This window comes from Cynocephalus volans, chromosome 2 (assembly GCF_027409185.1).
Source record: "Cynocephalus volans isolate mCynVol1 chromosome 2, mCynVol1.pri, whole genome shotgun sequence".
In the NCBI taxonomy this organism is placed as follows: Eukaryota; Metazoa; Chordata; class Mammalia; order Dermoptera; family Cynocephalidae; genus Cynocephalus; species Cynocephalus volans.
The window spans coordinates 210,776,957-210,846,267 of record NC_084461.1 but is presented as its reverse complement, the minus strand read 5'-3'; the positions used below and the strand labels follow the sequence as shown (position 1 = coordinate 210,846,267).

Here is a 69,311-nt window from a genome sequence, read left to right as displayed (position 1 = left end):
ACCCGAGGTGCTATCTTGGTGTTCCTGGTTGTGGGAGGGAGGTCCAGTTCCCTTCTCCATGCCTCGGGTCCTGGGTGGGTCCCGAGGAGATGGCACAGTTTGCCTCGAAGTGGGAGTGGGGTCCAGTCCCCCAACCCAATCCTCTGGTTCCCAGGTAGGCCCCAAAGTGCTACTGGTGTGCCTGGACTGGAACTAATTTTTTGTCCTTTGCTTACTGCTAACATGGGGGAACTTCCTGTGGGAACCAGTACTTGAGCTGTGTGGTTGAGTTAAATTGCTGCTTTGCTGCTGTTTCCCTAGGGAAGGCTTTTTGTGCAGCTCAGGGTTTAATGGTTGATCTTATAGGTACTTCTGGCTTTCTAGAGACCAGTGGATCTGTGTTCTGTGGAATCTCTGATCTGGGCCTGAGTTTTTTCATCAAACTGCACCGCATGCATTCTGCATTCCCAAACTTTCTCCTCTGAGTGGTCCTGTGCTGATTGAGGGGCAGGTCGGCTATCCTCGCTGTATCCAAGTGTTCTCCCAGTGTGCCCCTCTCGCCCACTGCCCATGCTCCAAACACTTCCCATGGGATGGGCCCTGTGCTGGTCCCTTGTGACGACTCACTGGCTGGGCCGAGCCCGTGGCGCACTTGGGAGAGTGCGGCGCTGGGAGCCCAGCGACGCTCCCGCCACGGGTTCGGATCCTATATAGGAATGGCCGGTGCACTCACTGGCTGAGTACCGGTCACGAAAAAGACAAAAAAAAAAAAAAAAAAAGACTCACTGGCCTCTGAATGGCTCCCTCGCTCCTGCGTGGGTCCACAGGAACCCTATTAGTGGTCTTGCTGTCCTGGGGGCCGCCAAGGCCCTCTTCTCTCCTGCCACCTCCAAGTAACTCCATCTGAAGGGCACAGCTGCAGCTTCTGCTGGCTCTTGCTCCATGTTCTCATCAGCTCGAGCCTTAAAGCAGCCGCAGCCTGAAACGCTCAGAGCAGCTTTTTCTTTCTCTGATGGTGGTTTCTCCTGCCTTCATGAACTATGTAGGTCTCTCCTCCTCTTCCCCTGAGCTCCAGAGGCCCCAGCTTGACTGATGTTACATTGTTATAGTTGTAAATTGGCTGATTTGTGGGAGAGAGTGACGCTGGGAACCGTCGTAACCCTCTCCTCTTCTTTTAAAGACCTCAGAACCACTCCCATGACCACCATGTTTAATCCATTCATAACAGCATGGTCCTACACTCCAATCACTTCTTCAAGGCTCCACCTTTCAGTTACCATAATAGGATTTCCCACCCTCTTAACAGTCACAGTGGGGACTAAGTTTCTAATACATAAAACTTGGGGGACACAATTCAAGTTTCAGTGAGTTTTGGGGGGACATAATTCAACCCATGAAAGAGTTCAATAAAGGTGACAGACACTGTTTAACAATTTCACAATTTAAATTTGAATTGAAATTCAAATTTCATAATTTCTAACTTATTTTCAAAAAATAAGTTAGAATGTTAAGTTACATAGTTACATAAGTTACATAGTTTAACTCTTACATTTAGTGAAAATATAACTTTCTTCTAGCCAGGGCCTAGAAGAAGTTGAACCTAATTTTGGCACCAACTGGAGACCTCAAGGCGCTGACTTATGCAAATCTAGTGGCTAGGCATGCTCAGTAGAAAGGGGTTCTATAATCCTAATTGCCAAGCATACTCAGTAAAGTGGAATTTATACTCATTAGATAGCATAGATATGTATTAGATAGAGAGACTATAAAGTTGAATCCTGGCAGAAGGCAGGGTTGTTGCTCACTTTCCCAGGGCCAACCCACACTTCGCTGGCTGAGGTGTATATGCTTTCTTTTGTAAGACTTACTTTTGCAAGCAGCTGCTCATTGTCTTGAGCCAGCCTGCTCATTCTCTTGAGACACCTCAGGGCTCTGCCTCCAGAAGCCCCATAGCTGGAGCTGGGCTCCCTGGTTTCCCTCTTATGGCCTCTCCTCACCCCTTAGAGGAGGGACTCTGCATGAAAATCTGTTGTTAAGGTGAGCCCAGCTTCCCCCTGGCCATTGGGGGAAGAGGAAAGGCCCCTTCAGCTGAGTTGTACCTAGACCACTACCCACCTCAGAATGGGGTTTAGGGGGGAAGTCACACTGGGAGGGGACCTCCAACAAATCAAAGTGTTCTTCTGAATCTGGGTCATCCGTCAACCTAAGGGCCAAGAGAGCGCCTGACCCAGGAGGTCTGGGGGGAGTGCTCACCTGCAAAGCTTTCTGGGCAGAGAGCACAGGGCAGCCGCAGTTTCTCAGCTCTGTCCTAGGACACACTCAAGACAACCCAGGCCTCCAGAGCTTACCACTCAGCGCTCCCTGCTGGATGCAGCGTCAGGGCCTTCTTGGGACTCCACAGAAGGAACTCTGGAACTGGATTACATGAGCAGAGGGGCTCTGGTGTTGCCTCCCTGCTGACTATTTGAAACCTTCAGATCCAACCTTAGCCTTAGCGTTATAACTGGGGTCTATGTGGAGAACAGACTGTAGGGTTGCAAGGTGGAGGTCAGGGAACCAGGAGGGAGGTGGGGGCTTGGATCAGGGTGATGGCAGCCAAGACAGGGAGGATTGAATGGATCTCCAATACACACACAGTGCTGATTTAGGATGGTTTGAAAACAATTTTTCTTTTTTTCTTTTTTTTTTTAAAGATGACCGGTAAGGGGATCTTAACCCTTGACTTGGTGTTGTCAGCACCACACTCAGCCAGTGAGCGAACCGGCCATCCATATATGGGATCAGAACCCGGGGCCTTGGTGTTATCAGCACCGCACTCTCCCGAGTGAGCCACGGGCCGGCCCTGAAAACAATTTTTCAACTGCAAAAGCAATATGCATTCAGTATGCTCCTCAACTTATGATGGAGTTACGTCTGGATACACCTATCATAAATTGAAAATATCGTAAGTCGAAAATACACTTTCAATTTTGAAAGGAAAATAGAAACAGTTTAGTCAGGCTTCCTTGCCTCTTATCAGGCAGGACACGATTTAGCATATTTTAGCACACTCACTGTGAACTAGTTATATAAGTAGTGTTAAAAAAAAAAAAAAGAGTGTAGCTGCATATGTGTGCTTATGTAATCCTTGGCTTGTGGCCACCATTGTGTATTTGTAATATAAAAAGAGACAACCGCTCTGAACTGCAGGGGTCAGTAGAGCAGGGAGGACTGGCAGAGCTCATGTCTGTTGCATCTCAGGCGGCCAGAATCTTCTTTCAGTTACTTGACTCGCAACCTGCACAGGATGGGGCAGAGGGATCTGTGATTCGAGCCTGACAAATTTACAATAGTTTCAACTTACAATGGGCTTATCAGGATGTAATCCCATCATAAATTGAGGAATGAGAAAGAAAAACAATCTAATCAATCCAAGTTCTGCTACATTTCTCAGGCCCAGGAAGATATGGCCATGAAGCCTCAGTCACATCCCCCTCACCCACATCCATATAATTGCTAGAAGCAGCAGCTTTCCAGTCCAACTAGCACCTCTAAGGGTCATACATTATCCAAATGTTATCACAAGCTGTACGATGCAACCCTCACTTTCTATGTTGTAACTTTCCTGGAATTTATGATGCTAAAACAATGGATAACCAATCAATAACACGTTATTTTAGTGGACCAATGTAAACTTTCAGCAAACAACTTTGGAACTACCCCCTGAAGAGCTCCTTTTCCTTTAAATGTTACTGATCTCTCTTTGTTCTGCAGAGCACATTTCTCAGGGTGACCTGACCAATACATGTCCTGGGCTGCAGTCTCTCATAACAGGCTCAAATTAATCCCTTCTTTAGGTATTTGGCCTCAATTTCTTTTACTTAGGTCAGCAGGAGCATCTGTATTTTGAAGACAGTGATGCAGGATTTGCAGATGTGTAACAAGTGCCAGAAAGAGAAGAGTCAGAGGAGTCCAGGATGCCTCCAGGGCACTGGGCCTGAGCAACCAGGAAGAGGGAGTTGCCATTTTGAAGATGAAGCACCTGCCAAGCAGCGCGTTTGGAATCAGGATTTCTGTTTGAAAAGTGAACTCTCACTGTGACTTTGAACTCATGGCACTTCCGAACCTTATTCGCCCATAGAATTTTTCTTTTTCCTGAACATCTATAGGGGCCAGTATTCCGATAAAAGCAGGTTGGGAAAAGTGTCTACAAGGGGGTAAAGGAAATGTGTGTATATTATTATTTAAAAGATATTAAAATAAGGTCATGAAATTATGTTAAACCTTCAATATCCTAATGCTCTAATACAAAAAATTTTATCTTTCAATTCATCTTCCAGATATATTTACACAGATCATTCATTCATTCCACAAATGTTTATAGCATCGAAAGGAGCCCACTTATACAGACATCTGTACTTTTCGATTATTTTAATACTGACAGCATATATGTTTTCATAACAGTTTTCATAACGATTGTAATAATTATTATCATAATTGGCTCTCTGGGGCGGGGAAGAATCCGGGTGGAATTTTCGGGGACCCCCTGCGGTCCGCGGCGTGAAAGACCAACTCCCGGGCTTGCCTCCGGAACGCGCGAGCCACGGAACCCGCGGACGCTGACGCGAGGGAGCCGGGGGCAGACGCTGGCATGCTGGACGCGGGGACGCCAGAAGCGGCCGGACCCGGAAGTAGGGGTTGCCGGTGGCTGCCCCGGGAGCGGGAGCTGGAGCAAGAGCCGCGGTGCGGCTGCGGGTGAGCGGCGGGAGGTGGGGCGCCCGGCGGCTCAGGGAAGCAGGAAGCGCGGCCTTTCTTTGGACGTGTTTCCTGAATGCTGGCCGGGCACAGACCACCGAGCTGGGGTGCGGGAGAGGGACCCAGGCCGGACTCTGCATTCTCGCTGCTTTTTATCTGTCGGGCGTGACTCTTCCCCGGGGCTTGCTGTGGGAGTTCAGGGAAGGGGTGATGGGCCAGCGCTTAGCCCAGTGCCTGGAGGGAGCAGGCGCTGCGGTTAAAGCTTCTTCATCGAACCTTTTCACTGCTCTTTGAGGTGAGTATGTGTTGTCCGAATCTCACAGGTAAGGAAACAGGCTCAAAGAGGCCGTGCAGCGGTCGGGAACCAGGTTGGCGCTGTCCAGGCAGGTTCCACCCTGCCTCTTGGGCCCCGGCTTGGTCTTGAGGGTGCCCAGGTTCTCTCGCCTATTATACGGAGATGAAGGAGCGTACATTTGTGAACAAATTAGCTAGAATCCAGGAGCAGTAATTTCTCGCAGAGGTGAAGGGATGATGATGACCTCGTCTTGCCTCATTATCCCTCCCGCCCTTGGGAACAGGACTGAGGCCCTCCCAACTTGGGTTTGATGGCCAGTGAGCACTGGGGTTCCTAGAGTCTCGACAAAGGTCACCTGACACTTTAAAGAAAGTAAGACTGTTGGTAAGATTAAATAACGTGTGTTTGTAGCTATGGCATGCCTAGTATAAAGGAGGGAGTGTAAGAAATAATCATTTCTTTACCTCTTTTCCTGATTCTGTAGATATTTGGTAAAGTTCTGAGGTGGGAAGTCCTAGGACTCTTAATACTGTTGGGACCTCTGCTAGGCCTCCACTCACCAGCTAAATCCACTGTCTCTTTAAAGTGTCTCCCAAAGGACACACACCATTGGTGGTATAGCAGACTAACCTGCTACTCCCTTTTAAATTTACTTTCACTGTTAATTATAGCCTCAATTTGGGGTGTTTGTTGTCAACACCCCCTTAGTACTTGTTAATCTCCCTTTTTGAAATAGGAGGACAAACTGCAGTCTCAGAGCTTTGCTGGGCAACAAAATTGAATTTGATACATCAAGTAGGTTACTGTAAAGAACCCATTTCTGGCCATTTTTATATACAGTCGTGCCATATAACAACATTTCCATCAACAACGGACCACACATACTTGACAGTAGTCAGAGCCATAGGTTACACCATATAGCCTAGGTGTGTAGTAGGCTATACCACCTTGGTTTGTGTAAGTACACTCTATGATGTTCACATAATGAAGAATGTATCCCTGTCCTTGAGCGATACATGACTGTATTTAAGCTTTAAGAAAAAAAGCAAAAATTTAAGTGAATGATAGTGTCAGTAAGTGTGAAGGTGGTTTATAAATGAAGTTTTGTTTTGTTTTGTTTTAATTTTTTTAAAAAGGATGACCGGTAAGGGGATCTTAACCCTTGGCTTGGTGTTTGTGTTGTCAGCACCATGCTCAGCCAGTGAGCCAACTGGCCATCCCTATATAGGATCCAAACCCGTGGCCTTGGTGTTATCAGCACCGCACTCTCCTGAGTGAGCCACAGGCCGGCCCTATAAATGAAATTTGCAAATCATTACTTTCAGGTTTTGTCCTCATTGGTATACATTTTGAAATAGGAGATGTGCCTTAATGGATAAATAGGGAGGCCCCAAGATTAATCACAGAAAATTAACCACAGTTAAGACTGCAGAAGCCTTTTGAGAGGTGGGACCTGGTGCAGTTAAAGAAAACTATACCGGGCTGGAAGTAAGTAAGCATGAGTTTCAGCCTCAACTGGACAAACTTCCCAGGTGACCTTTGGAAAATCACTTTCACTGAGTCTTGGTCTGTTCTTCTTTGAGATGGTTGTACCAGATGATCGCTAAGACTCCTTACCCCAGGATTCCATTGTTCCATACCTTTAAAGGACACAATGTGTTTTTTCCAATAAAACAGTGGTACTCAGAACGTTACAAAGTGCCCATGCAGTGCTGAAGTATAAATTTATATTCTGTACAAGTATAGGACTTGTATTTTTTTAGAGCCAAAGCTACTGAAGACAGGTGCATATCAAATGTGAATAGCAAACTGCACAGTCTGACAGGCGAACAGGCTATCTGAAATTGGGACAGGAGCAGGCAGGTCACATGTGCCTTTGTGTGCACCTCCCTGTTCTTGGATAAATGAGTTTATACCTTTAAGATGCTAAGGCAAAATATTTCTCTCTGAAGGGACTTCTCAATCTGTCAATTTATCGAAACACTTAGGAACTTAGTTGTGTGGTGGAGATGTAAAATTTTTAGAAATTTTGATACCATGGGGAAAAGAACATTGAGAAGAAGTATTTGCAGTACTCTTACAGATTTAAAGTCAGTTTTTAAATTTTAGAGATCCAAAAGCATTTTTATTATTCTCTTTGCAAGACAAAACTTTTTTCCTACTTTGGAAGGGACAAGAAACATGGAAGCCCTCACACACCAGTCTCCCTCTGCTGCCAGTTTTCCCTTTTGGGCTCTGACATCTCTGGGTGGGAGAAGGGGAGTCCCTGGGTCTCCTTTAAATCTCACTTCTGGGCCTCTGATTTTGGTAGAACCGAAATGTTCCCAGATGGGGAGCACAGGCTGGGTGCAGTTTCCAGGAGGGGGTCAGAGCAAGTACACTGATGAAAAAAGTATCCTAGGCAGTGATCTGAAGGCAGGAACAACAAAGAAACACAGGGAGGGAGGGCCTGGGGTGGGGGCACATAGCAGCGTGGTGGAAGATGCAGCTGGAGCTGTCATTAGGCAGTGAGCTCACCTGCAGACTGCCATTGCTGTCATTCCCTGAGATTTCAGCTTTTTCTCTGGGATGATTGTGTATTTAGAGGAAACATCCAAATATTTATTTTGGGGGCCGAGCCCGTGGCACACTCGGGAGAGTGCGGCGCTGGGAGCGCGGCAACGCTCCCGCCGCAGGTTCGGATCCTATATAGGAATGGCCGGAGCACTCACTGGCTGAGTGCCAGTCACGAAAAAATATATATATATATATTTATTTTGGCAAAAAAAGCAAATTGTTGTTTTATGCAGGGCTGCTTTCTCATAAAGATTACTGATTTCATTGTGGTCCTGTAGTCTCTTACAGGATTGACAGCCCCTTTGGTGAAGGTGGTTTTGTTGGCATCCTTTTTGAACAATGCCATTTACAGCCCTCTTTTATTTTTCTGGTTTCATTTTTGTCTTTTTTTTTTTTTTTTTTTTTCTGACCGGTAAGGGGATCGTAACCCTCGGCACAGTGTGGTCTGCACCACGATCAGCCAGTGAGGGCACCGGCCATCCCTATATAGGGTCCGAACTCGCAGCCTCGGCGCTACCAGCGCTGCACTCTCCCAAGCAAGCCATGGGGCCAGCCCAATTTTGTCTTTATTTTTAAATCCATTGTCTTAGTTCTTTTGATCAGTCACAAAGGAGGAGTCTTCAAAAAGTTCACGGAAAGATTCATATTATCTTTTTATTTTTCCATGAACTTTTTGAAACATCCATGGCATTAAATGTAAAACATGCAAAAGGGAATGTAATGAGCAGGAGACTCGCCCCATCCCTGACCTCCAGTCGCTAACACCCACCCCCTCCGCACCCCCACAACTGCGTTGACTGTTTGAGTTCTACCCAGATACATCTACTCCTTGTAAACAAGTGCGTATGTGTGTGTGTGTGTGTGTGTGTGTTACATGCCCAACTTTCTTTATGTAATTTATCTCAGCAGGCTGGTTTACATTAATATTTACCAAGCAGATGCATTCTTGCTAACTGCTACAGGGTGTTCCATTATACTCATATAGATATGCCATACATTTTGTTAACTGATTCCCTGTTGTCAGACACTAGGTTGTTTCTAATCTTTCATTATGAGTGATAATGCTCCAGAGAATTCCCCAAGGGGTGTGTTTTGTCACAGGCGCTGCAGTGTCCAGTGGCATCCCCTGGATGCAGCCCTGCCCCTACCCTCCCTACCACGCCACCAACACACACACACATATCCACTCCCCAGCACCGCAGGGTGAGTCCCAGGAGTTCAGGACCCGGTGTTGCTCAGTGCTGTATTCCCTATACTGAGGACTGGGCCTAACGTAGTAGGTGCTCAATAAAAAACTGGACTAATTGAATTCTTTACTAGAAATAGAATTGCTGGGGATGTGCACTTGTAGTTTGAGAGGTATCACCAAATTGCTCCACATAGAGGTTGTGCTTTCCCACGTTTGTTTGAGTTTGCCTCTTCCCACACCTTCATCCTGAGCTGTGTGCTCAAACTTTGGGTCTTTGCTAGTGAGATAAACACATACTTGTTTTAGCTCTAATTTTCTTTGACGAGTGTTGTTGGACATTATTTCACATCGTAAAGGGCTAACTCCTAAAAATAAGAAAACAACAATCTAGTTGAAAAAAGTGGGTAAAAAATTGTGAATAGGCCGTTCACAGAAAAGGAAACCAGCTACATCTAAACATTTTTCAGGTGCTTCTGAGTTTTGAGTGACTTTGGTTTTTCTTTTTTTTTTTTTCCCCTTCATATTGAGATTATTTTAAAATAATCATGTTTTCTTATAATAATTTTCTGGTTTTGTTTTTTTACTTAAATCTTTGCTAGATCTGGAATCTGTTATTGTAGGAGTTATGAAGTAGGAGTCTAACTTTATTTTTTTCCTAGAAGGATGCCCAGTTGTCTCAATACAAGTCTTTTTTTTTTTTTTAAGGCAATGCTATATTTATAAACATTAATGCGATATTTACGATGACCAAGATGACAGAAAGGGTCCGTGTGGATTTTGTTTATTTGGCTAGCAGGTGTTAAATGTCATGTATGAGGCACAGAAAGCTGATGGAAATGCCAGCAGCGATTCAGACATTAAGCCACTTGTGTCCTATTGTAGAGATGAGGCAGTGACTTGACTGTGACATGATGTGCAGTGGGTTGGAACAGAGACCTAACCCAAGAGCCGCAGACACAGGAGGAAACAATTCATCCAGCCAGTGGGTGTTGGGAGAGCTCTTTAAAGAAGAGTTAGCACATTAGCTGGGCCTGCGATCAGTCAAGCTGCACTCGCTTGGAAGATGAGTGCACTCGCAGGTGGAAGAGCCAGCCCAGGGAGGAGGCCAGGTACCCACCTGCCCCAGACCATAAGTCCAGGCCTATTGGCTTCAACATCTTCCTAGTATGGATTTAGGGACAAAATTGACCTGAGATCACTGGGGCCACTTCACCTTCCCCCAAAACGAAGCCAGATTCCCAAGGTCATCTCTGAGCCACTTCAGTTGATCTGAACAGTTGTTTCTATGTCAGATGTCTTCAGGTTTCCCTAATTTTATTTTTTCTTGCCTTAGGGTGTTTTGTTTTGGTTTTGTTTTTGTTTTTAAAGTGAGTTTCCTCGTTAGTGGTATAGATTCTATTGGAAGCATTGCTGTTTTCTGAGCATCTTTTCTTCTCTTTAGGAGTCAGCATTGATAGCAGTGCTCAGCTGCAGAAGAGAGTTTCTGAGCTTTGTCATTGCCATTGCCCTGAAGAGAGTGTGAAAATCTGAGGGCCAGACAGTTTGAGACAAGATGAAGATTGTGCTCATGGTTGCAGAAAAGCCATCATTGGCGCAGTCCATTGCCAGAATCCTCTCTCGAGGTAGGAAAGACCAAGCCTAAGCTTTCCTTCAAGCCTAAGCAATAAACTTTCATCTGTATACCGCCCCCTCCCCCCTGACTAAGTCTGATGAGCCATGCCATAGGCATAGTCCTGCTGGACACTGACCATGACCTCTGGACCTTTGACTTAGCTGCAACCACAGCCCCCGCACTTCACATCACTCACAAGTAACTGATAGGCTGAGCTTGGCCACAGGCACTCCTGAGACACCAGAGAGCTGGAACAGGAAATGTCTGCCCCTCTCCCCCCAACTCTGGCCACTGGGATGGTTGGTAGGGTGCCGTTTCCCTTCCTATCTTTGAATTCCCTCCATATAGGAAGGGTATTTGGATGCTGGGTACTCAGAGAGTGGAAGCCATCCACTTTGACCTCTCCCTGGTCCAGTAGTTGGTGGAGGAAGAGACCCTAGTACAGCTGAGAAGCCATGGTTTGAAGAGGAGAGGAGACCTGAGAAGTGGTACCTGGTCCCCAGAAGCCAAGAAAGTTCAGCTGAGGGACCATCAGTGGACAGGGTGAGAAGACACCATGGGATTTGGTAATTAAGAGGTCCCTGGTGACCTTTGAGTAAAGCTTGAATGAAGTGAGACAGAATCGAATTGAAGAGGGAAAACAAAAATACAGAAAAAGAGCCTGAGAGCATCTGCTCCTGGCTCCCAGCTGACCCGCGACACTGCTTCACAAGCTCGCTGAGCTATGTGGTTTACAGAGGCTGTTTTTCCCAAACGCAGTTAAGTCTCTCAGTACCCAGTTACCAGCAGCGGCCTGAGGAATGTTATCACTGACTTCTCTGGGGAGGGAGGGACCTGGACCTCTGAGAGGCAGCATCCAGTCCTGGGGTCTTCACAGCATCTGCAACTTGGCAGGAGCAGCCATCACTGTGTGCGTCTCTCCTCCCCAGGGAACATGTCCTCACACAAAGGACTGAACGGCGCATGCTCAGTCCATGAGTACACTGGAACCTTCGCTGGCCAGCCAGTGTGCTTCAAGATGACATCTGTCTGTGGGCACGTGATGACCTTGGATTTCCTGGGTAGGCCCCCCCATTCCACTGAGTGGAGCCCTGCACGGTGCTGCCCAGTGTCTAGCTGGAGCCAGGAGAACGCCTCTGGGCAGAGAAGTGTGTCCAGAATTCATGAGTCAGGAGGCCAACAGATTGTGGAGTGGTGACTGGGGGTCCCTGGGTGAGGTACCCAGAGCCCAGGCTCTGATGCTCAGCACCCCTGAGGGTCCCCATCCCAGAAGCACCCCTGTACACCTTCCTATGCAGATGAGGTGGTGGTCCCTATCTCAGGAAGGGCCTGGCCCATGCAGGTATCTAGGAGACGGCTGCTGCTCCTGGTGAATTGACTGTTGTCCATCGGTCATTTGGTGTCCATCATTGTCATCTTTGTATCATTATTGTTATCCATTAACTTGGAAGGGTCAGCATAGTGACCCACCAAGTCTAGTTGCAGGGCTGTGTGGTTGACAAGAGTCTGACTCTTACTCCGCTAGCTTGCTGGGGCCAGGTCAGTGACAACCTCTGTGAGTTTCCTTTTCTCAAATGTTATGACAGTGCCATCTGCTTCCCAAGACTGCTGAAGATTCAGTGTGACAGTGAAGGTAAAGCCCTTAGCACAGGGTCTGGCACACAGCAAAGTCTTAGTAGTTGTTCTTGCTGCTCACTGTCGACAGTGATGACAGTGAGGGCAATTGAGTTGTGTGGCCAGCATTTGGACCACAAGCTTTATCTCCAGCCAGCAGGAGACCCCATTCTCCCAGGCTGCAGGAAATGAGGCCCAAAAGAAAGCCAGAGGGCCAAGCATGCCAGAGCTGGGCCTTATGTAGAGAAGCAGGTAGAGGTGCTGGACATGGAGGCCAAAGAGGCTGGCCCCCCATAAGGAGCCCCATCAAGTGCTAGGTGGAGGAAGAGGATGACAGAAATCCAGGTTGGAAGAGACAACGAGGGCACAAGGGCATGATTCTGTGTTCTGGCAAAGTGAGCCGGCCCAGGAATGGCAGTGCTCCCAGCCACAGAGAAGGTCCCAGAAGCAAGGACGGAGCAGCAGCCCTGCCAAGAGCTTGCTAGGCTCTAGTAGGTGGCCAGGGTGTGACATCAGCTCAGCGGCCCAGTTGAAGGAAGGCCAGGTGGGTGGGGGTTACCCAAAGGCCTGAACACACCTCCTGGCTCTGCCTCTGACTGTCAGGCTGACCCTGGGCAAATCATCCTCCAAGCCTCACTCTCCTCATTTGAGATGAGACCACCATCCTCCTGGGGTTTTGACACTCACTATGACTGTGGTTTGTAGGGAAATATAACAAGTGGGACAAGGTGGACCCTGCAGAGTTGTTCAGCCAAGCTCCAACAGAGAAGAAGGAAGCCAACCCCAAGCTCAACATGGTGAAGTTCCTGCAGGTGCGTGCACACTGGGAGCCATTCTTGCCCACCATTATTTGAGTCCTTATTCGCATCTTAAACAGAGGTCTTTCGGCCCGTTCTGTGAGCACCCCCTGCTGGCCCACGAGGTACCTTCAGGCCTGGCCCTCCTTACAGTTCAATTGGTCAGCCTGGGCACCAGTTCACTCAGTCCTGGAGAGCAGGCATTCTGCTTTTGAAATTGTTTGATCAGGATGGCTATTTTTTCCTAATTTTAAAACATACATACACATTATGGAAAATATAAATAGAAAGAAGAAAAAAACATTCATAATCACACTACCCAAGACGACCACTGTTAACATTTAGGGTTATTTCATTTCAGCCCTTTTTCTATGTAGTTTTTGGGGTTAAGAACATATTGCAGCTATAATTTTTTTGTTTGTTTGTTTGTTCAAAAAAAAAAAATAGCAGTCCTGAACTAAAGTTTTTTTCTGAGAGGCTGAGCTAGTCCCACTGCAGCCAGTTGCATGCTCAGCCCGGGCCTAGTCCTCCTGAGGCTTGGGTTCCACTTCTTGTCCCTGATGGGGAGCACTGCAGGCAGGAGCTGTAAGGTGCGGGACTGGGGCCTGTGGCAGGTGCATGTTAACTCATGTTATGTGGCAGGTGGAGGGCAGAGGCTGTGACTACATTGTGCTGTGGCTGGACTGCGACAAAGAAGGGGAGAACATTTGCTTTGAGGTAAGAAGTATGGACCCCACTTTGGTCCTTCCTTTTGGCCTTTTGCTACCCACCCTGAACTGATGCTCACAGCCACACCATTCCCGGGGCCAGAGTGGGGAATAAACTATATTGGCTTAAAAATGCCTTTCCCCCTTTATTTTGGAAATTTTATAAACACTTTAAAATGCATGGATCCTACTAAGGATGATCGAGTGTTACTTCACTTCCTGGAAAAACATGGTATGAATGAATGTAGAAAGGCAGAACTTTTTGGGTGGGCACAAGTTTCGGAATGGGGTTGTCTCAAGGAACAGGTTGCTTTTCGGCATCCTGGGCCCATCTTGGAGCTTCTTGGGGACCTTCAATTGAGGCTGGTTGATCCCTAGCCTCAGCTCCTTTCCCAGGCCTCATTCTTCTCACTTCCTGCCTTCCAGCATCCTTTGCCCCACCCACAATGCCCTCCCACCCCTCGGGACCCTGCCTGTGGAGAAACAGGTGGCAGCTCCCCATGCACCCCATGCTCTGTGCTTACCTTGACTGCAGAACCCTCACACCGGTCATGACTGTTGGTCTCACCTGGTGCCCCTCAGGCTGTGGTTCTGTATGAGTCACCCCCATGCCTCTGTACCCCCAGTTCTCACCGGGGGCCTGGCACACCTCAGGGCACAGGAGATACTTCCAGTGAGACAGAGCTGGGGCAGCTGGTGTTCCAGTGCAACACCATCAGTACACTCATCATGCTCTGTACCTTCCCAGATACCCCTCTCCTGTCCCCTCCCCTGCAGGCTGCTCCTCCTGGAGGCCTTTGCATCTTGGGGTGGAGAATGGCAGCAGCTTGTGGGGCTTTCTCCCTTCAGAAACAAAGCTACCTCTTCCCCGTAAGGAAGCTGCACGGCCAGGCTCCAGCAGTGACTCCCCTCCCACTGCACGGCTTTCTTAGGACCCCTGCTCTGCTTCATCTGTCCAGACCTCCACCCACAAGCTGGGGCGGCCTTCCCACTCTTGCCCATTCCCTTTTCCTCTTTGTTCTTTTTTTATTTCTGTGTCTTTTCTCCAGTCTTTTAAAAGTTCCACCCCCCCCCTCCAAGCACTCCCTCCAGCTAGAAGGAGGGGAAATGGGTCTAGTAGGATGGATTTGAGAACATGAGGTCCCTTGCGTGCTTGGCATTAGCATTCCTGGTTTGGTGGGGTGAGAGCAGAAGGTAGAAGAGAGAGGGCAGCAGCTGCGGGCCGTAGTAAGAAGGAGCTGTTTGAATATGTTTGTAGACAGCATTTGGCAGGGGTGTCGTGGAGGGGCTGAAGTTTCTGGAAGGGGAGAGAGATGGAGGAAGGCCTGAAAACAGAGTTAGAGGCAGAGGGACCGGGGGATTGCGCATGTGCCAGGCCTCACAGTTGAGGTGTGGGGCGGGAGGTAGAGACCTTGAAGGTGATCACAGATTGGCTGCACTTCCCCCAGGTCCTTGATGCTGTTCTGCCCGTCATGAACAAGGGCCACGGTGGCGAGAAGACAGTGTTCCGGGCCAGGTTCAGCTCCATCACGGACACAGACATCTGTAATGCCATGGCCCACCTGGGCGAGCCTGACCACAATGAGGCCCTCTCGGTGGACGCCCGCCAGGAGCTGGACCTGCGCATTGGCTGTGCCTTCACCAGGTGCTGGCCGCACCGCGTAGGCAGCCCCAGCCACCCACGCCCTCCCTCCAGCCATAGCGCCTGCCTTTGCAGTCCTGATCTGTGGCCTCTGGGCCTTGGATCCCAGGAAGACAGCAGGCAATTTTCACCATTTTAAAAACCTGAGGAAAATTGTATATTTAGCTGACATAGATCACACAGGCCACTGCTTGATAAACAGAGTGTGTTTGTCTACACTCCAGGGGTCCTGAGGAAGAGTGTGCAGCAGACGGAATAGAATAGAAGGCTCCCTGGCCCGAGGTGGCGGGAGCCTCTCTCGCTTGCTCCGTCACTGCACACACAAAATTTCTCCCTGAAGGCCACATGCCCTCTGCCTCTTCCACTGTCTTCTAAGCGGGAAGCAGCCGCCTTGTGCCCCCTCCTGCACACTCCACCCCTAGCCCTGGGCTGGACTCCCACAGTGTTTAACATTAGAGTCTTGAGTGAATTCATGACCAAAGTATCTTTCTCTCTCCTACGCCACCCATCCCCACCATTCCCTCTAGGTTTCAGACTAAATATTTCCAGGGGAAATATGGTGATTTAGACAGCTCTCTCATCTCCTTTGGGCCATGTCAGACTCCTACCCTGGGATTCTGCGTGGAAAGACATGATAAAATCCAGTCCTTCAAACCGGAGACCTACTGGGTGCTGCAGGCCAAGGTTCCTTTCCCTTCTCTGTTCATTTTGGGGCTTTCCAGGGTGGGGGTATGGATTCTGAGAGACTTTCATCATCATCATCTCGCAGGCCCCAGGCTGAGGGCACAAGTGTGGGCAGCTGTACCTGAGAGTGGTCTGGTGCCCAGGGAAGGGGACCTGCAGCTTTCACGGGGGCAGTGGGGCTAGACTGGGCGTGGGTGCATTGGATTTGCATGAGTGGGAAGGAGTTCAACTCTGGCAGTGTGGGGTGAGGTCACCCTGCATTACCCAGCTGCTACAGTAATCAGGTCCAAGGGCTGGACTGAGGCCACTGGCATTTAAACTTTTTAAAAGTCCTAGAACTTTTTCTTCAAATAAAAGCCTCCACAGAAGCTCGTCATAAGAGTTAAAACATAACAGAAACCTGCCCTGGTTGACACTGAGCTGGGGACCCCTAGATGGGGCCACACCTAGTGCTGGCCAGGCCTTGGGGGTGAACAAGGATGGTGTGAGAGGTAGAGGCTCAGAGGCTTCTTGAGGACATCTGTCTCAGTTTCAGCCCACCCTCTTGAGACAGTCTGCCTGTTTTCAGGTGGAGGAGGGGGCTGGGTGTCAGCTGCACACCCGAAAAGGTACAGCTGTGAGACATTAGAGCTAGGATTGTTTTACCCCCAGACAAGGACTAACTTCATCTGCCCTGATTCTCTGCCCTGGCGATGGCCTCACCTAGATACTTTTTCTTGTGTGTTCACCTTTTATCCTTCTTCCTGCAGGTTAATGCTGATAAAGACAGATCTCTCCTTTTGGACTGGGACCGAGTGAGAGTGTTCGACCGGGAGATCGCACAGATGTTTTTAAATATGACAAAGCTAGAGAAGGAAGCCAAGGTGCACCTGCTTTACCCACACCTATCACATTTGCCTTGGGTGGACCTTGGAAGCCTCTGGCTGGAGGAATAGGTTGTAACCCAGGGCTGTCTTTCTCCTGCTTTCTGAAACATGGACATCTTTTTGGAAAGGGGAATGGTTATTCCTGCATCTACTCCTACTGTGATATTTCTGCCCAATGTGATAGCTACAGTGTACTACATGCCCACTCCGTACCAGGCACCATCCACACCTGTGACCCTGCCAGGCGCCTTCTACTCTCTCCTTTCCATGTGACCCAGTGGGCCTTATCTCCTTTTGACAGGACTTCATTTCTACCTCTAACAGCTGTAGAGGGACCTATGTGCACATCGATGAACTCGCCTGAGGTCACACAGCAGGGCACGGGCCTGGGATCTCACCCTTAGCTTTCATGCATTTATTTGTTGTGTTTCTTACTCGGGGTTTTTGTGAATTGGAAGGACATACTGCTAGGCTGTTAGGAAAAGGGTGATGTGACCTGACAAGGGGCTGGCTGCTCAGGGTGAGGCAGGTCTGAAGCCATCGTAGTAAATGCCCTTACAGCTATGACAGCTACCAGAGTCATTGAGGCACAGCCTGGCCCCCTTCAGCTGCCTTCTTCCTGTCCTTCCCCAGTCTTTCTTACGTGTCCTCTTGCCCACCCATGCAGTTGTCTCAGGCTTCCAGAACTTCTAATGCTGGTGCATGCTGGTAGCACTGATCACATTCCTGCAGAGACACCATCTCCACCTCCAGACCTCACCCCAAGTGATCCCAGCCTTCGCTACTGCACATACACAATTATCCTCAGTGTGAGCACCCACGTTTGCAAGTGTGGAATCCAGAAGGCACTGCCCTAGCCTGTTTACATGGATTGGCAAGGGCAGTATCCTCGGGCTGAGTTGTGTGGATTGTTTTGGTCGTAGGCAAAACAAAGAATTGTCTCTTCTGACAAGTGTTCAGTCCAGAGATGGAAAGTGGTAGCACAGCCCTTAGAAGTATAGCAACATTTAAAAATTGTGAGATTTCACAAAAATCCTGACTTGCAGCTTCTCTTGAGAAATCGGAAGATGTAGCAATACTAGAGGCCCAGATGACAGCCCTCACACACAGAGGGCAGCAGGCACTGCCCCGAGACAGGCCCCACTTGCCATCCACAGCCTGGGCGACATTAGCTGCTGTAGGATTTGCATCTGCTGCCCCTTTTCCTGACTCTTCCCATTCCTCCAGGTTTTCTTTTTCCCCTTCATGGTCCTGAATAAAATATTCAGTCAAATCTTCAGACTGCTGGGAAGAATGAGTATGAGAAGCAGGGAGACCAAAGGAATGAAACCAGACCCTTTGCCTACATATCTTGATTTCTTCTTCTGTGGCTTCTTCTCCCTTCCAAAAATCACTCAATGTGTCCCATCTTCCAGGTGGAGGCCACAAGCAGGAAAGAAAAGGCCAAGCAGAGGCCCCTGGCCCTGAACACCGTGGAGATGCTGCGTGTGGCTAGCTCTTCTCTGGGTACGTAGGCGTGTTTCTCTAAAGCCCCAAGAGACTTCTTGAGGCACGTGGGCAGTGGCCCACTCAGCCACTACTCTCACCTGTGCTGAGCACCCCTCCCATGCACTGGTGCCGAGGCTTAGAGAGGACCTGAGCTTCCTGCGGATGTTATTTCTTTAAGTTCCAGAGTAGAAACAAAAACAGGAGAGAAGATCTCATTTCAAAGGATTGTTGGTTAACACTCAACAGCTTTGAATTTATGTGGGGAAACAAACTATTTCATAGTATTTGTTGTCCAAGCAGTTGCTGCCAGGACTGAACGCATGGAAGGCCACCCTCAAGGCAGGGCCCTCACCTGTCCCTGGATCAGTCGAGTCCCCTCAGAGGCATTAAACTCTGGAATTCCAGCTCCGGAACCAAACCCTGTTCTAAATCCCAGCCTGGCCACTTCCTTCTTTGTCCCGAGCCTCAGTTTCCTCATGAGAAAATTAGGTGACGATATTACCTAGCTCTGGGTTGCGGTAAGGATTAAATGATGTGAAATAGCACATTTTTTAAATGCAGTGGTAATGCTGGCCACTACCTGAGAGGGACATCCTGACGGTAGGGTCCCGGAGCAGCTTTTGCTGGTGTAGGGAAGAGGCCCATTCAGGTGTCGCCTGCTGGGAACAGGTGCGAGCACCATCTCTCTGAGCCTCATTTCCTCAGTAGCAAGAAGGGGTTTTGGCTGGCAGCTGGTTGTCTCTGGGCATTAACGGCCCCCTGCAGGGAACTATGGCAGTGTTCTCTCCGAGTGGCGCTTCCAGGGTCCTTGGAGGGCAACCATGCCATTGAGTGATGGCTAGCTGAGCACCAGCCTCTGCTGGTCTTTAGTGGCCCAGAGTGCCATGAGGACAGAAACACCCAAGTGCTCAGAGCTGAGGGCATGTGGTAACTCTTCCATCGTTGTCAGTCGTCATAGCAGGCATCGGCAGCCCCCATGGTGTGGTTACGGGTCTGTGGCCAGAATGTGGGGGAGAGGTGTTCTGAAGGCCACATCTGCTCACCACCACCACCAGCACTGTGGAGCAGAGCAAGCAGTATTTCCCATCAGGCCCCGTCCTGGGTGCTTCAGCCGTGCCCACCCAGAGCCACCCTTCCCCTCCAGCAGGTGCTAAAGCCTGAGCACGCAGGCCTGGGGTCAGGCACCTGGCCATCCTGTGTTCGGGCTAGCTGAGCCTCCTCTCTCTCACAGGCATGGGGCCGCAGCACGCCATGCAGACAGCAGAGCGACTCTACACACAAGGCTACATCAGCTACCCGCGGACAGAGACCACCCACTACCCCGAGAACTTTGACCTGAAGGGCTGTCTGCGGCAGCAGGCCAACCACCCCTACTGGGCCGACACAGTGAGTAGAGACACCCACACCTGCACACATCTGGCACCAAGGCCTCAGGAGCAGCTCAGGCACTTTGCCCAAACCCAGGGCTGGTGGGAGGGCGGGCTTACCCACACTCGGACTCTGCTATCTTCTCTCCCTCAGGTGAAGCAGTTGTTAGCAGACGGCATCAACCGCCCACGGAAAGGCCACGATGCTGGCGATCATCCCCCCATCACCCCCATGAGGTCTGCCACAGAGGCCGAATTAGGTATCAGGTGTCCCCCACTCCACTCTGTCCCAACACACGCAAGCCCCCAGGGAGGGAACACAAGCAGCTGCAGCAATGAGGCACTGTTGGACGGTGTCAGGCCCCGTTGACAATGTGGGGGCTCCTTCCGCCCCCACCTGCCCTGGCTGTGGCAAGGGGAGTCACCTGGAAGTTGTGCTCCATCGCCACAGGACTAGGGCAGGAGTGAAGTGGTGGCAGCAGGCACAGGTGGCTGGTCAGGGGGAGGCAAGTGGAGGCAAGTGACAGGATGGGACCAAGGCAGAGAGTGACAGGGCTGGACAATGGGAGCACCTCCTACCTCCTCCGGCCTGAGGCAGTGCTCGTGGCCCACGTGCCGGGAGAAGGCATATGAGGAAGAGTGAGCAGTGTGGTGGAGACAGCAGCCACTGTGTACAGTCTGAGTTTGGAGCCACAGTGACATGTCACTAGATAGCTGTGTGACAGGCTCAGCACCTGAAGAGCATTCCCACTGGAAGCATGTGCAGGAGGTAATGGGAGCTGTGGCTGTGAAGGAACCCCCAAGACACGGAGATGTGCTTTCCCTTCCTGTGCAGTTTCCTCCCTCCTTCCTGGGGCTTTGGAGCAGGCTGGCCCTGGCATCCCACCCTGAGGACTTATCAGTAGGGCCCTGCTGCTCAAGTGAGAGTGCTGGGGGGTCCTTAGAGCCAGAGCCCCTGGCTGGGCTCACAGGTGACCAGCCCCAGGCCTGTTGCAGGGGGTGATGCATGGCAGCTCTATGAGTACATCACCAGACACTTCATCGCCACAGTCAGCCACGACTGCAAGTACCTTCAGAGCACCATCTCCTTCAGGATTGGGCAGGAGTTCTTCACCTGTTCGGGGAAGACCATCATCTCACCAGGTAAAACTGCGTGTCCCAGGCCACCTCCTCTCCTCATCTACAGAGACAGACAGAATGTTCTACGTTGGATCCAGGAATGGGAGGCCAGGTAAGGACCCTGAATGGCAGTGCTATGTCTCTCCAGGCTACACAGAGATCATGCCCTGGCAGAGTGTACCCCTAGAAGAGAGCCTCCCCACCTGCCAGAGGGGTGACACATTTGCCGTGGGCGAGGTAAAGATGCTGGAGAAGCAGACAAACCCGCCCGACTACCTGACTGAAGCCGAGCTTATCACGCTCATGGAGAAACACGGCATCGGTGAGTGAATCCCCCCAGGACCCCAAACTCAGCGTTCCCATCTCTAGGACTGGGCCCAAGAGTCTGTATTTGCAAAACTGCCAGGTGACCCCCTATCTTCCCAACTCAGCACCCAGTGAAGGGACCAATGTCTGGTAACTGGTGGCCCAGCGTGTGGCCAGCAGAGCTGGGCAGGCTCACAGCAGACAGCCCCTCACAAGGGCTCCATGTCGGGACCTGGCCTTCCCCATGAAGGCCGAGATGCACCCTTGTGCACTGCAGGGCCAGCACACACTGACTAATGCCCACAGGGCTGAGGATTGGCCCAGGATGCCAAACAATTCACAAAAGTCAGATCAGCATCCTCCCAAGTCTACAGACAGCTGAGGTCTGTCTTGGTATCAGGCTCTGGTCCTGCTCCTTCCAGGGCCTACAGTGGGTGCTGTGGCTTGTGGGTATAGCTCACCAGCATGCTCTGTCCTTTCCTGTTAACAGGACAGCCCTGCTCTAGCTTAGGGACCCTTCCATGTCGTGTTTCTGGCAGTCATACACAAGACAGTTGTCTGGACCCACTAACCAAAAGGAGCTGCAGTTTGTGACAGTGAAGAGGGCTTTTGTGTTGCCTTCTGAACAGGAAAGTGGTCAAGGGTGGCCCTGTTGAGAGGTCCACAGGGCTGTGTCAGAAGAGCTGCCACCTGGAGCTGTGGCTGAGATACAGTGGGGCTGCAGAGCCCCACACGGGCACAGTGCTACTCAAAGCACTACCACAGCTGGATTCAGATCCCAGCCTTGTGCCCAGAGTCGCAGGACCTCAGCAGGCTCCTCAGCCTCCAGACACCAGCTTCTTCACATGTGAAATTCTTCCTTGTGGAATTGCTTTGGGAAGATGGCAAGTGTGCAATAAGCATCGTCTTTTTCTCCCCCTAGACCAAGGCAAACCGTAGTCAGAAAGCCTCAACTTTAACTTTGCTTTCTCTGCCAAGGAGCCTCCTCAGGGCAGAGGAGGCTGCAGCCCTGGACCTGGGAACCTGCCCTGGGGGTCATGAGGGACCCTGGAGAGAGGGAGGAGTCAGGAGACAGGAAATGGGCAAAACATCTCTGTATTCAGGGGACTGGGCCCAGGTTCCAGGAGGGAAGTGAGTACCACAGGATCAAGGCAGGAGAGGCCAAAAAGGTCACATTTAACAGGCAGTAGAATAAGCTCCATGACCTTGACAGAGTTCCCTGATCTCTCTGAGCGTCTGTCCTCAACTGTAAAGCAGAAACGAGCACCTCATGTTATGAGGGCTGTCCTTGGGTTCACAAGGCAGTACATGAAAGGCATGTGGTGCAGTGCCCCACGCAGCGCAGGGGGCACTTCAGGCACAAAGCTCTCCCTCCTCTGGGAGGCCAGGAGCAGCCAGGGAGGGGCCAGAAGCAGGGACCCTGTGACAGGTGAGGGTGAAGCTGGGCCACACATCTGAAAGGGCATGTCGAAGGCAGGCTGAGGAATACCAGGGCCTTGCTATGCATTTCAGGGACAGACGCCAGCATCCCTGTGCACATCAACAATATCTGCCACCGCAACTATGTCACCGTGGAGAGCGGGCGCCGGCTCAAGCCCACCAACCTCGGCATCGTCCTGGTGCACGGCTACTACAAGATCGGTGAGTCCCTCTGTCCTGCCTCCCAGGGCTGGCTGGGCCTGGGTCCTTGCTAAGGTGCTTGCCTGCTCCGGCCCATGGAGGTCCCACAGGGGTCTGTGGGAGATGGAGAGGCAGACCTGGCTCAGGGATAACCCGGAGCACATCTGTGATGTGGTCTTATATGCAGGATGTCCCTGGTCACTGCACAAGATTTCCTGGTGGGAAATCAGGAAAGGCCTGCAGACATAGAAGCCAGCCTGGTACCATCCAACTCTGTGGACGGGTAGCCTAGGGAGAGGCCTGGAAGACTGGTTAAGCTGGAGGGGTGGGCAGAGCAGTGGCTCTTGCCCTGCCTGGTAGGGGTGTCATGGCCCCTGGGTGTGAATACTCACAGCAGCATCTGCCCCCCTGCCTGCCGCAGATGCAGAGCTTGTGCTCCCCACCATCCGCAGTGCGGTGGAGAAGCAGCTAAACCTGATCGCCCAGGGCAGGGCCGACTACCGCCAGGTCCTGGGCCATACCCTGGACATCTTCAAGAGGAAGTTCCACTACTTTGTTGACTCCATCGCTGGTAAGGCCCGCCTCTTCTGTGCCCTCACCAGAGGACCCTTCGTCGGGGCCACCAATACTCAGGGTTCTGGGGGCCCCCTCATGAGACCAGCTCCAGATCTGGACTCCAGGCCTCTATGGGTCAACGTGATGGTCCTCCTCCCTAGGTTATTGTCAGGATTAAAGAGCAGGTGCATCCACGCCACTCACAGAGCCAGGGACACACATGTCTCACAGACGGAACCACTGCTCTGCTGTTCTGTTGCCGAAACAGGATCCCCACTGCACTCAGGGACATGTTCACGCTCAGATCTCTGGCCATGCCTGGTGGCCTCTCCCCCAGTCAACACAGTTACCCCAAGCCATCTGTTGGGCAGGTGGGCTGCTGGAGTCCGCTCTTGGAGATGAGGAGGGACATGAGTCTCTTCCACTCTGCTTCTTCCCAGGCATGGACGAGTTGATGGAGGTGTCTTTTTCGCCTCTAGCAGCCACAGGCAAGCCCCTTTCACGCTGTGGGAAGTGCCACCGATTCATGAAGTACATCCAGGTAGGTGGGGGTGAAGAGCTGTGACTGCCCCTCTGGCCTGCAGCGCCTGTGCGCTAACTCAGACAAGCCACATCACTTCTTCAGGCCTCTTTATTGTCAGCCACACAGGAATGATATTCTTTGTCCTGGTTGTCACACAAGAATGATTGAGAGGCCTAAAGCAGCCTTGCCAACAAACACCACAATCTCCCCATGACCCCAGGAATGCATAAGCCATTAGGCCACTTAAACACATACTGTCCATTTTTTCCTAACACCACAGTTCTTGCTATCATGAGTATTAACATCCATGCAGGGATTTTAGAACTGCCTTTCTCATGGGTGGAGCAAGTGTCCTGAGACTCCTAGCTGGGAAATGTCTTATGGACTCTGTGTTACCCGTTGCAGATTCTGTATCTTGTTTTGTGTGTTATGTGGTGCCTACTCTGTAACATGAGGGGAACGAGGGCAGTGGGAGAGTCGGTGGCCCCAGCAACCCTCGTGCCCCTCCCTGGCATTGCTGCAGGCCAAGCCAAGCCGTTTGCACTGTTCCCACTGCGATGAGACCTACACCCTCCCGCAGAATGGCACCATCAAGCTCTACAAGGAGCTCCGGTGCCCACTGGACGACTTCGAGCTGGTCCTGTGGTCCTCAGGCTCTCGGGGCAAGAGCTACCCTCTGTGCCCCTACTGCTACAACCACCCGCCCTTCCGAGACATGAAGAAAGGTGAGTGCAGCATCCCCCATCCCCGGCCACTCCCTCCTGAGCCTGGCCTCCCCGTCCCTGCTGGGTCCCTGCGGTCTCTGTTCAGCATCAGCCCCTGCCTCACACCATGCTGGACTCTAAGGGGACCCCTCACCCTGGCACTGAGATAAGAGACCTCAGAGTGTATCTGGGGCACTGCTCATGCATCAGCCAGCCAGTCTGCCACCCTCTGCCCAGGTCACAAGTAGGCAGGCTAATCTAGTCCACTCAGTCAGGATCTGGGCAGGGTTGTAACTGTGTCCCCTTGTGGACTGGGGTGAGTGAGAGGATAAGCGGGCGGTGTGCCCTCAGTGTCCGCTGCTGTTCTCTCCTTGTGCTTGTTACTGGAGAAAGGCAAGTGTGTGTCTGGGCAGGGCAGAGAGCAGCAAGCCAGGAGCCTGAAGGGGGCCCAGGGCCCAGCGCACTCCCCAACAGCTGTACCAGCTCCTTTGCACCCACTTGGCCTCGTGCGGTGTCATCATCCCACACTGCCCACAAGGAGCCAGCAGGAGTGAGGTGTTCGCCTACAGGGTGTCTGGAGAGAACCCTCAGGGGTCACAATCTGCATTCAGGCTGCCAGGAAGAGTGAGGCTCTGTCCCTGCCCTCTGGCAGCTTCCAGAGCAGTTGAAGTCGCATGAGGCCCAGTGACATCAGGACCACATGAAGCTGCCAATAACCAGCTGCAGAAGCAAGGCAAGGGGGGATGGGCTCAGCTGGAATTAGCTGGGCGGGGAGGTCTCCAAGTCTGAGGAAGTTTCAGATATGCAGAGAATGGAGGTGATGGCAGCCTGGGGACATCAGGAGCCAAGGGTTCCCATGAGCAGGGGTGTTCTCAAGAGTGAGGCCAAGAGGAGTTCGTTCTGCTGTGACAAGGGATCCAGGGGTTTGAGACACTGAGCAGGCCCCTGGGGCTGCAGAGGGGAGATGAGCAGGCTAGTGTGCTTATGAGGCTCCCCTCTCCCCGCCAGGCATGGGCTGCAACGAGTGCACACACCCTTCCTGCCAGCACTCGCTGAGCATGCTGGGCATCGGCCAGTGTGTGGAGTGCGAGAGCGGGGTGCTGGTGCTGGACCCCACCTCAGGCCCCAAGTGGAAGGTGGCTTGCAACAAGTGCAATGTGGTGGCGCACTGCTTCGAGAATGCCTACCGGGTGCGGGTGTCCTCCGACAACTGCAATACCTGCGAGGCTGCCCTTCTCGATGTGGACTTCAACAAAGCCAAGTCCCCACTGCCAGGCGACGAGACACAGCACACAGGCTGTGTCTTCTGTGACCCTGTCTTCCAGGAGCTGGTGGAGCTGAAGCATGCAGCCTCCTGCCACCCCATGCACCGTGGCGGCCCAGGCAGGAGGCAGGGCCGAGGGCGGGCCCGGGGCCGGCGGCCCCCAGGGAAACCCAACCCCAGGCGGCCAAAGGACAAGATGTCAGCCCTGGCAGCCTACTTCGTATGACGGCCAGTGAAATGCTGTGCAGATGCCTCACAGTGGTTGTCCTTTGGGCCGCTGAAACCATTAAAATGCATTTTGTCTTCTCTAGAGCAAGAAGTTTGGGGCCTTTTGCTAGTGCAGCGATATCAGAGGGTTACTGCGTCCCTGAAACCTCCTCCCTTGCCTCTCCCTTCATTCTGCATACACGTCCAAAGTGCTCCCCACTGTGCCCATGCCCTGGCAGTGACTGCAAGGAGGCCACCAAGTCAAACCACAGGAACAGAGCCATTTGGTGGCTCAGATCCCATTTCTGTGCAGGTGCACAACTAGGATGCAGTAAGGAAGGTGGGCACCGACAGCCCATCCCTCTGGCAGGGGGAGCAGGTGGGGCTGGGAAAGCCCTCTCTGGACCTTCGCTCCAGTGCACTGCTCAGGTCGCCCTCCTGACCCCACACTTATATGCCCCCTGCTCCCAGCTCTGCAGTTCTAGCAAGCTCAGTATGTGGTGCCTGTGTGCAACTCTGGCAGCTTCCTGAGGTCTGTTCCAATTCCTGTTCTCATGACAAGCCCTTATTGTCTCAGAGGCAGCTGGGCGCCCCATTGAAGCCATTCACATGCCAGGTTTAGAAAATGCCCTGTAAGCCAAACCACCCTGTTGCAGCCGGGTACAGGCTGTGGCCACCCATCTGACTGGGGCTCCTTTCTGTGCTTCCCACTCTGGTACCAAAGAAGGGCACCTGCATTAGGTCCATCGTGGGTTGGAAACTCCCTCCGTTCTCTATCCATGCTTCACTGTGTGGTGGCAGGAGCTAAGCAAAACAGCTTTCCAGACTGTTCAGTGGAACACTTGCTTGAGGGACATACAGACACCCCCCCCCCCTTCTCAGTAGTAGAGACACAGTTCACACCAGGACATACAAGGCTCTGAGGAGAGCTTCTGTAAAGAAACTCATATCTTGGTCTGGCCAGTTAGTTCAGTAGGTTAAAGCGTGGTGTTATAACACCAAGGTGAAGAGTTCAGATCCCCCTACTGGTCAGCCACGAATAAAAAGGAAAACCATAGCTCACCCAACATTACACACAGTCATGGCCCCCACCAGGACCCCTCCTCTCAGAAGCCCTGACAAGCCAACCCTGGAGTTCCTGGAACACCATCTGGGAAACTACTGTGGAAGTTTAAAGAAAATATGCAGTGAGATGAAGGGGCATCACTCTGGGAAGGCTGCCCCTGAGGGCACACATCTGTTGGGAGGGTCCCTGGCACGGGCTGTGACTTTGCTCTTCCACCCACCTATCCCAGTCACGTAGTGAGCAGACCCAGGGCCTCTCTCCACAGCAGGTGACCCAGTTCCCTTATGCTCCAGGACCTTTGCAGGGAAATAGCCCAGTTACAGGGTTAGTTTGGGCTCAGGAACAGAGACTGTCTCTTAGGCCTTAAACCCTGACCACCCATTCCTTCCTTACCAGGATTTTGCACTGAGATTTCAGTCGCAAGCAGGGCTAATCATAAAGTGTTCTTGTACTTTTCCTTGTCAGCTCCCTTAAGTGTGATTCTCCTTTAAGGCCCTTGGCTTTTGAAGCTGGATCATGTACTACAGGCCCCTTCATGTTGTACCATCCAGTAGCATCCAACCAGACAAGGAAGGGACGAGGCCTGTTTTAGGCTAAAACTGCCTTTGGAGCAGCCATGCTCCTCAGGACCGTACCTACTGTCCTGGAGGCTGTGGAGGTCGGTGGCTGCGGGCCGGCCTGCTCTGACAGGAGTATGGACAGTCCCCACACAGACCAGACCTGCACATAGCTGACAGTGGCAGGGCTGGTAGTCCGTCGAGCTGCATCAGTGAGACAAAGACCATTGCCTAGACAGACCCCATGTCTGTCACCTTGAGATGCTGGCACACACTGACACTGGGTGCCCCATGTGTGTTTATTCAATTGAGTGCAAAACCCCTTCCAGGGCTGCTAGACAGAAGAAGGCACCACCGACCTGCAGTTGCAAACTCACTCTTCCTCCACTCCCCACAGGTCAGGCCCTTGCAGACCTGATGAAGCCAGCAGCTCACAGAGATCAGAGGGCCCCCCCTTTTTTTTTTTTTAAAGATGACCGGTAAGGGGATCTTAACCCTTGACTTGGTGTTGTCAGCACCGCGCTCAGCCAGTGAGTTAACCAGCCATCCCTATATAGGATCCGAACCCGCGGCCTTGGTGTTATCAGCACCACAGAGGGCCCCCTTTAGAAGGTAGCACTGCTGTAAGCAGGAAGCCAGGGCACCCCTTTGCAAGTGGCCTGGAAAGTCAGGGGTGAAGAGTTTACAATTCCTTCCTGAGGTCATGGGCCTCACTGATGATATGAAAGCCCAAGAGTGATATAATCCTGTCTCTCAGATGAGTCCAGCAATGTGGGTGGTATGAAGGGACAGAGGGAAGAGGGAGGTGTTTGTAGCCACCTGCAGATGGATGAGGGCCCCATGGGGAGGAAGCAGAGGGCTCAGGGCAGGCTTCCAGAACAGGATATTTGGGGGCCAGAGAGAGTTCAGTCAGAGTAGGCAGAGGTGGAAGGAAAACATGGGGCTGAGTGCTATGGGAGCCCCAGCTCTCTGCCTACCTCACCAGGGGCCCAGCCTTGTGAGAGAAGCAGAGAAGCGTGAACTCTGGGTGGCTGGGTGGAGTGGGTGACATGGAGAGATTCCTTTCACAAGGGTGAAAGCTGGAGCTGAGGCGTGATGGAATGCAGACAGCAAGGCGTTGACAGGAGCCACAGGGCACAAGTAATCTTGGGTATGTCCTTGGCCTAAAGCCCAACAGGGACAAGTTCCTAGTGGCTCGCTTTGCCGTCATCTCTAAGCTGCCAACCTCAAATGGAATTAGTGTTCAAGAGTTTGATGTGGCTCTAGCTGACATGGCCTGCAGTTACCAGCTTTCACTGACGCCGCACTTTACAGTATGCGAGGGCCTGTCACATGTACCACCTCACTTATGCTGTGGTTCTCAAACTTCATCCCACAACCATTCTCGTGTAGGTGCTCCCGGGCACACTTTGAGAAACACTGGCTCAGGGTCTCGCAACAACCCTGTGAGATAGCTTAGTTGCTGTTGTCCCCATTTTTCTGATAAAGAAACTGAAGCTCAGGGGAGTTAAGGAATATGCCCAAGGTTACAGATTATAAGAAGTAGGTTCAAGCCTTGTTCAGGGTCAGCGCACTGATAGGTATCTAGGCAGGGATAAGAGAGTGGAATAAGCCAGAACCACACACACACACCCCTGCCCTGCTTTCTCTGCCCAGACATCCCTACCCCTCTGCCTCACAGACCCACTCCCACCCCAAACGGTTTCCTTTCAGATTGCTCAGTTGCTAGTTCTCCAGATTCCTGGCTTCACTGAAACCCTCCTCTTAGGGAAGCATCCCAGAGACACTAATTCCTGGGAAGGACATGGGCCAGTGTGGGGACCTGATGGTCAGGTGGACAGGGCCACAGCAGGATTTTTGAGAGCCCATCCTCCATTTTAAAAAATTTTGTTTTTAATTATATCTTACAACTACATTGGTATAAAGACAAATGTATTTATATTATATATTAAAACATTTTCTTTGACCTGAAAGTTCACTTATTTCTTCTGGCTTTGAAAGAAAATATTTTCGTGAGCCTCTGGTGGCAGAAAAACGGACCCCTGAAGGTGTCCATGTCCTAATTCCCAGAACCTGTGCTGTTGTGCTGAACATTGCAAAGTGGAATTAAGGTTGCAGATGGAATTAGGGTTGCTAATCAACTGACATGAAAATAGGGAGATTATCATGGATTATCTGAGTGGGCCCAATGTCATCACAAGGGTCTTTAGAAAAAGCAGAGGGAATCAGATGAGGGAACCAGAGAGATGGCAGCATGAGAAGGGCTCGACTGGCCCTGTCTGGCTTTGAAGATGGAGGAAGGGGCCACAAGCCAAGAAATGTGGGTGGCCTTTAGAAGCCAGAAAAGACAAGAGAAAGGATTCTCCCTTAGAGTCCACTAGAAAGGAACGCACCCTACTGACATCTGGATCTCAACCCATTGAGACTGTGCAGTTCTGATCTCCAGAACCGTAAGATAATAAGTCTGTGTTGCTTTAAGTTTGTGGAAACTAACACAGCCCCCCAAAGTATGATGGGCCCGGGCCCTGTGCTTCCTGCACCTTATGTATTGGCAGCCCTGCGCAGCCTGGGTTTGCATCGCTGCTCTGGCACTTCCCAGCTGTTGACAGCGCAAGTTGCTTAATTTCTGGGCGCTGTGAGCTGAGGATTGCTTTCTCCCATCTAACCACCCACCCAAGGCTTGAGAAACAAGCAAGTGACTAGTGACTGGCATGACTCCTGAACCCAGGTGGAACCGCTGACCACCTAAAATGAAACGGCCGCAGCCACGAGCTGTGAGGCCGCCAGGGGGCAGCAGAGGCCCGGCCCCGCCCGACCGGAGGCCAGATTGCGCCTGCGCAACACCCGCGGCGGCCAGGGACGGGAAGTGGGCGGGGCCGGCCAGGAGCAGCTCGTTGGGCGCGGAGCAGCGGAGCTGCAGGTGAGGCCCGTGGGGACCTGGGGGTGAGGAAGCCCGAGGGGCGGGATTAGGATACTGACGGGGCTCGGGTGAGGGTCAGGAGGAGCCCACGGCGCACAGGGGTGAAATGGGGCTGAGGAACCGGAGGGGCGGAATAGGGGGGCTGGGGAGGCAAGGCGGCCAAGACAAGGCTCAGAAGGGGGTGCCCAAGGCGTGCGGGGGTGAAATGAGGGACTGAAGAGAGGGGGCAGCAGCTGGGTACCCGAGGAACGCGAGGCGGGGCGGGGGATGGGGTGGCTGCGGAGCCCAGGGCTCAGAACTGGGGGTCCTTTGGACCAGCGGGGGTGTGGCCGAGCCGAGGGCCACGTGGGGACTAATGGCTGTAGACAGAATGGGGTGGTGAGGGATGATGCGCCCCCATTTTCCGGGATTTGGCCCCTCCCCACCCCATCCCACCCCCCAGGAGCAGCCTTCTTCCCTGCCCTCTATCCCACCAGCCCTTGCACCTTCGAGGTGCCACATCTCTACCCGAGTGCCCCTACCCCATGACCCCCCAAATGAATTTAAGGTAAGTAAAAGCAAGTACTTAGGCTGCAACTGCTTTATTTGGAGGTGTGCGAGACCGAGCCTCAGGCACGGCGATTTTGGGCTCCAGCACTGCAGCTGTGTAACCTCAGGCATGCCTCTTAACCACTCTGTGCAATAGGGAGAAATGGCACCTGACTGTAGGGATTTTAGCATATGGCCTAGCACACAGTGGGGCCCAGTAGACAGTGGCGGACTCCTCCACAGCCCTCCACCCTGCAGGACTCTGACACATGTCCTCATGACATTCCCTGGGGCAAGTTCTGCAGGCCAAGCTGTACTCCCACTGTATGGGATAGAATATAAGGTCAGCCGTCACTCTGATGCCATCTCCAGCTAATTTCTGGCCTTTATGCCCATATCCATCCTATTCAAATTTCCCTCTTTTCCTCCTGCAAGTGAAAGTGGCAAAGACACCAGGCGTCAGAAGACCCTTTTTGAGTCCCACTTTGCCATTTCCCACCTGTGTGACCATAGACGGTGCTCACTTTCCAGGAATCTACTTTTTTTTTTCCAAAAGATAACCGGTAAGGGGATCTCAACCCTTGCCTTGGTGTTGTCAGCACCACGCTCAGCCAGTGAGCCAACCGGCCATCCCTATATAGGATCCGAACCCATGGCCTTGGTGTTATCAGCACCACACTCTCCCGAGTGAGCCACGGGCCGGCCCAGGAATCTACTTTTTTTATCTACAACAGTGCCTAACAGTATGTGCTTATCAGCATAGTTGTGAGAGGTAAACAAAACAAATACCATTTTGAAAGCTGTAGACCTTCACACAAGTTCATTTGTAGAATTCCTTTGAGATACTGCCTGAAGCTAACCCTGTCTGTAAGACCTGTCTCTGCTACCCACTGTGCTCTGAGGAGTGTACTAGTTCCTCTTTGTAGGTGCCAGGCTTCAGCCCACCCACCCCCTGGTCACTCTTCTCTGCCATCCCACTTACCACCTGCTGTGTGTAAAGGGCCAGGGGTAGGCTCCCTGACCACAGGAAGCCTAATAATCTATCAAGAAAGCCAAGCCTGTAAAAAGAAAAGTGGTTGCACAACAATGTGAAAGTGCTTAATGCCACAGAACTATACATATAAAAATGGTTAAAGTGATAACATTTTATATTATATATATATATATTTACCAAAGTTACGTATGTGTAGAGAAAGATCTGGAAGGATTTACACCAAGCCATTTCCAGTGGTTATTTATGAATAAAGAAAAAAGATTCTCCATTGGTACAAAAAAAATTTAGCAATGAATATGATACTTTTGTAACAATGATGACGCTGTTTCCTTTTCTAAGGATTGCTATTTTTTTCATTACCCAAGTTCTGAGGTTAAGCAAGACTCAAGTATTCTGTCTGTACCAACTAGAAAAATGTAGTTGTGTAAATGTTGGTTGAGCTTGAGTCAAAACCGGTAAACCAAAGGAAAATAAATATTTCAAGTTAAAAAGAAAGAAAATCTTTACGAGGCAGGTATGAGCAAAAGTGCCGTAGTCATGGAAGACAGTGTCCTGGATCCCAAAGGTGGGAAGATTTCAGCAGAGCCTTGAAGGATCAGAGAGATGTTGGAGCACAATGGAAGTGCAGGGGGACTGCAGAATTAGTTCAGGCCCAGGAGGTGAGGGGTTGTACTAGGGGCCGTGGGTGCAGAAATGAAAGGAGGAGCCTCAAAAGAGCCAAATCCTGGGGTCAGTGACTGATGAGGGGTGGGCCAGGGACAGAAAGGATTCAGAATGACCTCCCGGGGTTTCAGTTGCTGTTAGGGACCAGGTTCTCCAGTGTGAACCCCACCAAGGGATTCTGGGCAAGTTCCTTAGCCTTTATGCTGCAGCCTGTGCCTATAAAGTGGGGATAACACAAAAGGTTTTGGGGAGGTTGAAAGAGGTGACACAGGAAGAGTGCTCGGAGCAGTGACAGCACCCCAAGGCCCCTGGCAAGTGTTAGCTGGCAGCACCGTTAATCCCACCACTGCGGCTGCCAGCTGATGAGAAGTGCAGAGAGGTGCAGTTCTGGGAGCCAGGAGGAACCAGCCAATGGTTCCATTTGGCCGGACTGGTCAAGATATACAGCACTGGCATTGGGAACCCAATGTCCCACTCATACCCACCCCAGGCCCTCGGTGACTTGCGCAGACTCATGCATGTGTCCCTCCCCCTCTGAGCCCTCCACTCGTCTGCCCCAGTCAGGATAAGCCTGCCCCAGCCCCAGCCTACTCTCCACACCCCCTTTTCCTGCTTACCAGGTAGCCGCCACATTATTCCTGAGACTATGTCTGCTCCAGTTGATCCCGCAAGAACTCAGAGCCATGGCACCATCCCCTGTCCCTCCAGGCACTCTCAGGGATGCCACTGTTACCCCTTTGGGTTAGGAATTTCTCCTTCCCTCACTGCGGGATATATGCCTTTATCTCTAGGTCCTGGGCTCCTGAGGGCAGGGATCGTTTTGTTTGCATCTGTATGGCGTACATTAGATTCCAGAGTTTATTGATAAAAGGAAGGACAAGAAAGGTAGTTATTCTTGTCCTTTATCCCAGCTGAGCTCCAGGGAAGGAAAGGCTGTGTCCTGGTTCCTCTCCTTACCCGTCCTGTGCAGGGCGATGCAGAAATGAGCCTGGTTAGTCCCCAGCAAGCAGATTGACTCTGTGCACCCTGCCTTTGTAGCGAAAGCGGGCAGCTGGCGCAAGCCCTGAGAGGAAGCCAGCCCATCCTCTCTGCAGATGCAGGCAGAGTGCTGCCTGGCCCCCACACCCCACCAAGTGTGCATGGTGGAGGCCCATGCTGGGCCCTGGGCTAAGGGTGGTGGGGACAGGACATGGAGGACAGGCATGTGGCTAGGCACCCAACCACAGCCCCCCATGAGCAGGGGCACACTGTGGGGGGGAGGGGTCTATAGTGGTGCAATGCACAGAGGCAGGGCCTCTAGCCTCAGGGAAACAGGCAGACTGCAGGGAGGGACTTCAGGCACAGGACGCAGCACCCTGAGGCAGGCAGGAGGCACCTGCATTCCAAAAAGTCAAACAAGTGGAATCAAAAGTGAAGGGTCTTAAATTCTGTACTTGAATGTGGGGCTTTACCCTGTGGGCCGGGGTTTCTCCAGCTGAGGCTGTCTGTGTATTTGTGGGGGTGAGTGGCAGTCCTTTCATTCTGATCCTAATCGTAAATTTACATGAGCACGTTTCGCATGGCTGAGATTTCATGGCCTCTAGGTCACTTCAAATTGCATGGGAGCGGGTAGCGTCTCCCAGACCCCAGGCTCAGACCCCAGGCTCCAGGCACTGGCAGTTACTGGGGACAGCGCTGCATTGTTCACATTTTTCTCCCATAAGCACCAGGAGGCCGGAGCGGTTCACAGGCAGAGGAGGGGACTTGGCCTCTTTTTCTGCTCAAGGGCATCCCAGCTTGCTGGGAAATGCATGCCACCTCCTTGTTTTCTCATCAGCTTAATTGTCCTGCTCTGCACCTCTGCTGGCAGGCCCTCCCTTCTCCTCTGTTGACCCTCCCTGTCACCCCGCACCCAGGCCCCCAGCTCTTCTCATTTCTCCATTTCACAGAATCTTCTCTTTGTGATTCTAATGTAAGTGTCCCTTCTGCTCTCCTGCTGATTTCTTCTTTGTTTTACATGCTGTATCTTTTTACCTGTTTGCCTGTTGTGACCCAGGCTACGTTCTACTTCTACTTGAGAGTAAATTTGAAAGATAATGATGAATTTAAGTCTATCCCCATAAACTTCGATAGCAAGTGCCTTTGTTTTTGGTGGCTGGCCGGTATGGAGTGCCCTTATTTCTATATTATTTTTACGTATCTACTTAAAATAAATTAACTTTCTATCTGGTCTTTGAAAGAAGAGAGAGGTTTTGTGTTTTTTAAATATACCACCCTTCACCCTTTGTGCTCCAAATCCTTCACTGATCAGACATTTAACTTGGCGCTGGCTGGGACCCTCCCCCACTTCTCCTTTTGTGTTTTTTATCTTCATGCATCTGGAAGATTTGTTCTAAGTTAGTGACTCTTGATAAGGACAACCCCTCCCTGGCAGTGTTCGGTGGGCCACTGGCTCCCATCATCTCTTATTTTCACCTTCACACCCCTGCCCACAGCTGCCCTTTTGACAAAGTTTGGAGGCACAGTCTGTGGATATTCTAAGACTGATGATTCTGGAAGATTCTCCCCTGTGGTTCTGCCCTCTCCATTCAGCTATCAGAACCTGGAAGGCTTCAGGGAAGGGATAGGCCATGAAACTGCTTCCCAGTTTCTCCTGCCTGGAACTCGGGGTGCTCCTCAGGCTCTCACGTCAATTTGTCACCAGAAAGGAACCCTGTTTATTTCCCCGGGTGTTAAATGTGTGGGCTTGTTCCTAAAGAAAGCTTCCTAGTCTGGGTCTCAGATGAAACCCGCGGTGGATGGCTCAGAGGGAGCAGACGCTGGCCAAGAAGAAGGGGACGGGAGAGAGAAGGGCCTGTGTTGAGCTGAGCACTGCTGGCAGGTAGGTGGTGTGCCCAGGTGTGCTCAGGTGTGTGTGTGGTAAGAAGTAGCATCTGGAGAGGGCTGGGCTGCAGCACTGCAAATGGGTCAAATCTCTCAGGGTGATTGAAGGAAGACTGAAGCGAGAGAGACGCTCTAATGTTCTAGGGCTATTTGGGTCTGGAGGGCTGTGAGAGAGAGGCTCTTGTACGGGTGGGCCCTCAGGTGTTTGGCTTAGCCATAGAGGTGTCTGATGGGGGTGGCAGACTAGGGAACCGGAAGAGGCACACAGGCTGGGAGAAAGGAGAAAGGCCAGGTGTGAGCACAGAGAGGATTAGTCTGGCCACTGCTTTGCGGATCTAAGCTAGGACAGAAGAGGAGCTGGATGCCACCTGGGGGTGGAGGCAGGGGGCCAGAGGCCTGAGTCCTGGACAACTGAGGCCCTCAGGCACACCAGCTCAGGCTCTGGAGTCCCTCCTTCCATTCTGAGACCTCAGGTGAGGGGCTGTCCCTCCCCAAGCCTCAGTGTTCTCATATGTAAAATGGGGACTCATCCTAGTTTGTTCCTGGGGTGTCGAGAGCAGTGCACAGGGCCTGGCAGCTAGTCAGCCTTCTGCCTTCCTGAGGATGTGGGAGGAAGAGCCCAGGAGGCAGGAGCCAGTGCTGTCCACAGCACCTCCCAGCCAGGGCTTAGGAGGCATGAGCCCTTATAAGCTCACAACTCGCTCCTCCTGTTAGAGAGGATTTAACAGGTTTGACCACGTACATGTGTCCCAGGTTAACCCTCCGCTTCTCTTCTGCTTACCCCTCGGGTGGCCTGGCAGCCTCTGGGGGGAGCCCTTCCTGCTCCCACTCTGGTCTGTCTCCAGAATAGCCCTGGACCGGCCCCTTCTGCTTGTGGACCCTTCTCCCTGCACCCCCAAAACCACCGCCGTGGGCCAGGCAGGTAGCCCTTCTCCTGTCTGGTCACCACTTCCAGGATCAAAGACCAGATGGCATCACCAGGGTCCCAGGGTCCAGTTCATCTGCTTCTCCTGCTTCCATGGCCTGGCCCCCGCCTCCCTCTCCTGCCCGCCTCTGGCTGTACTAGCCACCCTGTCCCAGGAATATATCTTCCTTCTCCGTCACTTCTCCTTTGAGATGTCCACATGGCCTCATCTTTGGGCACCCATGTCCCCACTCACACCCACGTGAGGACATCAGCTGCAGTTGTTGCTCCATTACATGAGGCCCAGGGTGTAGTGTGGTGCCTGCTGCACGATGCTTGCAGGACAAGAGAGAGCAGGACACCTGCATTGCACACTGCAGGGCACCTGTCACTCCAGGACATTCTGACTCTGACGTCTCTCCCCAGAGTGAAGACTGACTGGAGACCTTCTCACCCCAGGCCAGCTGCAGGCCCCCCGGGATGCTCCGGGCATGGCCTCTGGAGGCCCACAGAAAAGCAGCCAGATGGCCTGTGGCACCGAGGAGACCCTGGGCTTCCTAGATGCACTCCTCCATGACTTTCCAGCCCCTCTGAGCCCACAGAGCCCTTTGCCCTGGAAGGCCCCAGGGACAGTGCTCAGCCAGGAGGAGGTGGAAGGCGAGCTGGCCGAGCTGGTGATGGGCTTCCTTGGCAGCAGGTAGGTCTGTGTACCCTCGGAGGGAGAGCAGGGGGTGCAGCATGTCTGCCACAGACCTAACCTGCATCCCTGTGATGACACTGTCCTGCCTCCTGTGGCTGCTGTAACAAAGTGCCACAGACTGGGCAGCTTGAAGCACCAGAACTTTGTTCCCTCACAGTTCTGGAGGCCAGAAGTTCAAGATTGAAGTGTCAGCAGGGCCTCACTCTCTCGAAGGTCATAGGGGAGAACCTGCTGCAGGCCTTTCTCTTAGCATCTGGCATCAACTTCTTAGTGTTCCTCAGCTTGTAGTTTCCTCCCTCCAAATGCACCCTCCGTGGCCTGTGGCGCTCTCCCTGTGCGCTCGCGTCTTCACGGCCTCTCTCCCTGTCTGTGTCGCTTCTCCTCTTCTTGTAAGGACACAAGTCATATTTGATCAGAGGCCACCCCACTGTAATATGACCTCATCTTAACCTAACAGATAATTTTTACAAAGGCTCTAATTACAAATAAGGTCATGTTCTGAGCCACTGGGGATTAGGACCTCATTGTCTTTGTGGGAGACATAATTTAACACATAACAGGTGCTAAGCAGTAGGTCCTATTTCTGTCCCGTGGAGGAGGCAGACATCAGTGGATTAAGAGACATACAACGCCTTGCAGTTAGGGCAGGGCCACGTGTTCCCCCTGGCCAAGGATCAAGAGGTAGCTGGTGTTGTCCCATTTCACAGGTGAGGATACTGAGGCACAGAGAGCTGGCACAACCAGCTTAGCTGATCTTGAGGAAGACAGAATGTGTCTGTGAGCAGACAGCACGCCAGCCTCCTAGGCTGACCTCAGAGGTCCCTTCTTCAGAGGACCTCGGCCTGGGCCTCGTGGTCCTCCCCCCACTTCATTTATTCATTCATTCTGGAAGTATTTATCCCATGAAAGACAATGAAGGACAGGTGTCTTCTCTGTCCCTCTCTGCTCAGGCAGCGGCAGGCTCTTGGAGTCAGGCTGCTCTGTATGCCACAAGGAGTGGCTCATGGAGGTGATAGGGCCAGCAGGTCACACAGCATCCTTGTGAACCTCATTCTCCCTGAGGGGATGTGCCCATGGTCCCTGGTACCAGCATCACCCATGGGTCCTCTGCAAATCCCCTAAAGCCAGGACATGCCCTGGGCCATGGCTTTCCCCCAACAGAGCCTTTAGCCTCGGCGGCTACCATCTCAATATCCCCTAAGCACATGCTTCCTTTGCCCTGTTACAGCAGATCCACTTTGTTCCTGCATGGACCATGACCCCGAGGCCCCAGCAGAGTCAGTGACACACGCTTGCCCCTTGCAGCATGGAATCAGATGTCACTAAGTGTGTCAGCCACGTGGCACATATGTGTTTGGGGCCACGTCCACCCCAGTATTCCCCACAGACCACAGAGTTCAGGAAATGCCTGGTGACCATGTTCCATGGGAGTGTGACATTTGCAAAGGGTGTTGTTGGCTTGTTTTGAGCAAATATTTTGGAGACAGGTGGCATAAGTGAATTGTCCCCAGGGTGGAACAGAACGGGCCACAGCAGGGGTGCTAGATGTGGGAAAGGCGAGGGCAGGGCCCTGGAGTTCAGCCTTCCCAGAGGAGAGGGACCCTGTGGCACTCAGTAGAGAGCAAGGAAGTCCAAGGAGTTCTCAGTGTACTCCAGCAGCCACTGGGCCTTCCGTGGAGATGACAAGGGGCTGTCACTGGCCTGGGGTATCAGGGGTGGCAGGAAGGAAAGCCAGACCCAGGAAGATTTTCACACCTCTGCCCCAGCGTGAGGAGGAGATACAGCCTGAGCTGAGGATCAGGCAGAGATGCCATCCCAGGAGATGACAAAACCCAGGGTTCACTGGTCTTCTGAGTGGGGGCACAGGTGCAGAAGAGGGACGAGCCTCAGCAGCTGGAGCCTGGAGGGGCAGTGGAGTGAGCCCTCATGAGGTGTGGGGAGGGCAGGAGCAGCAGGAGTCCTGCCTAGGGAGGGGTCTGAGCCAAAGTTGGGTCAGTCCCAGGAGTCTGCAGGGGCACAGGGCCTCAGGGGCAAGTGGATTCTAGGTACAGTAAGGGAGGCCCAGGACTCGTTTGACGTGGATTTTAGGGGTTAGTAATGAGTGAGGGTGGGGGGGACGTGGCAGGGAGAGTGGTGAGGGACCAAAGCGCCCCTGGGGCCTGAGGCTGGAGGGGATGGCATAGCTAGCTGTCCGCAAGGAGCTCCTTAGACCCCCAATGAGTCCACCTTAACACACCTTAAAATGTATAATAAAGTGTAGTATTTTAAGGTCTTTATTCTAGCCATCTTAATGGATTTATTTTAAATTATTTCTCTTCTTTTTTAGCATTTTCCTTCATATGTAGACATGGATGTCCATAGGTGTAGTCATCACTTGGGGTCTGAACCTCAAATATTGTCTACGCCGTGTCCAACCATCCACAAGTGCTCACACACGTGTGTGCGCACACATGGTCACGCACAGCTCACCGTCCCCACAGCCCGAGTTTGGGCTCTTGGGTATAATGGGCTCCAAGTATATTGATCTGTGAGCTCTTTTTCAGATTTAAATGGCATCCTTTCTGAGACCATCCAGAAATCAGATTACCCAGTTCAGGGTGGCTTAATTTTATGTCCTATCTTCCCCTTTTGTTAGCGGTTTTGTGTCACATTTTTGGTTACCCAAGCAGTGCACACCTTACCCTGCAAGTATTTATGTGGTGGGCAGGAGCAGCGTTTCTCAGATGCCTGTGCCTCGTCCCACCTCAGCCCGTTCCCTGAGGCATCTTGTGACCATGGGAGGAGCCCACCATGCAGACACCAGAATCAGGTTGACTTTCATGGTGCAGGGACTCAGGACTGAGGGCCTCCAGGGCATGTCCATGGGCGGGACCCTTAGATGAGGCAGGAGCAGTGTCCAGGAAGGGGATGCTGGTGGCCATGGCCAGGCATTGTCTGGGCCCCCATAGCCGGAAGCTGCTTCCCTGCCCCCAGCAGCAGCAGTGGGGGTGGGCAGGAAGCCGAAGCCTGACCTCACCGGATCCAAGGGAAACAGGCGTCCCTTCTCCCTTGCTGCGGAAAAGGAAAACCCAGCGGCTGGCAGGAAACCCCTGAACGGCAGAGGAACTCATTTCTCATGTCTTGACTGGTTGTTTTCTTCTCCCCTGAGTCACCCTCTCATTTTAGAAAGTCAGGAATTCATCCTTGTAGATTCCTACAACTATCAGTCTTAGGAATCAGGTGCCCAGCCCCCATGGGACATGACCTGTCAGCTCAGGCTGTTGGAAGGTCCTCACCCTCCGGTTAAAACCAAGAGTGTCAGCCCAGCAGAGAATTGGCCAGCTGCCTCCAAGTGTGCCTCCCTCCCTCAAAGACAGGCACAGAGGGTGAATGGATGTCGTGCAGCTTCCAGGGGCTGCTGCTGGGTGGGAGGCAGATTCCAGGGGTCAGGATGCATCCTAGAGGCTGCAGGGTCACCAGGCGGAGTGAGCCCTTCTGCTTGGGAGAGCTAGGGAGGGCTTCCTGCGGATGTGTTTGAGCCAGTCCCCAGAGTGTGGAGCCCTTGTGGAGGGGTGGGGGCGGACGTGGAAAGGTGTATGTGTCACAGAATTTCGGGCAGCCCCATCCATTGCCCTCCTCCTCAGCCACAGATGGCTTCAGTCTCTCCATCCCCAAGACTCTTCCCTCTGTCTGCCGCTTGTCTCTCTTCTTCACTGCCCACCTGCCAGAGACCCCTGATTCGAGGCTACATTTCCTTCCAGCCTGTAGTGATCTCCCTGTCCACCCACTCATGTCCACTCAACTCCTCAGTCCTGTTCTGTGACATTCAAAGCAGTTGACCAAGTGTCACATCTCAGAATTGTTCCTCCGTGACCCTCGGTAGGCCACCCTTGGGGTCATTCCCACTTCTCCAGCTGATCCCAGGTGGGCGAACTCCTGCAGGCCCCAGCATCCCACAGCTCCATCTCCTGCCCAGACCATGTTCCTGCAGCCCCCCAGACCTCTTTGGTGAATTAATTATGCCACCATCCCCCCAGATGCTAAGAACAGAAACTTTGATGCTTTCCCTGCTCCTCCTTCCACCCCAGCCCCTGATCAGCCACCCCTGATGATGTCACTGTACTCTGTCCCGTGCCATCCACAGCTCTGCCCAGCTTGGGCCTTGGCCTCCCCACTCTGGACGGTTGTTACCAACTCCCTGCCGGCATTTACCTATCACTGTCCACACCAGAGTCAAAGACGGCTAACAGCCCAATCTGATCGTGCTGTGTCCCTCTTCAGCGCAGGCCAATGTCAGTGGCTCCCTTTTGCCACAGAGCTCGGCCCACCCTCTGCTCCCCTCACCTCAGCCCAGGGATCCTCGGGGCTGCACACAGCCTCTCCCTCTCCTGCAAAATGCAGCCCATGGGTTCCACGCTCTCTGTATCATTTCTTGGAGTGGCTGTACCAAAGCACCACAGACCTGGCAGCGTAATCCACAGAAATTCTTTGTCTCACATTTCTGGAGACTAGAAGTCTGAAATCAAAGTGGCCCACAGCAGGGCTGTTCTTTACTGTGTTTTGTAGGCAATCTTTGGCCTTCCTTGACTTGTGGTCTCATCCCTATTCCAATATAACCTCATCTTAACTAATTCTATCTGCAGTGATCTTATTCCCAAATAAGGTCCCGTTCTGAGGTACTGGGGGTTAGGGCTTCAGCATTTGAATTTGGGGGGCACGGTTCAATCCATAACACTCCCCACCCCCCAGGGGCCCCAAGCTGCATTGGTGACTCCTCTTCCCCTTCTGGGCACATGGACTAGGAGCTGTCGTCAGCTTGGACGTCAGGCAGTTTGCCGGGCCACTGAGGCCAAGGACACAGCTTGTACATCTCTGTGACACACCCACCCCAGCAGCCCCAGCACGTGTCGCGTGTCTGCCTTTGCATGTTGTGTGACCGTCCCATCTAACTGCCTGGGGAGAGAGTCACACTACTTGTCATGACCTCACAGCTGGGTGCAAGCCACCCTATCTTTGCTGCCTCTAAAAGGGCCTGCCACAGTGGAGCAGGGAGCCGAGGTCTGTCCAGAATGTTGGGGCTGACAGTCAGGGTGGGGATGCTGCGCATGAGCTCCTGCTCGGGAGCTGGCCCAGCTTCACTTCTCATCCCTCGTCCCTAGGAATGCTTTGCCACCACTTGCTGCATCTCTTGCCCATGAGGCCGTTTCCCAGTTGCTACAGGCAGACCTTTCTGAATTCAGGAAGTTGCCCGAGCAGGAGGAGGACGAAGACGAAGAGAAGGCCCCTGTGACCCGTGAGTTCTCCTTCCTCTCATGTGGCCCCAGGCTGCTTAGCAGGTGACAGACAGAGGGTGACATTGTGGGGAGCATGTTAATGGGGGCCGCAGAGAGGTGGGTTCCAGGGTGCTTGCTCATGACAGGGTGGCAGGATAGAGATGCAGAGAAAGTGTGACCCAGCGGCACACAGTCAGCATGGTGGAGTGTGGTGGACAGCACAGAGTCAGCCAACGAGATGGGGTGTCTGCTGGGTCCCAAGCACCTTCCTGTGTCCTGTCTCACTTAAGTTACAGAAATGCCCAGGAAATACACAGTGCTTATCCCATTTTACACATGAGAAAACCAGGGTGCTAACTCACAACCAAGTTCAAACACACTTGCTATTCTCTCCCTCAGCTAATGTGACCTCAAGTGAGCTCAGAGTCAGCAGCATGACCCATCACTGGGTTCCCGGAGGCAGCATCATGGTCAGATGGTAGAAAACACCAGAGCTCGGGCCCCTTGCCTCCACTGACCCGAGTCAGGACCATTGGGTGGAGACACTCAGCAAATGGAGGCTGGTCTGGCAGCCTGCTTCTGGGGCAGCTGTTGGCGCAGCACAGCCAGAGGAACCCAGAAACGAAGAGAGAGCATGGAGAGGCCCACAGAGCCTTTGACAGAGATTCTAATCATAAAAAATCAGGGCTCTTATTTAGCGTGACTTTCTTTAATTTTCCTAGTAATTCCTTTTCACTGCATTTCACCAAAGTCTTGGTTCGTGTTGGACCACAAACGATTCAGGGAGTAAGTCACAGTCTGCAGGGGGTGACACGAGGGGCGAGGCTCGTTACTGGGTTGCCCCTCCTGCCCGAGATTCACCTCTGGACAGGCCATCCGGGCAGTAGGCCTCCCGGTGGATTTTCCCTTCCTTTGCCATTTTCTTTTTGACTGTGTTACTTTAAACTCAGCATTAGCACCTGCCTGAGGAGCAAGGTGGGAGAAAGGGAGAAGAAAAAGCACAAAGCCTCTAGCCTCAGTATGTGCCAGGCAGTTCTCCTGCTTGTTCGGGTCCCCTGCCCTCTCCCTGGCTCCCTGCCTGCATTCCATCGGAGCACGGCCTCATGTTCCCGCCTGGGAGACAGCTGTCCACAGTGACAAGAAGCCATTGTTCTCTGCAAAGCTAGCGGGCTTCCGGCTGGTGGCAGCTGCTGCTCCTCGGCTCCACAAAGGGAACACTCCCCAACTCCCACCCCACCCCACCTCCTACCCCACCCAGCCCAGCCCAGCCCAGCCCAGCCCAGCCCAGCCCAGCCCAGCCGAGTCTAGCCTAGCCTGATCTACGTTCTCTGCCCGGCCAGGCAGGAGACAGCGACACCTGCTGGTGGGAAGGAGAACTGCCGCGGTGGCACCAGCCCAGCCCTGCACCTGAGGCCCCTGCAGGCCTGTGAAAGAGGGAGGGGCACAGCCAGGGAAAATCACAGCCTGCCTCTGCTCTCCCTGTCCCCGGAGAGCCGGTCCCATGGCCCGGGCTAGTGGCCTCAATCATGTGCTCCCTGTCATGGGAGTGGAACGTAGTAAAATGTGTCATCTCCAAGCCATTCTTGCAAAATTGCATCAGGGCAGGGATGTGACTGAAACCTCTATGTGGCTACCAGCCAGCCCCTCCTGAGTGGTCATCATCAGAACAGAACTTCAGGAGCAATTCCTAAGGGCTCCAGGGCTGCAGCCCTTGGCATCAGGAGTGCGTGGGCCAGGCGTCAGTGCCGTGGTTTATCGTCCTCATCTGCACTTGCCCTTTGCTTGAGCGGAAACTCAAGTCTAAACATGCTGATGTAAATAGCAGCAGCAGGACCTGAGGCGAGAGTAAGCGGCCTGGGTGGCTCTCTGCGTGCTTCAGGCCTAAGTGCTCCGAGCCAGCAGCTTCCAGAGAGTCAGGAGGAGCCTGTGTCTTTTGGAATGGTTTTCTGAGCACAACTGGCTACAGGAGAGAGGACGAGGAGGGCTGGGAGGCAGTGCCATGAGGACTGGCTGAATGAGGGTCCCCCACTGGATCCGTTGGACAGGATGCATGTGGAGCCACCTTTCCAGAGTTGGGCCCTTCCACAGCAGTCTTCAAGCCTGCACCCACAGAGTTTCAGCCTGGCCTGCCAGTCCCCCAGTTCTTGCCAAACAATTGAATGGGCCCCTGGGTGTAGCAGCTGCCTCCACCACTAGAGACCCCACCCCTGCCTTGATGCCTGGATTCCCCCAGGCTCATGGTTCTTCCTATGTGGCCTCCCCTCGCCTTGGCCCATTCTCCTTTTCTTCCATGGCCACCACCTTTGGGCTGGAGCTCTTCTCTCAATTCCCGATGTCATTTGGGTGTGGCCTACAAGGCTCAAATTCTGCCCCCTTTTTGGTTCTTTGACCTTGAGCCCCCTTCCCCCACCGCCCCCCAGGTCCTGACTCACCTACACCTGCCACACGTACCTGGACTACCAGGAGTGCCAGGAGGGGCCCTGGAAGTCTCCTTTGGATCTGTTCCTTGCTGACCTTTTCTTTAGAAACTAGGCTTAGGTAGGATTTGGGTCTTTTTCCCTTTAAAATGAGTGTTATTAGGGTATATAATTTGTTGCTACATAATAAATTGACCCAAGATTTAGTGGCTTAAAACCACACACATTCTCCCACAATTTCCATGGGTCTAGAATTTGGGAGCAGCTTAGCTAGGTGGTTCTGGCCCAGAGTCTCTCATGAGGTTGTGCTCATATGGATGCTGGCCTCACTGGAGGGTCCCCTTCCAAGATGGCTCAGTCACATGGCTGTCAGCAGGAGCCACAGATCCTTCTCATGTGGGCTCTCGATGGGGATGCTCAATCGTCCTCATAGCAGGACAGCTGGCTTTGCTCTAAATGGAGTGACGAGAGAGAGAGAGAGAGAACAGAACAAACACAAGGTGGAACCAGTAGTGTCTCTTATCACAACGCAGTTTTAGAAGCAGCCAGCTCACTAAGTCCCACATTAATGGGGAGGGACTTGAGCTCCGCCTCCAGAAAGGAGAACATCAAAGAATTTATGGACGTATTTTAAAGTCATCATATGGGGCTAACACTTATAATGGAAAATTGGGAGAGTATTAAAAAAAAGTGTACTTAAGGAATACATGGTGGGCTCATAGAACCACCACCTGCAGACACTCACTACTGACGTTTTAGTTACGTGCACTTCCTGCCTTTTCTTCCCTAGGTCCAAGTGGTTTCTCATGTAGTTGTGATTAAACTGTATATGTAATTTTCTACCCTCCTTTTCCATTTAATATTATTATGACATGAACATTTTAGATTTTGTTTTACTCTTTAGTTTTGTTTGTTTGGGGGTTTTTTTGTTTTCAGGCGTTTTTTGGCAGCCGGCCAGTACGGGGATCTGAACCCTCAACCTTGGTGTTACCAGCACCACACTCTAACCAAGTGAGCTAACTGGCCAGCCCTACCCTTCAGTTTTTAATTAAACTTTTTGTTTTTACATAATCATAGCTGCACATGCAGTTGTAAGAAATAATGCAGAGATTGCACGTATACTTCACCCAGTTTCCCCCAGTGATAACATCTTACAAAATTATAATAAAATATCCCAGTGAGAATCTTAGCATAGTCAAAATACAGAACAGTTTCATCACCACAAGGATCCTAAATGTTACCCTTTTATCGCCACCCTAACACTCCCACCACCACCCCCTCACACCCCAGTCTGTAACCACTGGCAACTACTATGCTCCATTTCTATAATTTTGTCATTTCAAGAATGCATATACATGGAATATACAATATGTAACTTTTGGGGATTGGCTGTTTTCACTCAGCATAATTCCCTGGAGACTAACCTAGGTTATTTCATATATCAGTAGTTCATTCTTTTTTATTGCTAGGTGGTGTTCCAAGGTATGGATAGTCTGCAGTTTGTTTAATCATTCACATGTGGAAGGACATCTAGGCTGATTCTAAATTGTGGCTATTACAAATAAAGCTGCTGTGAACATTCGTGCACCAAGTTCTCGTGTGAACATAGTCATTTTTCTGGGAAAAGTGCCCAGGAGTGTAATTGCTGGCTCGTATGGTAGTTGTGTTTTTAGTTGTGAAAGTCGTTTTTAATAGCAGCTTAATTCTTCATCAAGAGAATAGACCACAATTTACTTGCCATTCCTTTGTCATTGGACATATACTGTTTCTAATTAACAGGGAATTATAAATGATTCTATACTTTGTCCTTAAATTATTTTCTCATTTCCGATTTTTTCCTCAGGGAGGGTTTCCATGCGTGGAGTTGCTCCATCATGGGATGGGAGACTTCTTGGGACATATTGCCAAGCCAGACATTTCTAAATACTGAGGACTGGCTCTCATGCATCATCGATTGGGTTGGTCTGCTCAGAATGCCCTGGGAGGTGACTGGCAGCTGGGACCTGAGCAGGATCATGGTGGGGGCTATCTGGAGAGCTTCAAGGGACAGCACAAAAGGGGGACAGGAAAGGCCAGTGGAGGCTTGGTTGGGACTTGCCTAACAATTCTTCCATACTGCCCACCAGTGTTGGATGCCCAAGGCCTGGCACGGAGCTGCTTTAACCAGCTCTGGGAAGTGTGCAGCCAGTGGCAGAAGCAGGTGCCAGTGACTGCTCGGGTCCCACAGCGGCAGTGGCTGGTTTCTATCCACGCCATTCGGAACACTCGCCGCAAGATGGAGGACCGGCACGTATCCCTTCCTGCCTTCAACCAGCTCTTCGGCTTGTCTGTGAGTGCTCCACCAACAGGGCCCAGGGCGGGCGGCTTCCCGCATCAGGACAGCTGAGGAGGGGTGGAGCAGGGGTGGGGGACCACCCTGTTGCTAAGAAGAACTGCCAGCCACAGCCCAGGCAGGAAAGAGATTTAGCAGCTGCTGTCTAAAGGCTGAAGTGCTGGTGGCTGTCAAAGCACTTCCCAGGGGGATCTGAGAGGCCCAATTCATTGTCCCGGCACCTTTGGGCCAGGCCACCAGTCATCTCACCTCCCAGCAAGTGACGGAAGAAAGACCACAGTGTGAGTCTGTTCTAAAGGGAAGCCCCAGTGCCACGTTGACCCCCCAGACTCATGATGATGGGGCCCTGCTTCATGTGCAGCCCCAGGAGGGGCTGGTGCATTGTACCTCTTCTTACTCTTGCAGTAATTCCCTACAGATGGTGAAACTGAGGCTCCCAAGAGTTGTCCTTTTCCACATCTCCCAGCTCATAAGTGCTTGAGCCAGGTTGGCCTGTCTGATGGTGGAGGCCATGCTGACCCCTGCTGAGCCTACCCCAGTCAGTGCCTGGGCTCCACTCTCTCCTTCCCAGATGAGAGCAGCTGGCCAGGAGTCCCAGCCTCTGTCAGGGACCAGGCCAGCAAGTCTGTGACTCCAACTGCATTCCCCTCCAGGACCCTGTGGATCGTGCCTACTTTGCTGTGTTTGACGGTCACGGAGGGGTGGATGCTGCAAGGTATGCTGCTGTCCACATGCACGCCAACACTGCCCGCCAGCCAGAGCTGCCCACGGACCCTGCCGGAGCCCTCAAAGAAGCCTTCCATCGCACCGATGAGATGTTTCTCCAGAAAGCCAAGCGAGAGGTGAGAACCAGCAGCTGGGCCTCAAGTGCAGTGTGGGGGGCCAGTATCATCGAGGAGTCCTGGCCCCTGCAGAGGGAAAGAAACCAAAGCAGTTGGTGGTGCCAGAAGGTCCTCACTAAACACTGCTGGCAATCATGTCATTTCATTCTTACAGTAAGGGGAGATTGTTTTTCATTTGAGTGGAAGCAACATAAAACTTGCCCCTGATCCAGCATGCTGGGCCCCCAGCAACACAGACCTGCAGGCTGTGCAGTAAAGGCCAGCATGCTTTAAAATGTACCCAGGAATAGGGCTGGCCAGTTAGCTCAGCTGATTAGAGCACAGTGCTGATAACACCAAGGTCTAGGGTTTGATCCCTGTACTCTAGTGTTGGTCAGGAGGCAGATGGCAAGAGGGAGGTGTGGCCAGAGCTTGTCTGTGGCCTCCACAGTAAGGCATGGGCGAGGCAGGGCAGGCAAGTCCCAGCAAGCTTCGGATCAGACAATTTGAATAATCTCAGTGGACTCTGAGCTACAGGGCCATCCCCAGCTGTCCAGCACTTGGTCACCAGGGCCATCCAGATCAGGGGAAACACTGGGCAAGGAAGGAGGTGTTTGGGGGCACGGGCCTGGGATGGCTGGCTTGCACATGAAAGGTACCCTTGCAGGGCAGGCGTTTGCTACCTCTAGAGATTTGCTCCCCTAGAAGGGGCAGTCTCTCCAGGATCCACAAGGCCCCAAGTCAAAGCATCATAAAATACAGAAGAGGAAAAACATGATTAATACACTGCCCCACCTCATCTTGCTCTTCGGGGCAGGGTCTTGGAAAGCTGCTTGTGTCCACTGGGAACATTCTTTCCTTGGGATTACAGCCATGGGTAGGGATGAGGCGTTTATTTCTGAAAGTAGAAAGAATGCAAATGCACAAGGCCCTCCTCTGTGAACCTGTCCTCACTGAACCTTCCCTGCAGGGTTCCACTGGTTCCTCCTGGCAGCCCCAACATGTGGCTACTAGTTTTGTGCCCATTTTAGACATTGGGAAACTTAGGCTCAGATTGCTTAAAAGACCTGCCTTAGTTTGGAGACACCAGGGGAGAGGTATGCTGTCATCACACGCTCTGAGCACAGACCCAAATGGAAATCAGCAGAGCCAGACTTGGCATCTCAGCAGAGAAAACCATACAGTATCTAAAACTGTAAGGAGGAACCAAGCAGAGAGCTGACATGCCTCCCCTCCTGGCCACTGTCACCCCAGGAAGTGAAAGAGGCCTCTGAGCTCAAGGCTGCCTCTCATAATAGGAAAAGGATTCTCTGAAGCGGGTGTTTAGTTTAGTTAATTATTTTCTTTAAAGAGATATTTGCCACTTTAGTATAAAACAGGCTTTGTGTTGGGTGATTTTGCCCACCTCTAGGCTAATGTAAGTGCTCTGAGCATGTTTAAGGTAGGCTAGGCTAAGTTATGATGTTCAGTAGGTTAGGTGTATTCGGTGCATTTTCCACTTACAATATCTCCAGCTTACATTTGGTTTATTGGGACGTAACACCATAGTAAACAGAGGAGTACCTATACAATTTGACAAGTTTTGGCTTATATATCCACATGTGAAACCTCACCACAATAACAGACGTGTTCATCACAAAATCTTCATCCTGCCCTTTGTTTTTCTTCCCCTCTCCCGCCCTTCCCCAGACAACCACTCATCTGCATTCTGACACTACAGACAAATTTGCATTTTCCAGAATTTGACATGAACGGGGTCCTACAGGACATGCTGTCCTTTCACGCCATGTAATCCTTATGAGATTCCTCCTGCCATTGCATGGCTCAGCACTTCAGTCTCCTTCTTGCTGAGTGCTTTTCCAACAGTTGGTCAGTCTGGACCAGCATTACCCGCAGGGCGGGCCCTTGGCCCCACCTCACCCACATGGGCCCTCTCTCCCTGCAGCGGCTGCAGAGCGGCACCACAGGCGTGTGTGTGCTCATCACAGGAACAACCCTGCATGTCGCCTGGCTTGGAGACTCTCAAGTCATCTTGGTGCAGCAGGGACAGGTAGTGAAGCTGATGGAGCCACACAAACCTGAGCGACAGGTAAGGAGCTCCCTCCATCCAAGCCCATGTGGGGGACAGTCTGGGGACCTCATGGGGAAGCAGCATGTCAGGTGGCCTGGGCTGGGTAGTGCTGGAGTATATTAGGGTGTACACAGAGCCCTGAAAATTCCTGACCCTCCTTGAGCTGCCAGGGGGTCCCAAGTGAGCCCATCCTGAGAGCTCTGTGGGTCACAGTGACATGGAACCCAGAGTTTCAGGAGACAGCTGGGCCCTTGACCCCCAAAAGCAGCCCAGGAAGTGGGATCAACTTGACCCAGTGCAGAGTCATGTCATGTACGTGGGCAAGGGGCGGCTGACCACAGGCTGTGGGCAAGGAGGTGACTCTGTGCCAGGGCTGGCAGGGACCAGGCTTGGGGCTTCATTGGGCAGAGGCTATACTGGGACCCTGGGACTTTGAGGTCACACTCACCTGTCCAAGCCTAAGGATCCTCACCTGGACGTGAGGATGACATTTCTTCTCAGACCATATCTCACAAAAGCATCCAGTCTGTCTGTCTCCTGAGGTTGGATAGCAAGCATTCTGATATTGAGGAATGCCTGCATGCCCCCCAAACCCCACTTTTCCCACCTGCTGCTTGGCAGTAGCTTTTCTCACCTAACCGTGTGCCCAGTGGGCTAGTCGCTGTCACACGTAAGGAGCTCCCGTCCTTTCTCGGGGCTGCGTGGTATTCCATCCATCATCCAGTCCCTTGTTGGTGGACGCTGAGATCTTTTCAGTCTTTCAGTGCTAGAGACAATGCAGCAGTACATGACTTCGTACATTAGGTTGTTCAGGGTCAAGTATATCTGTAGAACACATTCCTCGCCAAGTCGAAGCAGGTGAACATAGAGTCCTGGTAGATTTGCCAGACTGCCCTCCTTGGCTGTGGTAGGCTGTGCTCTGGCAGCACATCCCAGAGGGTCCATTTCCCCCAATCCTGCTGACCTGGGGAATTCTGCCCATCTGAGAGGTAAAAAGGATGTCTCGGCAGTGGTTTAGTTTGCTTTTTTTGTTGCAACGTGAGTTTGAGCATCTTCTCAAAGTTTACGTTCATTCGTATTGTCTTTCCTGTGAGCTCTCTGTTCCCACCCTTTGCCCATTTTTCTTGCCAATTTGTTTTTCTTGCCATATATATGTGATGCACAGTAGGGAGGTTGGCTCCTTTTCTGTGGTTTTGCAAATGTGTCTCCCTTTTTGTCATTTCTCTTGTCTTTGTTTACAGGCTTTTGCCATTTAGAAGTTTTGGTTTTTCTGTAGCTGAGTCAAGCAGTCTTTCCTTTTGTGGCTTCTAAATTAGGAGAGCATAGCAGAGACTACCAGGCATTGATCATCAGAATAGTCAGGAATGACAGTGTTCCTCGGCCTCACCACAGCTCACAGTCTGACCTAAGTCTCCTACATGTGCTGTTTCCATTGTCCAGAGGAGAGAACTGAGGCTCAGAGAGGTTCAGCCACTTGCCCAGAACACACTGCCAAAGTGGCAGGTGGTCTCTGCCACTCCACTGCCCCTGTGGGGGGATTGCACCTGACCCCTCGTGGGTTCTCCTCCCCAAGATATGCAGTGAGGTGGAATGTCGCCAGGTTAGGACTAGATGCAAACTTCTGCACAGGGTACTGGACCCACTCCCACCCTCAGCCTACACCCCTGCAGGCTCAGCATCCAACACTTGCTCTGAACCCCAGTGGGGGCTTTTCCCAGGAGCCTGAGCCCCACCTTGTTCTGCAGCTGTCTGAGCAGGGTCCTCCTGCCACTGGATTCATTTCAGGCCTGCAAACATTTAACACCTACTCTGTACAGAATACTTTGCTGAGGCAGCAAGATAATAACCCAAGACCCACTTCCCATGTCCCGGTAGCTCTCAGTTTAGCAGGGGAGAGAGGCGCGGCAGGTGAGAGTGCAGGATGCGGGCAAAGTGCTGGGGACAATGCAGCAGAGGGGTGAATGGAAACAAGACACGGAGCCCAGTCTTGAAGGCCAGGGAGGCAGGAGTAGGTTAACCAGAATCAGCAGTGAGAGACTCATAGGGGAACAGGGAGAAGACACCAACCTGCTGCTCCGGCAGAGGGAGGGGCTAGGGCTGCCATGGGCCGGGAGGAACTCCACAAAGAATCACTAGAAGCTTCTGAAATGATCAGACCACTGGAAGGCAAGTTGAGGGCTGGGTCCCAAAAGTGTGAATCCAAGAGAGCAGTAAGAGTCATCCACAGTCACAAAACACAGCAGGCAAGCTATGGCAAAGACCCACCTAGTAAGGTGGCCTCAGGAGAGGCAGAGGAAAGAGTCCAGATTTGGGAAAGGAGATATCAAAAAGGGGAGTGCATTGGGCATCCAAAGGATGGCAGTGTTGTCAGCCATGCTGCTGGGACCTTGCTGAGCAGAGCCCCACGTTCTGTGGGGGGCAGGGAATGGCTGTTAATGGAACCTAGTCCTCGACCAAACTGAGCCTGGCCAGGACAGCATGTGGGTTGGGTAAGGCTGCCGAGACTGGCACAGACGGAGGTGGAGCCTCTTGAGAGAAGGAGAACCCAGGGCGCAGGATCAGGGTTAGAAGTGTCAGTTCAGCAAGGCGGATCTGCTTCAGCACCAGCCTCTTGAGTCCTGGAGCCCGGGCAGCCTGTGCAGACCAGGTTGGCCCATCCAGCACAGGAGACCCAGCTAGTGGTTTCCAAACTGCGTGGCCATCGGGGCTGGGGTCACAGGTTGCAGGGGGGTACTATGGCCCAAGCACCCTTCACCCTCCAGCTCAGCCCCATCCCCACAGCCATCTCTCATAGGGGAGTGGGGGGTTTCAGGGAGGAATGTTCTGCAGCTCAGAAAGCCTGAGCCGCCTGGCTGCATGGTCTCCTTGGGGAGACACCATCCCAATGGGGGATGTAGGAGTAGGTTCAGTTACCTTGGCATTGCCCCTCCCTGAGGGCAAAAGTGGCTGGGTGTGGGCTGTGCACCCCACCTTGAGGGGGCCCCCAAGGAGTGGCTCACCATTCACCCACAGTCACCCCTGCCTGTTGTGGGTTTGTGGGGGCTGGAATGTGTAGGAGATGAAAGCAGAGAAAGGCTCACGATTCTCCATTCTTGATTGTGCCTTCCCACAGGGATACAGGGGTAGGCTGGGGGTGAAGCTGCTCACAGCCCCTCCCAAGGGGAAGCCTCCAAGGCTGTGGGGGCTGCTCCCATTCGCAGTTCCTTGCTGTGTGTGTGTGTGTGTGTGTGTGTGTGTGTGTGTGTGTGTGTGTGTGTGTGTGTGTGTGTGTGTGTGTGTGTGTGTGTGTGTACACGTATAGTGTGTGTTTGTCCACCTGTACCTCCCCTGCCTTCTCTCCTGTGTGTGTGTGTGTGTGTGTGTGTGTGTGTGTGTGTGTGTGTGTGTGTGTGTGTGTGTGTGTGTGTACACGTATAGTGTGTGTTTGTCCACCTGTACCTCCCCTGCCTTCTCTCCTGTGTGTGTGTGTGTGTGTGTGTGTGTGTGTGTGTGTGTGTGTGTGTGTGTGTGTGTACACGTATAGTGTGTGTTTGTCCACCTGTACCTCCCCCGCCTTCTCTCCTGCCCTCTGCTTGGCTTCCTCTGCCTCCCCTCTCCTTCCTGGTCCTCCTCGCTTTTCTCTGGCCCTGCTCAGACCACAGGGAGAGGGGGATCTCAGATCCAGAGGGAGCCTTCAAAGTCCCCTAGTCCTGTCTTCTTCACAGTTTAAGAATTCCCTAGCTTAGCTAGAACAGGTAGCTGCTTCTAGCAACAGGGACGCCCAGCCCACCAGGCACCTGTCCAGTCATCATGCAGGCCCATAGCAGCAGGCACTTGGGAGGGTTTGGGCTCCTGCAAACCCACTCCCCTGTTGTTCCCACTGTGAAGCCCTCAGTGGCGGAACCACACAAGGAGGCCCAGTCCTTAGGGCCTTGTCTCTCAGGCCTCCTGCATCTACACAGGAGAGGGGACTGGGCTGACATCCCCATCTGTCCAGTGGACAGCATCCCCTGGGGCATCAGGGTTCCCACACCCAGCTGGTGCCAGGCCCCTGTGTCCTGTGGGGTCAGGAGGTTTACCCCACAAGTAAAATAGGGATAAAGGACGTCCTCCCTCCCTGAGTAGACGTGGGCAGACGCGGTTGTTACCCGTTTTGGGCTCACAGCTGGGAAGCCTCTCCTTCAGGAACTGATAGGACCAGAGGTTTTCAGAGGGACTTGTGGCTGGGCTGAGCTTCTGTCCTCTGGAGGGAAATTAGGCCTGAAACACGCTGGTTCTCTGGTGAGCAGATTCAGTGCCTAGGGTGAGGCCAGGTTGAGGAGAAGGATAAGAACCAAGCAGACACCGGCCACCATTCAGGGGCTGGCTCAGGCTTCCCAAGCCCTGCCATGTAGCTGCACATATCAATGCTTCATCTCCTTGTCCCTGCAACTTTCGAGGTAAGGACAGCATCCCTGAGTTAAAGATAAGGAGGGTCAGAGATCGATCATCCAAGTCCACGGCTTGCGTCTCTCTGCTGCCCTGTGAGCACCTCCCCAACCCCAAGATGCAGCTCAGGGACGTAGGCATCACTCAGTGGCCTTGGGTGGTCCGTTTATGTTTGCATTACCCCTTATGAGCCATTCCTGCAACTGAAGGACATTTAGGTCATTTATAATTTCTCACTATTTTTAATAATGCCTAATTTGGGGGTATCTCTGGACCTCCCGACTTTGTTCAAGTTCTGTGGCTTCAAACAAACGTCATTTGAGAAACCAGCTCTGCCTCTGTTTGGGCAGCGGTGTTGGGGCACCTGCCCCGTCAGCTCACCCAGCCCCCAATTCTGGCTGTCTCCCTGCAGGACGAGAGGGCACGCATCGAAGCACTGGGTGGCTTTGTGTCTCACATGGACTGCTGGAGAGTCAACGGGACCCTGGCCGTCTCCAGAGCTATCGGTGAGGGGAGTGTGGAGGCTGACATGGGGGTGCAGTGCGTAGGGCGGCCACTTGAAAGCCGAGGCCTGTGGACTGTGGCCCACGGCTCACCGGTGGTTTGGGGCAGCAGTGCCGTGTGCCAAATATTGTTTGAAACGTACCAGGGTCATGTCATCAGTCAGGCTGTGAAGGGAACAAGGCCGATTTAGAGACTGCAACTGGCAGCACCTAAGAAACTTTCATCTCACACAAATCACTGCAGTTGAAGTTACATATTATTATCTCTTCATTGTACGACATCCCCCCCAAAATCTAGTAGGAAACCATTGGCTAGCTACTACACGTACTAGAAGAAAAGTTTTAAATATCTGTAAATGAAGTTTATCTCCTTCCCTTTATCCCATTTGTGTGGAAGATTCTTTTTTTTGCTTTTGGGAAAAAAAGTTTCTCCTCTCCCCCGTCCCATTTTCTCAGTGTCATGTCACTGCCGGGTCTCAGCCTAGAGGCTTGGTGAGGGCACCTGCACCCTTCTCCTAATTCAAAGTCACTCCTCCCCAGCTGCCCCCCTGGGATCGGGCGTCTGTCCCTCCCACCCTCCTGAACTGTTCTGTCTTTCTTGGCAAATGCGGTTCCTTTCCTACAGCCCTCCTTCATGCAGCTTCTACCATCGTATCTCTGGATACACTGGGACAGGGACGCAGGTGTGGACAGGCGAGAGTCAGAAAAGAGCCCTCTCCATATGAAGGCTGGGGTGGCAGTCACAGACCATGGTCAGGGGCTTGGGTTCCATTCCAAGCAGAGTGGGAAGCATTGAACAGTTTCGCTTAAGGGAGCAACAGACCCCTTGAGAACAGGCTGGTCTCTGTCCACGGAGCTTCTGACACAAGACTCTTCTCTCTGTGCCCAGGGGACATCTTCCAGAAGCCCTACGTGTCTGGGGAGGCAGACACAGCCTCCCGGGAGCTGGCGGGCTCTGAGGACTACCTGCTGCTGGCCTGTGATGGCTTCTTTGACGTCATCCCCCACCAAGAGGTCATTGGACTCGTCCAGAGCCACCTAGTTAGGCATCCGCATCCGGGCAGTGGACTTCATGTCGCTGAGGAGTTGGTAGCTGCGGCCCGGGAACGGGGCTCCCATGACAATATCACAGTCATGGTGGTCTTCCTCAGGGACCCCCAAGAGCTGCTAGAGGTCAGGGTTCAGGGGGCAAGGGACTCTCAGGCAGACATGAGAAGCCAGGACTTGCCCTCTGGCCTCTCAGAGCCCGAGACCAATACTGCACAGAGAAGCTAGGTGGTCCAGGCCTCCCCCTACTCCCTTCTTTCTGCCCTTGTGATTCTCCCCCTCGAAGGCCTTAGGACCCAACAGGCAGCCATGGGCAGGGGTGCCACCCACACAGTGCTTCTCCCCAGCACCCCTGAGCCACTAGTGGTGTGCCCTAAAGACTGAAGAGCTGCATGAGGCAGCAAGCGGATCTCAGAAGAAGTCTGGAGAAAAGAGCTCACCAAAGAGATGTCCCAGGAAATGGACCGGCTCCTGCTTCCAGCTCCCACTGGGGCAGGGGTGGGACCAGAGGCCACAGCTCCTGGTGGCAGCCAGACCAAAGACACCAGGTGTGCACATGTAGCAGCGTGTGGGACCCTCAGGCAGACCCAGGAGTCACATATGTTTTCAGGCACGTCCTGGAGTCACGCTCAGCAGGCAGGTGTCTTGCCCAGGTTTCTCATCACTCCTCACTGTGGCCGTGGCCATAGCCATGGAGGGTTCATACTGATAGATGAGCCCAGCAGATCCTGGTTGGCCATGCCAGCTTGCCAAAGAGGAGAGAGCAACCCAGTTGGAAAGAGAGGGAGCACCAGGGGTCTGGTCTGCAGTGGCAGCCTGTGACATGGTTGGGCCCACCAGAGCCTTCCAAGCCCTCTCTCTTCCCTCAAACACCCTGGGGAGGTGAAGCTCCAAACCTGTGACACACATGTGTCTTTTGTGCGTATGTTTGGGGTTCTTTTTCCAGGGGAAAGTCTAATTCAGAAGCAGTATTTCAAGTTTTATCTTTAATTTAAGAGTGCCAAGATGACCCGTTGTGTCATGTAATTTAAGCAGAGCTTAGCATTTATTTTATTCCTTAGAAAACTTACGTATTTACTTTTTTTTTTTAACCGTTTTTTTTGGAGGGGGGGACTTTTTTTGCAGTATTACTGAATTTTTTTCCCTCAAATCAGGATGGAAACAGAAACTTTTCCAGGTGGTATTAATAAACCACTCAAGTGCCTTAAACAACTTTAAACAAGACTAGAACTGCTGGGCCTGCAATGGATTCTGGTAGGCATGTTGAAGTTTTTACAAAAGCAGGATGTTTTGCTGGGGAGGCATGCCTTTGACTACAAATCTTTCTGGAAGGATTCTTCCTGCCTCTTTGTGATGCTGTGTGCCCCCAGGAGCATCCCTGAGATAAGTGGCAGGAGCCGTGGCTGCCAAGTGGCAGTGGTGGGGCTCAGACAGAAGGGCTCCAGGCATCTGGGGTGGCTGGGCCCCGTCAGCCTCACTCACCCCCTTGGCCCTGCCACTCTGGCTAGATCCCAGGCAGAGGAACCTTGCTTCTGTTTGACTGGAACATTCTCGAATGTCTTTTGTACTGATAATCAAATTGGTTTTATTGGGAAAGATGCTTGATTAAGAGGCTCTAGCAAGACCAGAGGCAGCCTGTGGGTCTCTGGCTTTGTCTGGAGGCAGCAGGGATGCTGCTGGGTGTCTGATGGCACAGGCCACAGCCCCTCTTCTGGCCCCATGGCTCACGGCCTCCCCTGCCTTGCTCTGACCCGTAATTGAGCAGTCTCCACATTCCTTAGTGCACCCTGGGATGGCGAGGCTCACGAGCAGCCATGCTTGGGTGCCTCAGGGAGCTCACATAGCTTATGTAGGGTCAAAAGTGGCATGGCTTGGCAAGAGTGCCAGGCAGAGGGCAGGGGTGCCGGGTGTGAGGAAGGGGGACTCAGGAGGGACTCAGGAGCAGCCTCCCTGGGGAAGGACCAAGCAGTGGGAAGCGCTACTCCAGGCAAAGGCCAGCAGGTCCAAGAAGGGTGTGGGTGGCTTAGCCAAGGCTTTGGTAGGGAGAGGGGAAAGACTGGGTGTTGGGGGGGAGCTTGGCAGTGAGGGCCTTCTGGTGGCCTTCAGAGTCTTGCCTGTAGGCTGTGGGGCCCAGGGAGGTCTGCACAGGCGCACCCTTCTCACACTCATGGAAGGGGCACAGGAGCCCGCCCTTCCTGATGTGAGCACGCTGTCCAGCAGAAAGGGAGAAAACCAGCCTGGGGACAAGGAAGTTGAGACCCTGTGGTCGGTGCCTTGCCCAAGGGCTTCTGATGAAAAACATCTTGAACAGTCATTGTCCTCCAGAGAATGGTGGGCCACCAGCAATGACCCAGTTCTGCCCGGCTTCATTTGAAGCCCTGCTGCTTTCTGGGGGCCAGAAACCAGGGCCCTCATGCCCTCTTGGCAGAGGGCTAGGCAAGACACAGGAATGTGGCCTGACCTGCCACTACCACCTGCCTGCCAATGGGCATGACCTTGAAGAGAGAGGGAGCTACTGGCTTCTGTTTTTCTTTTTTCTTTGCTAATCTTGTTCTATTCATTCCTGCCAAGAGTGGAAGTTCACGCAGTGGTGGTTTGGATGATACCTTTTGGTGCGGTGATTCATACCCTGGTGCAGTGCTCTTCCAGGAGACCTCCTCATGGCCCAGCAACAGGGAAACCCCTTCCCTGGGCTGGTCCAAATGCCATTCCCACCTCTGAGCCTGGCTGCTGTGGGGACAGCTGTGCCCCTCCCTGGCAGAGGTCTGGTGCCAGCACTGGGAGCTGCTCCATCCTTGCCATGGGGCCGAGGGAGCCCTTGTTCTCCCACCAAGCAGGCGCTGGCACTGTGCTAGTGCCTGGGAACAGAGGAGGACTCTTCCGTCTTGACTGGGGCTGAACTGGGAGCCTACAGGCATCTTTAGTCTCTGAGACTCCTGGACCAGTTCCTCTTCAGGGCATAGTCCCAAGAGATCCCCTAGCCAGGGATACTGGTCTGGAAATCTTAATCCCCTTCTCAAGACCCAACCTGGCCACTAGTTCATTGTACGAGTTGAGCGAGTCATTGCACCTCTCTGGGGCTCAGTTTCCCTTTTGTAAGGCACAGTTGTTGCACTGAGTCTGCAGCAGCTCCGACCCCCTGGAATTCTGGAGGTGCAGGGGGTCCCTGGAGGTGAGTCTGGCATGTCCTGGGGATATGCTGCCAGCTCTAGGGGGCCCCTCCCCCATCACCAGCGGGGAGGGGTGACTAAGTATTATTAGTGTCTATTCTTGAAATTAAGTGGGTTGGAAAAGAAACGAGCTACAGATGCCAGCGCCTTATATGGAATACAAACGCTGGAGAAATGGAGGCCTGCTTTTACAGGTAGGGCTGAATCTGAGTGGAGGCCTGCAGAGGCGGCAGGGTGGGAGGGACAGGAGGGCTCTGCATGGCTCTCCAGGTGTTCGAATCAGAATCTAGGATAGGAAATGGGTGTGTTTTAAGGAGGCAGGGGACACGGTGTGGGTGGCAGAGCCAGCGGTTCTCAGGCCACACAGGAGAAGCACAGGCTCTCTTGGGTCAGCTTTCGGCCAGCCCCTGCTGGTGACCACAGTGTGTTTCGTCCTGCCCTACTGGAGGCCAGCATGGGGCCCCCAGTTCTCTTCCCCCTCCCTTGCCACGGCGAGTTCTGGCATGGGCGTCCCGGCTACCTCAGCAGTATTCCCAGGGCTGAGAAGACAGCTCTGGCCATTCCTAGGCCTGACCTGAGCTAAAGGGAAGCTGGGCAGGCCTGTGTAAAATAAGCTGTGTGTTTGGTTTGATTCTGCCTCCATAGCCCAAAGTGGGCAGCCTCCGGAGTCCTGTGCTCTTGCTCTGGCTCCGTGGCTTTGCCAAGTGCGCCTGGCTTTGCCAAGTGCGCCGAGCTTTGCCGTTCATGTGCTGTGCGGGCCTTACCAAGGGTTATCTGTGCACGTCTCAGTGGGTTTCCTGGGAGTTGTGTTCTTGTGCAGTGGGGAGTCTTGTTTCAAGACAGGATGACTGTGTCCCCTGTTCATAGGGATGATAAGCCCCAAGGTGAAGGGGCCAGAAAGGTGTTCTCCTCCCAGGGGACTGCCATGCTAAAGTGTCAATAAACCATGAGTTCTGAAACTCTGTCTCCCAAGTCCTGCTTTCTTCCTTCACCTCTGAGCTTCTGGTCCCCTTGGATGTCCAGGGTGTGTTTGAAAGCTCCTGAGGTGTTGGGAACGATCTATACATATCTTGTAGAGCTAGCAGATGAACTCTGGAGACAGCCCTACCTGCCCTCAGCCCCTCCCATCTAGCCAGCCTGGCCTGGTTTTCATCCCTGAAGCTCTGAGCCCATGCCCACTAGCAGCGGGAGGGTGACCAGAGAGGGGTGAGGGCCCTGGGACCTCATAAGACATTGGGAAGCCACAGGAGCATCTGGTGGCCCCTCCTTCCAGCCAGGAGCCTGAAGTGCCCTAGGCACTTCCCTGCCGAGGATAGAGACCCTCGCAGCATAACACTCAGACTTGGGCCCTCATGTACCTCCTGAGATATCCGAGTTGAAAACAAAGCACTAAGCGTTGCTCCTGTGTGCCTGGCTCTGCTCCTGCTGCCCTCAGGGCTACCCTTGGGATGAGCACCTTCGGCAGACCCGGGGCACCCAGCAGGGAGCCCGGCCTGCAGCTGGAGCTCCAGAGATGAGTCCACTCAGCCTTCACTGCCGGCACTTCCTAAGGGGTGGGATTATGAGTGGTTTTTTTTTCCCCCTTTAGGTTTTCCTCTTGATTCTTATTTTTTTATACAGTGAACTTGCTTTAAAAATGGTTTTACAAAATGACCCAGGGCGATTAGCCAGCAACAGAAGGGATGGTAATGCTAAGACCAAGGGGCTTGGTAGGGAACTGGAAAGGCCAGGGTGGCAGGGGAGCTGGCAGGAGGGCACAGCCTGGGCAGCCCCATCCCGCCCGGGCTTCAGCAGTGGGCAGGGCTCACCAGTCATATTGAAAGGGCCTGGGCCTGCAGGTCCTTTGTGGCCAGAAAGGACTGGCCCCTTATAGCTGCCTGGAAAGGTTTTGGGAACCTGTTTCAGGACCTCCACATCTGATAGAGTTTAAGGGAACCCACCATAGAGCCCACCCACCTGCCTCACTTTGGCTGCAGATCCCAACATAGTGACATTTAGCCCAGACCTCTGTAACCTCCCCATCCTGAGGTCTGCTGAAAGCAGAATGCACAGCCTTGGCCTGGGCTCTGCAGCTGGTTGTTCTGCAGCCTGGATGCCCAGAAGGGCTTGCTCCCCCAGAGACTGCCAGAGCAGCATGCAGTTCAGTGAGGCTGCAGCTCTGGTGCCCATGAAACTGCTCTTGGAGACTGACTCCAGAACCTTCTCAATGTCCTCAGGGGGTCAATACAATGTTATTTAAGTCCAGGTGATTCCCATGAAGTATCCAGTCATGGGAATCCATCATCCAGGCCTTTAGTGAGTGTTGGCCTGGCATTTGCCACACTGCTTCAGGTGCTGGAATGAGGGATGATGAAATAACCCACAGAGCCTGCCACCAAGTCAACACCTAAGGCAAGGTGGGGTTTGGCTTAGCACACATGGGTTGAGTGCCCTGGGCCACAGGGCCACTATGGGGTCCGAGTCTTGGAAGGTCACGCTTTTCAGAGTCCCTAACTCTTTTTTTTTTTTTTTTTTTTTTTTTAAAGATGACCAGTAAGGGGATCTTAACCCTTGACTTGGTGTTGTCAGCACCACGCTCAGCCAGTGAGCGAACCAGCCATCCGTATATGGGATCCGAACCCGGGGCTTTGGTGTTCTCAGCACCACACTCTCCCGAGTGAGCCACGGGCCGGCCCGAGTCCCTAACTCTTGAGCACCTGCCTTTCGGTCTTTGGTTCCTTTCTCAAGCAAAGATGGGACAAAGCAGGTCAGTAGCCAGTCAGGACACCCCTTTCTTGTGCTCCTGGCTGGGCTCAGGCCTCAAGGGAATGTGGAAAACATCACAGACCATAGCCCCCAAATGCTGCCAGGCCATAGCCCCCAAATGCTGCCCTGAGCTTCTCCCCAGGATGTGGGGGAGGCACCTGTGCTTTCAGACTAGGTGGGGCCAGCTAGTCAAGACAGCTGTGCCACTCCCTCCCCCTGCTTGCCCCGCAGCCCGCTCTTGCCCACTCCTTTCTGCCTGTGGCTGGCCTTGTCTGCCTAATTTCTCCTAGTCCTCCCCAAATCCCAGAGAGCATCAGTGTCCCCTCCCACTCCTGGCAACACCTGCTGCCCAGGGCTGTGACCTCCGACCCTCCAGACCACACTGCAAGGAAGGCAGCTTTATCCAGCATCCTTGGAAAGGCAGGGTAGCCAGCCCAGCCAGGCCCTGCCCGCCCCCCTGCCCACCTACTCATCCATCTGTCTCCCCCTGCCCCCACCAAACTCCTCTGAAGCTCCCACAGAATCTCCTTCTTAAGTATATACTGTCTTGATTGTTCCTTAATGAATTGCCTCGTGTGTCTGAATCTCGTCTCCACAGCCAGATGGTGGCTCTGCACTCTCCCCCTGCCCCCCACTTTCATGGAGCTTGGAGCCTGGAGAGCACCCTCCCTCAGGGCCACTGGGTGCAAGGAGGAGGGGGTCTAAGGGACGAGGGTGCATTGGACAGGCAGGGGCTGGAGCTGCCCTGTAGCTGCAGGTGGTTCACCCGTGGGACCAGGCCATCATGATGGCAGGTGGGGGTAGAGGGATGTGTGCCAGGCTCTCTGCCAGGAAGGGGACAAGCCTTGACTAAGTATAGCACCAACAGCTGAGGCCTCAGAGGCTGCCTGCGGAACCGGTGAGGAGCAGAGGCAGTCAAGACTGGCCTCACGCCCACCAAATGGAGGCTTCAGCCTGGGGAAGGGAGCCTGAAAGCCAGGTCCTCCAAGCTAGGGCTGGGTGGGGCAGAGGCAGGAGTCTTGGCTGGGAGGGCTGATGCCTAGCCCACCCTCAGAGTTCTTCTCAGGGATCTAAGGACCCCCAGTTCCCCCCTTGTAGTTCTGCATGTCCCTCCTGTCCTCGGCTGGCTGGTCTGGGGCAGAGCTGGGCTCTGAACCATTCAAGGACATAGCCTCAGCTGGAGCCCTCTGCACATGAATCCATCTTAGGTCTGCCTCCTGGAGCTTAGACTGTCGCAGTCCTGGACATCTGTGCTGCCCAAGGCCAAGGAGTAGGCTCATCTCCCTGGGAGCCAGCCCTGAGGATTTGTCCAAATCTGGTAGAGAGTTCTGGATGGGTGCCAGCTCCGGGAGCAGCACGGGGTTCCATGGTGGCCCCACAGCCCATCCCAGGCAGGCCCCTTTGAGGACCACTGTCCCCACCAGTCATTCTGGCTGGCTGTGGTGGGGAGACCTCCTCCTTACCCTCCAGCCCCAGCAGGCTCAAAACGCCCAGGCTTCTGTCCACACTCACTTTTGTGAAGACTGTGTACGGTCCAGCACGACGCAGTGTCACTTCAAAGCATTCTTTAGACAATTGCTGTTACATGAATATTTCTAGTTGAAATATTAAATGAACGTGGAAATTTTAAAGGATATAAACAATGATTAAAATGTATTCCGCATTTCTTTTTCTTTTTTCTGTGGCTGGCCAGTCAGGGGATCCAAACTCTTGACCTTGGTGTGACAACACCACACTCGAACCGGCTAAGCTAACCGGCCAGCCCTGTTCTGCATTTCTTAAATTATGAGAGTAATATAACAACATGACAAAACTTGGAAGAGAAGAAAAACAAGACTTGATTTCCAACATGGAACAAAACAAAGTAAGTGTTTAAAAACTCAGTTAGAAAAACAAAACCTCTTGAAAGGAAAGGCACCTTTTTGCCCAGAGAAACTAAAACAACATAGAGAAGTTGCTGAAAATTAAGAAAGATTAAGTACAGGAACTATAAATTTTATTTTATTTTATTTTATTTATTTTATTTTATTTTTTTGTCCTTTTCGTGACCGGCACTCAGCCAGTGAGCGCACCAGCCAGTCCTATATAGGATCCGAACCCGCGGCGGGAGCGTCGCCGCGCTCCCAGCGCCACACTCTACCAAGTGCGCCACAGGCTCGGCCCAGGAACTATAAATTTTAGAGGCAGAACTATATGTATGTATTTCATTGACCAAAACGGGTTGGAATTTGGTACATTTAGTGTCCTCTCTAGTCGGTAACCACCTAAGAGGCCCCACTTTACAAAGCTGTTTTTTTTTTTTTTTTTTTTTTGTCGTTTTTTCGTGACCGGCACTCAGCCAGTGAGTGCACCGGTCATTCCTATATAGGATCCGAACCCGAGGCGGGAGCGTCGCCGCGCTCCCAGCGCAGCACTCTACCGAGTGCGCCACGGGCTCGGCCCTACAAAGCTGTTTCTTAGCAGCTGCCACTAACTTCCAGGAGGGCTGGGCCCCAACCAGGAACACTCCCCTTCAGGAGCTCACAGGCAGCGGTCACCTCTTGAGGGCCTCAGGCTCAGCAGCCTGCTGGGCCCTCCCATGTGCCATCTCTCAATGCCTGGCCTGACAGTAGAGCAAGCCTGAGTGGGTTCTTCCATTTTTTAAAATTTGTTTATTTTGTCCTTGGCCAGTACAGGGATCAAACCTTGGACCTTGGTTTTTGTCAGCACCACGTTCTAACCAACCAACCCCTGGTTCTTCCATTTTTAAAATACATCTTTGATAGCAACACATCGAGAATCGATGTCATAGATCAGATATAAAGCATAATGATAAGAGAGACCCACCACCAAGGTCAAAGCAGTGTTGCCAGTAATACTGACACTCCTTCCAGTGCTCAGCCCTCTGCTTGGCCACACCTTCACCCACCCCAACCAATATCCTAAATGTTTAGAATCATCTTCATAGAGGACTTCTTGTTTTGTTTGTTTTTGGTCTTTTTGTTTATAGAAGACATCTTTGTTGATTCACCACTTATGTTTATATCCCTCCACACTGTTTAGTTTTGCTTGTCTTTTAACTCTCTGAAAATGCTATCTTACTGTATGCGTTATACTTCATGTTTTTGTCACTCAGCATATGTTTCTTGGATTCATCAATGCTGCTTGGATTCCTGGGTCATTGCAGAAACAAAGCTGCTATAAACATTCTTGACGAGTGCTGTGGATTGAATGTCCCCCAAAACTCAGTGAAGCTTGACCCCATCGTAACAGTGCTAAGAAAGTGGGAAATCTCATTATGGTATCTGAAAGGTGGGGCCTTTAAGAAGTGATTAGATTGTGAGGACTGTGCCTTCATAAATGGATTGACTCATTCATGGAGTAATGGGTGTGGTTCTGAAGTCTTTGTAAGAACAGCAACTGAGATGGTTAGCTTTCTTGCTCATGCCATTCTTACCATCTGATGTTCTGTGTTGCTGTAGAGAGTCACCATCACAAACAAAGCCCTTGCCAGATGCACCCCCTGGACTGTTGACTTCCCAGCCTCCAGAACTGTAAGGAATAAATTTCATTTCTTTAAGAATTAGCCAGTTTCAGCTGGGTGATAAGCAACAGAAAAGGACTATTATAACGGGTCTCCTGGTATCCACATACAAAGTTTCTCTAGTTTTCGCCAAGAAGTAAAACTGCTGGGCAGTACTAGTTCTGTAATTTGCATGGCCCAGTGCAAATTAAAATGCAAACTGGTTGATAAATTATTAGGTGTTTCAAGATAGCAGCAGAACATTAAGCCAGATGCAGGCCCCATGCAATGGCACAGGTACACAGTGTGAGGCCACCCTGCCACTGAGTCTTCATCCCCACCGACTAGGTCATGCAAGAGGCTTAGAGCACCTGCTGTTCTGCATCCTCGCCACCACTTGGTTCCATCAGACATTTTCATTTTTGTCAATATAATGAGTATAAAATGACATCTCATTGTGGTTTCAATTTGCATTTCCTTGGTTACCTGAGAGGGTGAGCAACTTCTGTGTGTATTGATGGTTGATTGGCTTTTGTTTTTTAAGACCAGGGGGTCAAAGCTGTCTGTAGTTCTGTTCTTACCAATAAAAAACCATGTGGGCTTGGGCAGACAACTCCTCTCCTGGGGCCTCAATTTTCCCATCTGAACAATAAAGATATGCTGTTTGGTAGTTCTGTATCTGTCTGCCATTGGGTTATAACCCCTTCAAGTCAGGGACCACATTCTCTTCATCTGTGTATCGTTAGTCCAGGGCGTGCCCCCAAGACGGTGTGGACTTGAGCCTGTTGCATTTACTGAATGAAGGATGTGATTCCCCAAGTCAGTCGGTAGTGTCAATGAAGGCAGGACGGGAAGGAGCTTCCATCTGGGCGTGGCAGGCAGGAGGCAGAAAGCAAAGACCTAGCTCAAAGCTCTGCTGAGTCCCACGACTTTGGACAAGGAAACTTCACCTCTCTGAGCCTCCCTTTCTCATCTGCAAATGGGGATGATGACATCCCCCTCACAGAGTTACTACAAGGATTAAACTAGATGCAAAGCGGCAGCTGTTGTTTTCACTCCTCTGAAGTTCTAGAATGCATTCCATATGTTCAACTTTGGGGCTCGCACCTCTCCCTGGGCCCTAGGTCTTTTCTCTGCCAACAAGGGGTGTGAGCCCACCACTGACTCCCCACCAATGGGCCGCAAAGCTGCCGAGGTAAAAGTTCACTGGGGAAAGGGTAAATCCTGTCAAGCTGAAGCTCTGGCTGAGATGGTTGACAGGTGCCCTCTCCTGCCCCTGCTTTTTTGGGGCTGTCATACAGTTTACACAACACTGTATTTCAGTGTTGAGCATCTGTGTGTGTTAAGCTTCAGAGCAAGATCACACTAAATCATCAAAAATTGCAGTGTTCCTCCCCCTCCTCCTCAACTCTCCAATGCCCGTACACAGAACAGACATTGTTGAAATACTTGGGATGGCTTCGTCCTTCGATCGAACTGCTCACTGACCCACATAAAGCAAGAGCCAGGGTTGCCAGCCCTACCCACAACACAAATGACCTCTGGTAGGCGAGGAGCACATATCCAGCTGCCTCCTGGGCAATGGCTTTTATTTTTAAAAAGATGACTGCTAAGGGGATCTTAACCCTTGACTTGGTGTCGTCAGCACCACGCTCTCCCAAGTGAGCTAACCAGACATCCCTGTATAGGGATCCGAACCTGCGATCTTGGTGTTATCAGCACCACGCTCTCCCGAGTGAGCCACGGGCCAGCCCTGGGCAATGGCTTTTGAAAGTCACGTGGACACTCCTAATGCCATGTGTCTAAAATACAGCGCACTGTCCCCCAGCTCCACTTCAGTCTGGGGATTGGCATCACCATCCACCACCCAGGTACCCACGAGAGAACCCAGGAGACACCTACCCTCACCCTGCCCACCCTTCATCTTCTCCATGTCCCTCCAACCCCTCTCGAAGGAGGTCCATGTAACTTATTGTCCAATCCATGACACCTCTGAGAGTGAGCAATGGCACTTAGATTAATGGTTGGGCTGGGATGACAGGCAAACACCAGGATGTCTGGCTATAGTGCAGAACAAGAAACATGGACAATGAAGGATGACTATTACCAGGACACTGCTAGGCAGCCCAAAACACAAACAGCTTAAATGTGCACCAACGGGAGCCATTCATAGGATGGAATCTTACTCGGTGCTTGAAAATGCTGTTCCTAAGTAATTTTATGAAATTTAAATAGAAAAAAATGAAACAACTAGGAAATTTAAATAATTGGAGAAATTTTTAATTAGGAAAAACAATAAGGGACAAAACTGAGGACAAATGCTGTTAAATGACAAAAGCAAAATGCAGAGTATAAAAGCATGTGTCTGATTATGCACATAAATTATAAATACAGGTAGAAATGTATATATTCTACACACATACATAGAAAAGGCAAAAAGGAATTATACTACAATTGAAATAATTACCTCTGGGTGCTTGGGTTTCTATTTTGGTTTTTGTATTACTTTTTTAATAATCTTTGTATTTTCCAAATTTTCAGTGACTTTTAAAATCAGAAAGGAAAAAAAGTTAACTTTATTTCAAGAAGCCAAAATGGATTTATTCACTCACAAATGCTTACTGAGCACCTATTTCAATCACGTGCTGGTCTAGACTTTGGGGTGGAGAAACGAGTGGACAGAGACTCCTTCTTGGCCTCAAGCTCTGTCATTAGGCACTAGGGAGTGAGCAAGACAGGCGAGGAGGACCAGGCAGGTAAGCAGGGGCCAGGAGGACTCGCTGTTTGACTAAACAATCTAATCCGAGGGAGGCAGACCTGGGGAGACCTGGAAATAGTGTGTTCCAGGAGCTCGAGAGCTTGGGGACAATGGCCCAGGGGCTGCAGAGGGAGGTGCGGACCAGACGACAGGCCTCATCTATCATGACATTCTAAGTGAGCCTGGAAGCTGCTGGACAGATCTGGGTCAGAGACTGGCCAGATTGACGCTTTTCAGAGCTCCCTCTGGCTGGTGTTCAGAACAGGAGGGGAATCCTCAGACCATGGGTCTGGGGTGCTATTGTTTGAATGTGTCCCCCAAATTTCATGTGTTAGAAACTTAATCACCAAATCCATATGTTGATTGTAGGTGGGGCATTTAGGAGGTAATTAAGATTAGATAAGGTCATCAGGGCCGGTTCGCTCACTGGCTGAGCGTGGTGCTCACAACATCAAGTCAAGGGTTAAGATCCCCTTACCAGTCATCTTTAAAAAAAAAAAAAAAAAAGATAAGGTCATCAGGGTGGGCTGTTGCTTTGCCTCCCACGGATTTGTCACCCATTTTCCCCTGGGTGATGGAGCCACAAAAGATTACTCAAAGCCCATCTCTTCTGAGCAGTAAGAAGCCCTGAAAGGGGTTAATCTCCCAGAACCCTCAAGATAGAGGCATTCCTTCCATTTGGGAAACTAACCACAAATTGGGGTTCCCTTCCTGCATTTATTCTCCAGACCAGGAAGTTTCAGGAAGAGAACATAGGTGGGGTTTTTGCTAAGTATAGTTTAACAAGTTTAACAATAGAAGCTGGTTACATTCAGTAAAACAAACAAGGTGACATTCCATAATGCAATTTGCAAGAAGTTAAGTGATCCACCAACAAAAGCTTGATTTTAACAAACATTCTCTTCTTACAGCAATTTCCCAGTATCTTTACATATCAATCAGTAACCTGTCTGTCTTTGTGCCAGCAACCTTGCTGTGTTACAATTCTTTATCTTACAACAGAGACGATAGCCTGGGGAAAATTTCCTGTCCTTTGCAAGGTTAACATTTGAAACTGCAAGGCTTTGGAAAACCAGGCCCTGTGAAATACATTTGCTTTATGTATATTCCACAGTGGGTGCCCCATAATAGCACTGATGGATTTATAAGAAGAGGAAGAGAGACCTGAGCTGACATGCATGCTCTTGCCCTCTTGCCATGTGACATGCTCTGCCATGTTATGACACAGCCTCACCAGATGCCAGCACCATGCTCTTGGACTTCC

The 69,311-nt window shown here is 52.1% G+C and overlaps 2 protein-coding genes across 5 annotated transcripts; both read left to right on the top strand.

Annotated features, from left to right (window-relative positions):
- The first annotated feature begins 4,647 nt into the window (after positions 1-4,647).
- TOP3B (DNA topoisomerase III beta) lies at positions 4,648-25,917 on the top strand. Of its 4 annotated transcripts, none has more exons than XM_063085833.1 (18): positions 4,648-4,713; positions 10,195-10,375; positions 11,295-11,426; positions 12,685-12,791; positions 13,419-13,493; positions 14,932-15,128; positions 15,653-15,809; positions 16,559-16,672; positions 18,091-18,181; positions 19,395-19,549; positions 19,685-19,790; positions 20,527-20,673; positions 20,798-20,971; positions 22,468-22,596; positions 22,997-23,146; positions 23,571-23,671; positions 24,177-24,378; positions 25,366-25,917. In XM_063085833.1, the coding sequence occupies exons 2-18, from the start codon at positions 10,306-10,308 to the stop codon at positions 25,845-25,847; spliced, it is 2,589 nt and encodes an 862-aa protein (XP_062941903.1). In that variant the 5' UTR covers positions 4,648-4,713; positions 10,195-10,305; the 3' UTR covers positions 25,848-25,917. The 4 variants fall into 4 exon arrangements, with proteins under 4 accessions (XP_062941903.1, XP_062941906.1, XP_062941904.1 ...); XM_063085834.1 differs by having other exon boundaries at positions 4,674-5,008; XM_063085835.1 differs by lacking the exon at positions 4,648-4,713 and adding an exon at positions 10,714-10,908 and having other exon boundaries at positions 10,333-10,375.
- Positions 25,918-30,320: 4,403 nt separating this feature from the next.
- Positions 30,321-57,931, top strand: PPM1F (protein phosphatase, Mg2+/Mn2+ dependent 1F). The gene is made up of 8 exons (XM_063086207.1): positions 30,321-30,371; positions 36,749-37,019; positions 42,161-42,294; positions 46,818-47,020; positions 47,677-47,865; positions 49,790-49,933; positions 54,735-54,828; positions 55,715-57,931. The coding sequence occupies exons 2-8, from the start codon at positions 36,814-36,816 to the stop codon at positions 56,098-56,100; spliced, it is 1,356 nt and encodes a 451-aa protein (XP_062942277.1). The 5' UTR covers positions 30,321-30,371; positions 36,749-36,813; the 3' UTR covers positions 56,101-57,931.
- Positions 57,932-69,311: the final 11,380 nt, after the last annotated feature.

What these genes read in the sequence shown, in the direction of transcription:
- TOP3B (XM_063085833.1), top strand. Translation starts at nt 10,306, where the DNA reads ATGAAGATTGTGCTCATGGTTGCAGAAAAGCCATCATTGGCGCAGTCC. An exon ending in GATGACCTTGGATTTCCTGG is followed by an intron (nt 11,427 to 12,684) that starts GTAGGCCCCCCC and finishes TGTGGTTTGTAG; the next exon opens with GGAAATATAACAAGTGGGAC. An exon ending in ACATGGTGAAGTTCCTGCAG is followed by an intron (nt 12,792 to 13,418) that starts GTGCGTGCACAC and finishes GTTATGTGGCAG; the next exon opens with GTGGAGGGCAGAGGCTGTGA.
- PPM1F (XM_063086207.1), top strand. Translation starts at nt 36,814, where the DNA reads ATGGCCTCTGGAGGCCCACAGAAAAGCAGCCAGATGGCCTGTGGCACC. An exon ending in ATGGGCTTCCTTGGCAGCAG is followed by an intron (nt 37,020 to 42,160) that starts GTAGGTCTGTGT and finishes CCTCGTCCCTAG; the next exon opens with GAATGCTTTGCCACCACTTG. An exon ending in ACCAGCTCTTCGGCTTGTCT is followed by an intron (nt 47,021 to 47,676) that starts GTGAGTGCTCCA and finishes ATTCCCCTCCAG; the next exon opens with GACCCTGTGGATCGTGCCTA.